Source organism: Magnolia sinica, chromosome 3 (assembly GCF_029962835.1).
Source record: "Magnolia sinica isolate HGM2019 chromosome 3, MsV1, whole genome shotgun sequence".
Classification (NCBI taxonomy): Eukaryota; Viridiplantae; Streptophyta; class Magnoliopsida; order Magnoliales; family Magnoliaceae; genus Magnolia; species Magnolia sinica.
The window spans coordinates 101,411,211-101,483,299 of NC_080575.1; the positions used below are offsets into that span (position 1 = coordinate 101,411,211).

General features: G+C 39.1%; 2 protein-coding genes and 1 pseudogene across 3 annotated transcripts; 2 read left to right on the forward strand and 1 right to left on the reverse strand.

Annotated features, from left to right (window-relative positions):
* Window positions 1-2,622: 2,622 nt before the first annotated feature.
* LOC131240447 (protein disulfide isomerase pTAC5, chloroplastic) lies at window positions 2,623-11,566 on the reverse strand. The gene is made up of 6 exons (XM_058238680.1): window positions 10,863-11,566; window positions 6,123-6,218; window positions 5,803-5,931; window positions 4,018-4,261; window positions 2,962-2,999; window positions 2,623-2,865 (listed from the first exon to the last, which is right to left on the reverse strand). Exons 1-6 carry the CDS (start codon window positions 11,463-11,465, stop codon window positions 2,764-2,766), a joined length of 1,212 nt encoding a protein of 403 aa, XP_058094663.1. The 5' UTR covers window positions 11,466-11,566; the 3' UTR covers window positions 2,623-2,763.
* Window positions 11,567-29,495: 17,929 nt separating this feature from the next.
* Window positions 29,496-39,642, forward strand: LOC131240451 (beta-glucosidase 18-like). 2 transcript variants are annotated; one of them, XR_009168759.1, is made up of 12 exons: window positions 29,496-29,678; window positions 31,367-31,433; window positions 31,538-31,596; window positions 32,875-32,950; window positions 33,295-33,369; window positions 34,068-34,155; window positions 34,981-35,233; window positions 35,904-36,019; window positions 37,162-37,411; window positions 37,609-37,711; window positions 38,435-38,662; window positions 38,724-39,411. XR_009168759.1 is itself a non-coding variant. In XM_058238693.1 (12 exons), exons 1-12 carry the CDS (start codon window positions 29,535-29,537, stop codon window positions 39,470-39,472), a joined length of 1,545 nt encoding a protein of 514 aa, XP_058094676.1. In that variant the 5' UTR covers window positions 29,496-29,534; the 3' UTR covers window positions 39,473-39,642. The 2 variants fall into 2 exon arrangements, 1 of the variants encoding a protein (XP_058094676.1); XM_058238693.1 differs by having other exon boundaries at window positions 38,435-38,543; window positions 39,268-39,642.
* Window positions 39,643-55,743: 16,101 nt separating this feature from the next.
* On the forward strand, window positions 55,744-64,280 carry LOC131239004 (beta-glucosidase 18-like; annotated as a pseudogene).
* The last annotated feature ends 7,809 nt before the right edge of the window (window positions 64,281-72,089 follow it).

A 72,089-nucleotide genomic window follows, 5' to 3' on the forward strand; every position in this document is an offset into this window, starting at 1 on the left:
TTATCCAACAGATACATTGATTAACCATTAAAATGTTCTCTTTAAAATCATAAACCATATTTTGTAAAATATTTTTTCAAAATAAATCTTAAACATTAATCAAGGCAGCTCAAGTACGAGACTATAAGAGTGCTATAAGGTGGGTTAATTGACTAATGGTCTAGATCTACCTAAGGGTTGGATATTGTGATCAAGCATACCGGTGAGTCCCATTAAAATTGTGATCAATTTCAAATTTGCATAAGGGGTGGTATGCTTAGACTGTCATACACACATAATGTTTGAATGGACTTGGAATCCTCGAAATGTGTGAAACTTTTGAGGAAGAATTTCAAGACAACTAGCATTGAATTGTGGTAGTCATTACAACATTTAATTTTGTAGAAGCATTACCCGTATTATCCAACATATACATTAATTAACCATTAAAATGTTCTCTTTAAAATCATAAAGCATGTTTTGCAAAATATTTTTTCAAGATAAACCTTAGACATTGAACAATGTAGCTTAAGTAGGAGAATATAAGAGTGCTACAAAGTGAGCCTAGTTGATCAATGGTCTATTTCTAACTAAGGGTTGGATGTTGTGATCAAGCATACCGGTGAGTCCCACTAGAGTTGTGATCAGTCTCAAATTCATAATAAGGGGTGGTACACTTGGATTGCCATACCGTTGAGGAAGAGTTTCGATGGGTTTTAAACTCATCCATCTTGCAGCTACTTAAATATAACTGGGTCTCCAAACTTATACACATCAGAAACTTCCCCTCATATCTAATCATGGAAAATCAAACAGGCCCTAAAGGTATAAGGTGTGGAAGATCCAGCCAATTGCTTTTAGCAATGCCTTCCCAATTAGGTATGCTTTAAATAACAATCCATACTCGATTCACGGCTTGATCCTTTCAATTCCGCAATTTAAGATTCCAAAGGCAAATTGGAGCCTGAAATGCAAAACTTTCCAATATGATTGAAATCAGAGCTTGGTCAAAATTCTAACCGGTGTTCCCCAACTTTTATCAACTCTTAAGCCAGTACGATGAAGTCCAAATGCTGTGTGCGATTCCGAGTGCAGTCTCCCTGAGTTGTGGTGTTCCACAACTATACTCTGAGCCAGTACGTTAAGTCCAAATGCCGTGTGCGATCCTGAGCACACTCCCTGAGTTGATGACACTACTTCAAAACTAACCGGTGTGCAATCCTGCGCGCAGTCTCCCTGAGTTGACGACCCAATTTCAAAACTACCCTGTCATCCACAGTAACCTTCTCTAGAGAAATCCCAGTCCGGGGTCAGGCCCAATTAGTCAACCCGTGGTGCCCCTCTCAGTTTCTCGGGTCCGGCGTGGAGGGTAGATTGCTTTTCCCCACCTTCGAGTACCTTTCCGCTAGAAATCCCAGAATGATACCACTTGTTTCTGCTATGAGTGAAAAACAAGTGGCCTCTTTTTTTATTCTTCTTCTTTTTTTTGAAAATTTACAGGTGGGCTCTCTTGTTTAAATGCATAAACAAATTCTGCCCAACTGATACTCAAAAAGTCATGACACCTAAATTAATTGTGCCCTAAAACTGAAGATATTACAATAGGGCCAGACATAAACACCTTCCATCTTTAACCTTGCTTCCGGTATGTTAAAGGGACTGTGAGGATCAACAAAAGAACAAGCAGTTCTCTTCCATTTAGAATCCTCGTTTACATCTGTATCATGTGTCCAAAGGAAGCAGTGGGCCACTGTATTATCAAATGTGATGTGGCTTGGACAAATTGGATATTTTTTCCCTCTAACTTGTTTTAAGTGTACTGGGTTATGCCAGGGACACTGGCGAATTGATGAATGCGTGGTTCACTGGTCCAACCCTAGAAAGATTCTCCAGAGGATGATTCCCTTCCCGATAATGTGGGAGGTGGGGAGGGGGTTAGAAGAACCATTGAAGACTCATTTCCATTGCCTTGATGGGGTCTTGTCTCGTTCTCCCCATTGGTATATATATATATATATATATATATATATATATATATATATATATAAACCAATGGGGAGAACGAGACAAGACCCCATCAAGGCAATGGAAATGAGTCTTCAATGGTTCTTCTAAAGAGAGCACTTTTAAATCAGAGCACTTTTATATATATATATATAATTTGTTGCTTGCGGCTGCTGATTAAAGAGAAGAAAAAGAAGGTCAATATGCGAATCTTGAAGGAACAAAAAGTTGAGTCATGCAAAAGTGAGCACTTTTAAATCAGAAGCCAATGAGCCACACTAAAATCATGGAGCAGTCATAATCAATTCATATCCTCTTCCGTATCTCACAAGTCTGGTAGGATGCAAGATCAACAAGGTCGAAAAAACTCCAAATGCCTGATGGGCCAAATCCCTCTGGGGGAGCTCATAAGAAAATCTATAGATTGTTTCTGTCCTTAGGATGCAACCGTTCACTACGAAAACAAAAACAGAGACGTGTATTGTGTTAGAATGAATTGGTCCACTTCACAAAATAAACATAGCTCTGTTCAACAGTGGACTCCTCGCTCAGCCAAAAAACTACTAGCATCTGACAGTGATCCATAAAGGCATATACCTCATCAATATCATTATCATGAAATTAAAAATAATAATAATAAAAATAAAAAATCCTCTCATTTTATGTTGAAATTTTACAACTTCATATTACAGAGGAAAAATGCTGTAATATCAGCATCTTATATGCATATATCATGTATAATGAGAGAGATGTAGATCTACAGTTTTGTATGGTTTACAGTTATGTCTGGATTGCTGCTTTACCTTCACATACATCACAGATGGTATAGCCTGCGCCTTCACAGTAAGGACAGTTTGCTCCTTCATCAACCCATTCCAAAAACTACAAGATGAAGTTCAGGAATAAAAACAAATGGGACAGATAGCACAACAAGTGATTAAGTCAAGCATGACTTGAAGCAGTAAAACCCAATCTAACCTGTGGTTCCACGTTGGGTTCACCAGTACCGTCACACTCTGTAATCAAATAGAGCAGTTTTCTGAGTGATGTATGCTATGAAAGCACAACCTTTTATGTTCAAGTACCAAGACTCCTAGCAACTACCAGATTGCCTACTCAATTTATAGGGAAATGTAATAGTATGTGTTGAACAAGAAGGATTTCTGGTAAAAAGAAAAAGAATTTCTGCTGTTTATTTATAGAACTGGAAGGGTCACATCGATTATTCATTTAAAAATATTGAAAAAAGGCGGCAGGTAAGATGCCTGCTGTAGTTTTAAAGGAACAAAGAGATTGCAGCAGAACTCAAGATATCTCAATCAATTCAAGCACCCTGGCATGCATCTCTGAAAGATAATGCTAGAATGAGGTATGATTGTGTCATTCCTTTTCTTGAGAAATTCTCCAGTGCCATCAGAGGACTATAAGTTATAGTGGTCCTACTTGAATCAGACAGTCTAATCCATTGATCTACTATACTGTTCACCAGGTCCAACCCATTTTTCATGGGCTAACATGCAAAAATCACACCATTCTGAAAAATATTGACCATTTGATCAATGTCCTTTAGTATGGACGGTCAAGATCATTTACACAAAAAAGGTCCAGTCAACAACTTGATCCATCTATTTGTTAGGTCCCATCATGTATTGCTTATGATTCTAAAGAATCCCTTATGTTAGGCGAGCATAACTATCCTATCCATGGATTGGAAAAAAGGATGCTATAGAAAAAAGGCCAAAGCCAGGTTGCATTGTACCATCCAATCATTGCATTTTTTGCATGGTAGCCTATGAAATGTGTTCTGGACTTAAATGAACAGTTCAGATTGATCAATTGGTCTGTCCAAATAAACTGATGCAACTAGGAGTGCTATAATTATAATGCTCTGAGAGCACTGGACCAATTCTCCCTTTTATTTATTTTATACAAAATCCAAAACATTGTATGCAGAGAGAGACAATAAGTGATTATCATTTCTCTAGTTTCTTTCCCAATTAGGTTGGAGTACTTCCAGCATTAATATACAGATACCTGTGCATAATAAGCGGCCTTCCCCACGACAAGTAAGGCATTTTGTAGCAGAGCTGGACTTGCTTCCATTGATAGGTTTGTCCCTGTCCACAAGCCTGGATGGCTCTTCCCACCGATTCTCTCCAAGAAGAAACACCCTATGTTGGGACAAATCAACTTCAGTAACACCACTTTCTTTTACAACAGTCTGCTGGATCTCAGTAATTTCTGTCACAGAACCAACTAGAGCTCCATTTGCACCTTCCTACCAGGAAATGAGACCCAAAATCATGTCTAGGGAAACACCAATTCAATGTTTTTTTTTTTTTTTTTTTTTTTTTAAAATAAAAATAAAGAGGTAACAATTCAACATAACATAAAAGTAGATATTTGATATTTTCCAAGCATCGTTATAGATATAAATCACTGGAGGAAGACAAGGCATCAACAGGATTCCATCTGCATGGGAGTGTCCCGAAACAACAATCCTCAGACAAAATACTAAGCATAGATGTTACTATACATGCTAACCACACTCTAACCTCCACATTCCTAACTAAAGCCAGAGAGGTTTGTCACCATAAGGAACAGTTCAAATAACCATGGAACTCTGAAAGCAGAAATGCAACCAAAGTACAAGGCTAAAAATATGCAACAGGTGTTCCAACTTGTAATGACACGTTAGTTTGTGTTGGTAGACTAGTATTACTTCTAGTTTTACAAAGTGTGAAGCCAAACAGCAAGAGATTCTGGTGTGAGAGCATGAAAGCGTCTGTTTCAAAAAGTTAAGGGCCTGTTTGGATAGAATGAAAACTAGGGAATGCAACCAGTTTGCATCAACAAGACATTTGCATCTGTTTGGAAAGTAACAAAGGCTGCAGTAAAGTATTTGCATTTGCTTTACCTTTACAAGGGAGTCCCAACCTTCTTTTTTCTTCTTCCTTTTTTTTTTTTTTCAAAAAATAAAATGGAGGGCAAAGAATTTGCCTCTGATGTGACGTTTTAAATGACAATTTTGGAGGGAAAAATGCTCCCCTTTGTACGATTGCAATCAGAACAGTTCCAATGAAAAGGATAGGCATTTTCTAGGACTTTTCTTTAGCAAAACAAACAGGTGCAAAAGGATTTGCAAACAGGTGCAGAGGTTTCCCATTGTCACTTTACCTCCTGCTGATGCCACATATTACTTTCCCCTGGTTTACCTTCAATCCAAGCAAGACCTAAGAAGCTAAACAGCTAGGAAGCAGGAGCATGAGTTGACCATAGCACAAAGTCCAAAGCATGTTTCAATCAAAGTGGGAGCTGCACTTGTTAGAAGGATCATGCAACTAGGATACTAATTTCGCATCACTTGTTCATATTCGTAGTTGGGCTATGTTCTGCAGCACCGGCATTACATGTTGTGGGTGGCTGTGTTAAGTCAGAATCATGCATGTGGAGTTCTCTGAGGTTGCAGATGGGAGTTTTTGCCAGTCTGTGCCTTCCACACTGGCAAACAACTGTTTTTTTTTTCTATGAATGGGCCCTTACAATATGCTCTTTTACAAATTGAATGGATGCAACGAGCATATTAAAAAAAGGAAATGAAAATAGAATGAATATATGATGGAATGTTCTGATCACATAGAAAGAATGTAAATGGCACCATTTGATCAAAACTTATAAGGTCCACAATTCAAACTATAACAGCATATCACACAATGGCAAGTTTAGAAATCCATTTTTCATGCTGCCAAATATCGACATAGCAAAAAGAATGTAATTCCTTGCTGGGAGAAGACAGTAATAAATTGAAATAATCTTTACCAGTAAAGAAACAGGATCTTTCCCATCTACATTTGCTTTCAAGCCAGCATCTGCATTCCCTAGCTCGATAAACAGCCTTTCCAGGAGTTCTGCAGTCATAACCCCATCTTCACGGGTGCCCACTGAGGCCTGTCAAGAAAAAAGACCATTTTTAACTTCAGTCCCATTGGAAAGATATAGTCAGCAAGAATGATGGAGTAGCTTATCTTATTTCAGTTATTTTATTTGAAGTCACATAACATTGGCCCTTTCCTAGAAGTAGTTTTGTTTAGTCCTTCCAAGATAGCTTTAAAATGGGATATACCAAGATTAACACTCACTTGCCATGTTTTTACAGCACGTTCAGTTCCACTTGAGAAGCAGGAATACTCCATATCTTCTTCACCTGAATAAAAGCCCAACTTTCCTAATGCTTCCTGCCATAATAACAGCAGGATAAATAAACAAATCCTACTACAGAACGCATCCAGTTAGAATTTAACCAATCTGCATAATGTTATACATCTAAAAAATGCCAAACAATGATTTACATACACTAGTAAAGTTATCCAAAACAATTAGCAGAACAGTCATGGACTAACTACAAAAGGCACTGCTACTACCCAATAAATTAATAATTTTGAAACTAGAATTCAGAGAAAATTTATAACTGGAAAAAATAATAAACATGCATATAGGTCACCTCAACATCAACTTATGATTTATAGATGCTTTTGTAAATCAATTGGTATTTGAAAAATGTATGAAAAAGAGAAGAAGAAGAAGTGATCTGGTCATCGAGTGCTGCCCGGGACTCCTAAATAAATTAAAAAACCCACACACACTAAGGTTTAGAGGATTCCACATCCGAAACATACACAAATCTGGAAATCCAGAATGGTGGTAGTTTTCATTGCTAAATTTGATGAAGCGAGTTGGAATTGGTATCTTTTAAATATATATGAAGCAAAAGCATTCGTAGTATGTCTGCCTGTAAATATAACTAAAAAATGAAAGAAGAATTAATATTTAATAAAGACGAAGTACTGGTTCCAGTGAAACAAAAACATGCCAATAAACTGTTCAGATACTGGCAAATCATAACTAGATTCTCACAGGAAAAGAAAAAGAGCAAACAGGCCGTAGCAAAAATTTGTAGTACAGAGGCACCATAATTTACCCCACAGAAAGAGACATTACCAAAATGGGAAAAGATAGAAAAATGCAGAAAAGTCTTTTCAAGAGAACATACAAAAATAGTGTAGATTAATCTTTAAAAAGTTGTATGAATGTCCCGTCGTTTTTCATTACCTGTCATAATATCACAATAACAAAGGTTTGCCATGAAACTTTTAAAAAAAAAAAAAAGAAAAAAAACAGAAGAAGAAGAAGGAAAGCATTAAGAGCAAATAACTAGAATTTGAAATGCCAAAACCAGAAACACTATGCATTGAGAGGGGGAAAAAAGAAGAAAAAAAGAAAGAAAGAAAGAAAAGAACTTGAACACAAGTACTGCTCTCAATTTTCAAGAGATAAATGTGCAGAATTGAACTGAAGTCCCTAATGAATAAGTCTTGAAAGGGAGGGTTAACTTGATGATAGATTTTCAAGAAGTCCTGCTGAAATGTGCACATATCTTCCACCCTCAACAAAAAAGAAGAAGAAGAAGAAGAGAAAGAAAAGAAAAGAAAAGAAGAAAAGAAAAGAAAAAGATAAAAAGAAGGAGAGAACTTTAATCATCATAAAACGGTTTGACATAAACATGGCACATACCATATACCACTCTGAAATCATGAGAGCATGAGACAATTATATGATTCATATATAATGACTGTAGCCAACTAGTTTTTGTTCAACATTTGAGTCAACCTACACATATTAGACTAGCCCATTCAGAAAACAACCATGCCAACAATATCCTCATATGGCACAAAATAATAATAATAATAATAATAATAATAATAATGCATAGTACATGGCAGTAAACCACAATTACAATGGAAACTAAGCTAGTATAAATTAGAGAAACGTCCAGATCCATTTTAGATGGCAAAATTACCATCCATTGAGTTGCATAGAAATAGCAGTTCCAGTGTGAGACTTGCTCGGGGACAGAAACCAGTTCAAGTCCCCCCACGTCGCTTTCACTTGGTCTGGTTTCAAGGTTTGACCCACCCAGTGACTGATCTCTTTCTCTATTGACACTGAGTTGACTCGGTTTTGGATGAGACTCAAAAACCACGTGCATACAACAGCCGAGCCACTGAAAAGATTGGCCCCACCTTGAAGACCCTCAGGTGAAAAAATCAGGTTGATTCATTCATCAAGTGGGCCACACCATAGAAAACCATAGAAAACAGTGTATGAACAATGGATTCATGTATGAATAATGGATTCACACAATGTAAATATGAGGCCCACCTGAAGAATGGTTTGGCCTGAATTTCACATCCATGTTGTTCAAGGTAGGACAAACCCTTTCCGCAACTTGGATATCACATATTGTAGACTTGGAGTTAAACTTGAATACTAAGTTGCTTTGGGTAAATTTGGTAATTAGATATAAGTTCGTCCTAGTTAAGGTGGGATTAGGTTTTCATTATTTGAGTTAGAAAAGCTGGGCAGATACTTAGCTTCCCAATTAAATTAGGAGTGGTGGTAGAGTTTGCAACTATATTTGTGAGATGGCATGCACAGTTAGTGGGTTGAGATCAAATAAAGTTTTACTATTATTATTTTGATCTCTTGCATGTATGAAGGCTAGCTCTCATGCAAATAACTGTGTGGCTCATGGTTTCGAGTTGCCATGGCAATGGGTTTCTCATATCCTTACAAGTGGTATCTTATGTCTTGCTGTAACTATATGACTCCTAAAGAAGCAAGGAATTACAAGTGGTATCTTATGTCTTGCCGTAACTATATGACTCCTAAAGAAGCAAGGAATAGAAAGAAGCCAGATGTCTCATATTTGATGGTATTTGGATAGCTTGTATATCCCCGTGTACCTGATGAGCAAGAAAGGAACTCGATGATGAAATTGTGTGTATATTCATTAGGTACAGTAATGTGAGTAAAGGTTACAAGTGGTATAATCCAGAGATGTGAGGTAAAGATGAGTACAAACTTTCTTTCTTTTGTGTGTGTGTGGGTGTGTGACTGTAAGATGCATGGGAATGGACTACTCAAGAGAAGAAATAGTTAGGAATCAGTATTGATGTTGAAGAGCATCTAAAAGAAAGACCACGGCCAAGTGACTCTTCTAGTAATTCTCCTTCATCACATAGTTCTCCCTCACATTCTTTATCTCCATCTCAAGAAGAATCTTTAGGCTTTCCTAAAATGTTTTGTTGTCTTGCAAGCTTGTTTGCAAGATTATATGGTTAGTGATGACGACAACGCGGTCTCTAGTGAAGAGTTGGTGAATTTTGCTTTATTTGCATATTGTGATCCTATAAGTTATGAAGATGTAACAAATGATGAAAGATATGTCAAAGTCATAGACAAGGAAATCCATTCCATCGAGAAGAATAATAGCTCACTTCTCTCCCTAAAGGATAGAAGCCAATTGGTATCAAGTAGGTTTTCAAAATTAAGTACAAGCTAGGTGGTGAGGTAGAAAGATTGAAAGTCAGATTGGTTACAAAAAGGTACAAGCAAAAGCCATGTATCAATCATTTTGAAGTTTTTGCACTGGTTGCCCGACTTGACACTATTCGGATGATTGTTGCATTGGTCACCAAGAATAGATGAAAATTTTATCTGATGGATGTTAGATTCGCCTTTTCAAATGGTGTGCTTGAAGAAAAAGCTTATTTTGAACAACCCATGGGTTATGTAAAGAAATGTCAGGAAAGAAAACTGTATATATTGAAGATGGCCTTGTACCGTTGGAAGCAAGCACCTTGAGCATGGTACACAAATTGACATGTATTTGTAGACGCATAGTTTTCAAAAGTGCTTGTACGAACACCCTCTCCATGTCGAGTCTGATTCAAAAGGAAATTTGCTTATTTTTTTGTCTCCATGTGGATGACTTGATATTTACAGAAATGGCCCGAAGATGTTTGATGAATTCAAGGAGAATATGATTAGGTGGTTTGAGATGACAGATATGGGACTTATGCATTACTTTCTCAATATTGAGATTTTGCAAAGATATGATGTCATATTCATATCACAGAAGAAGCATGCCAAAGATATCTTAGAAAAGTTCAAGATGGAATTTGCAAGCTGATCCGTACTCTAGGCACGGTTAATGCTAGAAAAGCGAGAAGACAGTGAGCACGTAAATCCCACTTTAAGAATCGAATACGTAGTCTTTGCTATTGACGTCTGCTAGACCTGATGTTATGCATGGAGTGGGACTTATCACTAAATTCACGGAAACGTGGAACCAGTCATACATGCAGGTTGAAGACTAAGATAGGAATGAGAGAATTAAGTTAAGGGAGGTAGTTAGAAGTCAAGTAAACTTGATTTCCAAGTCTTGGTAAAACTAGGATTAGAATTAATTTTTATTTTATTTTTTGACAAGTTTCTATTTTGAGTCCGAGTTGGCTTTCTATTTTTACGTGAGAATTGTGTTGCTATAGAGAAATCATAAATAAGGAGATAGCGTAGAGTGTGTGAGTATTTCTTAAATTTATTCTCTCCATTTGTATGTGTGGAGTGAAGGCTAGTTCTCTTAGAACTAAATGCATGTCTCGTTGATTCAAATTGCTGTAGCAACTATAGAAGTGGAGTTTTCATAGCCTATAACATACACTTAATAAACTGGCTGTATGAGCTCAATGGATGGTAACTTTGAATTAAATGGATTACTACAGGTACAAGCTACACATTAGAGTTCATCTTAGACGGATCAATCTCACCACTGGATGGTAGAATAGCTACAGCTGGTGTAGCGAACTCCATTGATTTTCACAGCATTTTTATAAATATTTTCACGATTTTTTCACTCCTTGTATCTTCACGTTTCAACATAAAAAATCTAAAATTAAGATAGGATTCCAAACCAATTGCACACGAATAGAGAATAAATAAATAAACAAAACTCGCCTTCACTTTCCAAGCATGCAGACCTGCATCTCTTGAACATCTTTGCCTTCTGATCCCTTCCTCAATGTTGCCTTCTTCTTCCCCTCCTCTTTCCTCACCTCTCCAACACTCTCGGAAACCCTAATTTCCTCCAAAACCATCTCTTTCACCTCTCCTTCTTCCAACAGCACCGGCTGCGGCCCGGAACCGCTCTCCGGAATCCAACTCACCGCCGATTTCACATCCGATTCCTTCAACGCCTGCAAGATCGACGCCAGATTCGACACCGCATCAGAGATCGAAGATGTTGGCAACGATTTCTCGCGTTCGAGGGCTTCGATCCGGAGTTTCAGAGCAGCGATCTCTCGGAGGAGAGATTCGCGATCGGAATTCCAGCGAGATTCTTCTCGGATCCAGCGCTTTTCTTCGCGGAGCCATCTCTGCTCTTCTCGCAACCATCGGATCTCTTCTCGCTCCCATGACGAGGAAGACGAGGGATTTGAAGAAGAGAGGGAGGCAGAGATGGGGTTTTTATAGAGCGAGTTCGAATTCCTGCGGATTTGAAATGTGATTGAACTGGATTTCGGAGAGGTTTGGAATCCGCGGGATAGAGGAGGAACATGAAGGGGAAGAGAAGAAGCAGCCATGAAGAGAGTGGGAAGAAAACCGAGAAAGCTTTAGTTTTGAGCTGGAGCTTGGGATAGCGTTTTTGGTTCGAGGCAATGGAGCCACGCGTTCCCTGACAGAGGACGTCTAATATGCGCGGGAGGCGTAAAAGCTACAAACTGGCAAAGGATAATTACACACACCTCCCTTTAGTTTCTTGTAATTGTAAAAACACTCTCTGGTGTGCGTTATTGCAAATACCTCCCTTCTGCGTGTATGCACCGGGATATCTGAACCAAATATGGCAAAGTACCCTTGTCTTGTCTGCGGAGTTCGTCTTGCGCATAGGGCCCACCGCTATGTATAAATGGTATCCAACCCGTCCAACAGAGTTTCTCCAACCTAAATATTAAATGATTACAAAATCAGGCTAATCTAATCATCAGGTTAGCCACACCCATACAAAAACATCTAAATTTATATCGTGGGCTACTTGACGGTTGGATCAGCTTGATTTTTGGGGGTTTTCATTTTGATGGTTTAAACATGTTGAACAAGTTAGATGACACATATGAACTATGATAGCCCACATGTAGAGCTGGGCACGACATGACTTGACTTGTCTAATTGTTGAGACCTGGCTCAATTCGAATTGAGTGGGTGAGTCGATCCAACCGAGTTAACTTTGTCCAATCCCACCCCAAACCGAGTTGAGTTTGGGTCACCCAATAACTTGACTCGAAATCCAACTCAGTATTGGCTCGACTCCATCCAAAACTTGACTTATACATAAAAATATTTTAAAAAAACTCAAATTTGATGCTTTAGATCTGAGATGCCGTGTAACTGGTGAAAATGCTACAATACTAGCAAGTACACCTAGGTTTTGAGTTGTGATTTCAACTTGTGGATACCCGCTGCACCCAACTTGACTTGATACTTGGGACTCTGTTCGGATTAGTTCAGGTGAGACCTGACTCGGATCGGGTTAGGCATGCTTGAATTGGTACCGAGTCAAGTCAAGTTCAGGTTAGGCTTATTTCAAAACCAAATTGAGTCAGGTCACTTGTAACTTGGCCTGGCTCGGCCCGATGCCCGGCTCTACCCACACATCTACAACTAATTATTTATGAGAGCCGTAAAATGATAAATTTCTGAGAGACAGACAGTACTGGTAAACTGAGGGGAAGAATTTGCAATCCAAATGAAAGGGGAGGTATTTACAATTGTTGGAAACCAAAGGGGGGAGTTCTACTGTTGTCACTGACCAACGTTGGGTTGTGCATTGTGCTTTCTGAAACGTAGCTATTCATCCAGTGCACATGTTGCATATTGCGTGAAACTGTCCAAAATGTCCAAGTTGTGCCTAATGCCCGAAATGCATGATTTCTTAACTGGGACCATTGGATTTGGACCATTGGCCATTTTTTAATTTAACATTCCATTCATTCAAATGTATTCATTGTATGGTGAGGATCTATTAAGTAGAATGAATTTGGGTTATGCTCCACCCATAGATGAGCAAACGAACTCGATGGTATGAATTGGGACACACATTTGCCACCAGAGAAGAGTTCCACATTCTCTTAGTGCCTAAGTTCATGCGGTGTCGGTTGTACAAAGATAGAATATTGTTATAATAATTTGGCAATTAATATTTTGTAATCACTAATTTGTTTGGATTGAGGGTAAATTAGAAAAAGTATTTAATTTATGTTGATAAGATATGTGTACTTGATTGGAAAGCAAAGGATGGGATGATAACTGGTTATATTTGCCTTTCCTTTTTGCATCTCAGGAAAGAGATTTTATTTTTAATTTTAATTTTTAAGTTAGATGGTGAAAAGAATATTTGCCTTTGATGTAACATTTTAAATAGCAGAAATAGAAATAATATATCTCTTTCTTTTTCAAACACTTTCAAATACAAATGTAAAGCTTTTTGCAAGACTTTATATATATATATAGGGAAAAGGTACTATGTGCTCGACCTCATGATAAGCTCCCGTGAGGTCGAGCTGTGTGGGCCCCACCGTGATGCGTGTCGACCATCAACACCGTGCATTTGATGGGTCCCCTCTAAATTATGGGATATCCCAAAAACCAACCATATACGGAACTCAGGTGGGCCATACTATCTAAAATCATGTGAAGACACCATTAAAACATATAAAAGCACTTGGTGGGGCCCACCTGAGTTTTGAATGCTGCTAAAACTTGGTCTGAACCCTCATGCAAGTGGGACACACATAATGGATGGGTTGGATTTGCAAACCACACCTCGGTGGGCCCAAAAAATGATTATGAATGTTTTAATGGCTCACGGTCCCTCCCCACTTCTGTATGTGGTGTGGTCCATACAAGTCACGAATTGACTTGATTTTTGAGACCTAGGCCCACGATGGAATGGTGCATCTGACTGATGGGGTAGATGTTCGAAACGCATCACGGTGGGCCCCACACAACTCGACCTCATGGGACGATCTACGCACCTACGCACATGCATACCTTTGCACACGTGTCATGGGTGTCGAATCCGAACGGTCCATAAGATGCGGAATCCCATGAAACCTTAGGTGGTGAATTTTCACCCTAATCTAAGATTCTGGTGGGCCATAGCAAAGAGAAATTCAAATCAAGGGAAGAAACTGTTTGCATTTTTATGGCCCACCAAAGTTTTGGTTCAAAGTAAAAATTGGTACCAGGGGTTTTCATGAGGTTTTGCTTCATGTGGACCGTTTAGATTTTCGAGACTCATCAGATATGATGAGTTCTCAAAAAAGTTCGTAGGTAGTTCGCAGGTGAGCATTCCGCTATATATATATATAAAGGTAAATAGGTTGAAAGGGTTTTGCTTCCTTTACTGCTGGTTTCAGTTTATAATATGTTTAAATCACAAATTTGCTCTTTTTCTTTTTCCTAGTTTATCCTCAATTCAATAGACCCAAAAAGTTAAATTGATGGAATCCACCATAAATGGCCAGCATCCAAACATCAAAAGAAATTAACGATTGTATTGGCCTAGTTGGTCTGCATTTTCCCATTTGGACCCAACTATTGCAGCCATATGGTTTAAAAGCTCAAAAAACTTGATTCGTCCCACTTGACCTGAGCGAATTTCATCGAGACTCTGAGCTCACCCTATGAGGAGACTCCGATAAAACTTGAAAAAAAGCTCGACTCAAGAAAACTTGACAAATCTCAACAAAACTTGATAAAACTCACCTGATCAATATGGTGCAATTCGGCAATATTTATGCCTTTTAAATCATTATCATTAGATTCATGATGGAAGTTATTGCATAAGTTCAACACTCTTGAAGAAAACCCTTCTCTTTTTATCAAGGCTTGGGATCAGTAATAAGAGCACATAACTCTTATAAACTATAATTGAATAGCTTGATTACAATCAAGTGCTATCTAATAGTCTATTGCATATGTTGGATACAATAAAAGAGTTGAGTAAAATCAGCGAATCCATCTATGCCTTTTAAATATTATTAGAAAAAAATCATAAGACTCAAACTAGTTTGTCCTAAGTTTTTATTCAACTTTTGGGCATTGATCTGATTTTTCATGGTTTTAAACTATGATTGTTTATATTCTTTTGGTGCATCTATCATTTGGAGGTCATCAATAGAAATCTTGGCAGATGCCCACCTCATGAGTGGTTTGTATCACATTGTATCAGTGACATGTCCGGCTTTGATGCATTGTGTTGCACTAATCACATGCTCCCAACGAGTATTCAACATGTTCCAGATTGATATGCTCATTCATCTTATTGGCACCAACTTGATTGGGTTTAATATTAGTGATCAATGGTTTAGATCATTCTATCATAAACATTCTTTTTAGTAACCATTGCAGTTCAATCAGACATAATGCCACACGCGTAAACGAATGACCCATATTCAGTCAAACATGTGTGATTATGATAGTGTTGGGTATACCAGAGTCGTAATTGACTCGAATTGACTGAACACTTATGGCCCCAGGTACTAAATCAACCGTAGGATCAATCCTATGAAGGCTGACCTGACTGTCCAGCTATCAATGTTGTAGAGATTATGCGATTTGGAAGGAGAGAGTTAGTCCTTCAATGATATCTTTTTGCCTTGAGTGATGGACTTTAAAAAAAAAGACTAATTGTCGATTTTTATTGATTTGTTAATTTGTAATTATAATTGGAAAGAACATAAAGCAGAGAAAATAAAAGATAAATTACCTATAACTGTCTATGTGCACAAACAATTGAGGCGTGTGATCAGTAGGATGTGACCTGTGTGATCTTCCAAGTATAGACTCATTTGATCGGGGATCCAATGACAATGCTCGTCACTACTCCAAATTGTATTGCAACGATATCATTGGATAGTTGCATATCTAAACTATGATAAACTCCGAACTTGCTGTTGAAGTGCGATTGGACAAATGGACAAAAGTGAAGGAACTAAAGCTAAAACTAAGATAAATAGCATTTTGTTGTGCAGAGAGGTTGTGTATGTGTTGGCGAGGGCCTTGAACTCTTTATTGAGTGTCATTTATATGGATGTGGGTAGTAATGATCGTGTCGAGGTTTCCTTATCGTGAAAGAATTGGATGATTGACTGTGCAACTCTCCTTGATTCTTCGTATATATAAGTGTAGCCTATTGTATTCAACCATGTGTAAATGAGAGATCTTGTAAGCCTCTTGCTATTCCAGTTAAGCAACATCCTTAGGAAACTTTGCTAGGGTTTTCACGTAACTGGACTCTTCACTTTTACAGAGTTGTTTTATAACATGACTTTTGCTTTACAGAGAGTTACTTTTTCTGAACTTTTAGTTTTGGCCTTTTCCAACACAAACACACCTCTAACCCCTTGGCTTTAAGGTTTATCTCACCACGTGTGGTATGGTTTCCATGTGACACCTTCTAGGCCATTTAATATGGCCATGATCATCCAAGTATAAACAATGCCCCTCATGTCTCTTTACATTTGTAAAATGCATTTGGAGATTGTGAAGAAATGTTGAATGGCTTTTGACAGTTTTTTTTTTTTTTTGTTCAATCGATAGTTGGGACGACCGTTTCATTTGTTAAATCAGACATTTGGTTATTAATTTGGCCATTTTGGTCGAATTGGCTATGAAATTGGATGTTGCGATCGTTAATTTGACAATTCTGGCCGAATCGGCCATTAAGTTGGTCATTTTGATCGTCGTTGGCTGTGATCAGCTATTGTGGCCATGATATTTTTCCATGTGGCTGTTGTGGCTATGGAAACTTTCTTGTATTTGGCCATGATGATTTTCCATGTAACCATTGTAGTTTGCTTGGAGTGGTGCATCGGTTTGCTGCATAGATCTTGTGACAACATCGTTCATATAACACGTGCTTAGGCAACACGTCTTTTGGTGGATTGTCTTCATGAGGGACTGGCTTTTGATATGGATGATGTGCCCATAGCGGTTCATCGTATGACTTATATGAAGTACTACATCAGTTAGTTGCATAGATCATTTGGTAGTATCCTTTACATAACACATGTCTTGGTGGCATATATTTTGGTGGATCTTCTTTACAAGGGATTGGTTTTGTCATTTCCCCCTGTGTGTTTCTGGATTTGACTTGTCCATTTTATTTGGTCATTTTTATGGGAGCCATTTTTTGGGCACTGATCAATTATTTTGTTATCTTCGATTATTTTGATTTTTTTTTTTTCTGAATTGGTCATGACAATATTCATGTTTATCGAATGTTTGGTAATCGTTTGGTCATGAGACTGATAAGTTATCTTTTGTGTCAAATCGATTATATCTTCACAACCTAATTGTTGCGGTTGTGTTGTGAGTGGTGAACTTTGAGTCGATGTATTCATGATTGTTGGGGGCCCAAGGCATTAAAGGTTACCCCATGGGTGGATTGACTCTTGTATATTTTTATGGTTTTGCCAGCAATGCCAGTGGTTGCTCCCCGAGCTACTTAACTCCAACATAATAATTGTGTGATGCCGCTAGCACGAGAGATTGCCCCTCGAGATGATCAATGCCTGCAAGGAGTTGCCCCCAAGCATATGAATGTTTTGAGAGTCTCCATTCTATTAGTAGTAGGGACGGCTATTATGGTTGTTTCTTCACGCAACCACCTGAGGTGGTGGAGGAAGGTCTTGTGGTTCCGCCTGGATAACTCTTGTTAGAAGAATGACCAGTCTCTCTACCTCTAAGTTTGTTAGGGAATTATCGGTAGATTGGTGGTTCACTGGTAGCAGAAACCTTTTGAAGAAGGTTTTGATTAACCTGACGATTTTCTCTATAATGACCCTTCTGCAATCTGTCACAAGTCTCATCGCATGTCACAGAAGTGTGTGTGATGTCATCCATCGTGACACTTAGTTAGAAAGATGATCTTGCATCCATGTTGTTGGGTTCAACTTGTTGTTTCTCGTCTAGCGGCTCTTCCATAACCTCAGGGGGATTACTAATCTTTTTCTCAAAAATAAATAAATAATAATCTAAGAACCATATTGCTTTACTAAGAAACTCTAAGAATACACACCATCGTCTCACCGAGTGTGCTAAAAAATAGTGTTGCGGTTCAATTAGAGACCAGGTTACACGTGTTAATGAACAACCCATATTCAGTCAAATGTGTGTGATTGAAGTTTCCTTGTCATGAAAGATTTGGATGATTGGCTATACAAATCTCATTGATTCTCCACGTAAGTGTATCATATTGTATTGAGTTACGTGTAGAGGAGAGATCTTGTAAGCCTGTTGCTATTCTAGTCAAGCAACTTCCTTAAGAGGCTTTATGTTGCGGATTTGTGCTGCGGAATCACACAGATCTAGATCTAGGATAGCAATCCAATGGCAACAAGTAATTACAAGAGAACACAAAGATTTAACGTGGAAAACCCTTGAGGGAAAAAACCATGGCACAAAGCGACATAAATCCGCTATGAAATAGAAATTACAAGAGAGAGGACTTACTCGATTCGAACAACCTCGAATCTTACCCTTGTTACACCCTTTGATAACCCTAGAACCCTTTAGGAACCCTTGGAAAGCTCTAGAATACCTTATAATAGCCCCAGGGACCCTTATTTATAGTTTAGGAAACTCCACTTATGCACATAATCCGAAAAAGTCTGGAAACCGCCTCAAATTTACGCAGTCCGCATAGGATCTGTGTAACCTTGACTAGTCGAAGGAGGGCCTCAACTGGTCGAGCAACCCGCTCGACCAGTCGAGCCATCCCCTCGACTGGTCGAGTAGCTCGGACACCAAAAAACATAAGATACTGGACTTTAAATCGAGCAATCCTCGACTAGTCGAGATGCTCACTTGACTGGTCGAGCCAAGCCCTCGACCAGTCGAGAGACCTAAAGTCAGATTGAAGGCTTCTGACAACAATCTCCACAAAGTCTTCAATCTTCAACCTGTAGCTGCTTGACTTCTTCTCTTATCTCCGCATTGCATCATAGCTTCAATCAATGCTTCTTGTGCACACTCTGTCTTTCTCTTATACTATCGCCAAGCCCAGAGAAGTTGCACAAAACTTGAACTTCTCTGTAGGAACGATCTTGGTGAGCATATTTGCTGGATTCATGTTGGTATGAATTCTCTCCAGTGTTACGCCTCCTTCCTCAAGCACCTGTTAGATAAAGTAGTGACGAACATCAATGTGTTTAGTACGTGAGTGATAAACAGAATTTTTAGTCAAATTGATAGCGCTCTCGCTATCACAGTTAACCGGCACGGCCTGCTGAAGTCCCAACTGATTTATCAGGCATTTGAGCCAAACACTTTTCTTAAACGCTTCCGTCACTGCCATATATTTTGCTTCGGTCGTGGAAAGAGCCACCACGGACTGAAGTTTCGACATCCAACTAATTGCTCCACCCGCTAGTACAAACAAGTATCTTGAAGTAGACTTCATGGAATCTATACTGCCTGCATAGTCAGAATCCACATATCCTACCAACTTTATTCCTGTCTTCTCAAAAGTTAAGACATAGTCTTTCATACCTCGAATGTATTGACGTAGCCATTTCACCGCTTCCCAATGTTGTTTGCCGGAGTTTGACATGTATCTGCTCACAACACCGACTTCTTGTGAAATATCTGGTCTCGTACAGATCATGACATACATTAAACTGCCAAACGCATTCGAATAAGGCACATGAGACATAACTTGCTTTTCTTCATCTGATTTAGGATATTGTTCTGAGGAAAGCTTAAAGTGAGCCACGTGGGGAACGCTCATCGGCTTTGCTTAGTCTATCTCATACTTGATCAACACCTTTTCAACGTAATCTGCCTGTGATAATCAAAGCTTGCTCTTCTTTCTGTCTTTATGAATATCTATGCCGAGAACCCTCTTTGTAGCCCCTAGATTTTTCATCTCGAATGTCCCTGATAACTGAGTATTCAGTATGTTGATTTCAGACATATCATGACAGGAGATCAACATATCATCAACATACAATACTAGGATGATGAATTTTTCATCACTCAGTGTCTTATAATAGACATAGTGATGGTATTCACTCCGAGTAAATTTTTGACTCACCATGAAAGAATCAAATATTTTATACCACTGTCTAGGCGACTGTTTCAGGCCGTACAACGACCTCATTAACCTGTAAACCTTTTTCTCTGCCTCTTAAACTTCGTAGCCCTCTGGTTGCTTCATGTAGATCTGCTCTTCAAATTTCCCGTGTAGGAATGCAGTCTTCACATTCATTTGTTTCAGCTCGAGATCGTATTCGGCAACTAGTGCCAACACGAATCTGATAAACACCTACTTAACCATCGACGTGAATATCTCTGTGAAGTCGATTCCTTCTCTCCTAGCGTAACTCTTCACTACCAATCTAGCTTTATATCTATCCTGTTTCTTTTTGAATAATCACTTGCATCCGATCGCTTTCCGGTCAATAGGAAGCTCCATCAGCTCCCATGTGTGTTTTTTGTGCAACGAGTTCATCTCATCGTCCATAGCCGCCTTCCACTTTTCTGCATTAGGCTCATCAAGAGCCTCCTGAATAGTAGACGGGTCCCCCTCATCTGTAATGAGGGCATATGCAATATTAGAGTCGTTCCTGTATCTTGCCGGTAACTTGCGATCACGCGGTGGATTCCTTCTCACAAGTGGCTGCTGCACCTGATCTTGTACCTCTGTCTTCACATCTGTCTCTGTTTGAGTATTATCTGTGTCAATCTGGATGTTTACGATCACCCTTTCTGGTTCCTGTTGCTCCTTTTGATCATTCTTGTAAAATAGGGAGCTTTTATCGAATATGACGTTATGATTAGTGATGACCTTTCGTGTGACCTTGTCGAATAATCTGTAACCTTTCACACTAATGCCATAGCCACCAAAGATATACTTTTTGGCTCTATGGTATAGCTTATCTCTCTTAACTGATGGTACATGAGAGTAAGTTTCACAACTAAATATGTGTAGACCTGAGTAGTCAATTTTTTGACCACTCCATACTTTCTTTGAGATTTTATATTTAATTACCGTTAAAGGAGACCAGTTCACCAAATAATAAGCCGTGTTAACGGCCTTAGTTCATAAGTCTTTGTCCAACGTAGCATTACTTAACATGCATTTGGCCCTCTCTAGGAGAGTCCAATTCATTCGCTCAGCCATACCGTTTTGCTCGGGCATGTAGCGCACTGTGTTGTGCTTGATGATCCCTTCATCCTTACAATAATTATTAAACTCAGTGGAAGTAAATTCTCCACTATTGTCAGTCCTTAAAACCTTTATTTTTCGCCCTGACTGTTTTTCCGTCATTGCCTTCTATTGCTTGAATATGGTGAAAACTTTGGATTTACGTTTCATGAAGTAAACCCAAACTTTCCTAGAGTAGTCGTCAATGAATGAAACAAACTATGACGACCCCCCAATGGAAACTTCTGGCGATGACCTCCATACGTCTGAGTGCACATAATCAAACACTCCCTTACAAACATGTTTTCTAGATTTAAAAGATAGTCTAAATTATTTTCCATATATACAATGCTCGCATATATCTAAATCAGAATTTTTAAAAGCTGGAATCAAACATCGATCAGAAAGTACCTTCATGCCCCGTTCGCTCATGTGGCCCAGACGAGCATGCCACATACGTAGAGATGTGGAGTCTGCAATAGCTGCTACCGCTCCACCTACTGAAGTGCTCCCAATCAACCTGTAAAGGTTTTCGTGCCTTTGCGCTCTCATAACCACAGTGCCCCTTTTGAAACTTTAAGGACACCATCAATATCGGTGAACTTGCACCCTATAGCATCGAGTGCACCAAGAGAAATCAGACTTTTCTTCATATCAGGAACGTGCCTGACGTCGGTTAAGGTACGCTCCATCCCATCAGACATCTTGATGCTCACCGTGCCAATAGCCACAACATTACAGGCATTGTCATTGCCTATAAAAACTTGTCTACCATTGCATTCCTTGTAACTGGCGAATCAACTCCAATGAGGAGTCATGTGATATGACGCTCCCGTGTCTAGGATCCACTCATCTACATGATTGTCGTGAACATGTCCGATCATGGACACAGATAGAACTTCACCACCACTTATCTCTTCATCAGATGTGATAACATTGACTTCCTTGGAAGAAGCCGCAGAATTTTCTTTCTTCGCTTAAGATTTCTACAATCCTTCTTCATGTGTCCAGACAACCTACAATTTCGACCGTTTAATTTTCCTTTGCCATTGCCCTTGAATTTGGATCTAGGCTTTGAGGATCCTGTACTTCGTTCAGAATCTCTGCCCCTCGTAATCAGTGCATCGAAAGATGCCCCTATGTCAACGTTTAGCTTTCTCATAGCCTTTCCTTGAAGGGCTAAGATAACGATGTCAACACTTAGGATTTTATTTGTAGTGCATATCGTGTCCCTGAAAGACTCATATGATGCAGGAAGAGAATTCAACAATATACATGCCTGTTCCTCATCTTTGACCACTTCCTCCATGTTCAACAATTTGCACATCAGTTTACTAAAGTTGCTGATATGAGCTTCTAGATCTCCACCCTCTGCCATCTTGAAGGTATAATGTTGTAGCTTCAAGTGTAGGCGATTTTCAGAAGACTTCTTTGCATAGATGTTCTCTAACTTCGCTCACAAACTAACCGCAGTTTTCTCCCTCAAAACATTATAGAGAACCTCATCCGTGAGACATAAACGGATAGAGTTTAAAACATTACTATCAAGGTTTTCCCATTCATCATCTTTCATGGTAGATTTCTGCTCCTCAAGAGCCTTAATCTCGCATTGCTTGGTTAACAGGCTCATTTTAACCTTTTATAACTCAAAATTATTTTTTCCCGAGTACTTCTCAATATTAAACTTGCTGTTTTCCATTATTATTAATCCTGCAAATTCAGATCTGTGCCCCAACGATTGCTCTGATACCACTTGTTGGGGATTTGTGCTGCAGAATCACACGGATCTAAATCTAGGATAATAATCCAATGACAACAAACAATCACAATAGAACACAAAGATTTAACTTGGAAAACCCTTGCAGTAAAAAACTATGACACAAAGCAACAGAAATCCACTATGAAATAGAAATTACAAGAGAGAGGACTTACCCGATTCGAACAACCTCGAATCTCACCCTTGCTACACCCTTTGATAACCATAGAACCCTTTAGGAACCTTTGAAAAATATTTAGAAAGCTTTAGAATACCTTAGAATAGCCCTAGGGACCCCTATTTATAGTTTAGGAAACTCCATTTACGCACCTAATTCGGAAAAGTCCGGAAGCCGCTTCAAATTTACGCAGTCCGCGCAGGATCTGCGTAACCTCGATTGGTCAAAGGAGGGCCTCGACTGGTCGAGTAACCTGCTTGACCAGTCGAGCCATCCCTCGATTGGTCGAGCAACCCGGACACCAAAAAAATATAAGACGCTGGACTTTGAGTCGAGCAATCCTTGACTAGTCGAGATGCTCACTCGATCGGTCAAGCCAGGCTCTCGACCGGTTGTGAGACCCAAAGTCAGATTAAAGGCTTCTGACAACACTTTATTAGAGTATTCACGTAACTAAACTCTTTCCATTTGGAGAGTTAATTTCCAATATGACTCTTGCTTTACAAAGAGTTGTTTTTATTGAACAATAGTTTTGAACTTTCCAACACAAACATGCCTTTAGCCCCTTGACTTTAAGGTTTATCTCCTGACATATAGCATGGTTGCCATGTGGCACCTTATCAGCCATCCGATTTACTTGTGATCACTAGGGTGTAAACATCAACAACAAGAACATTCTATACAACTCTCTTAACTAATGGCTAGGATGATTAGATCCACGTATTTTTATTTTCTAAGCAATTGCATCCATGGTTAAGATGGCAGAAAATGATCAATTCGGATATGCGGACATCCTTGCCACATGGTCCTGCAGTAATTTGTGTGTGGGATTCCCACATAGACCATCGTATACAGTGTTTCCAATAATGCAATGCATGTGAACTTCGCATTAACCAGAAACCAAAACAGTTATAGTGATTTAATTGTCTAAACAGCTGATTGGTAGAAATTTAATGGACGGTTCAATGAAAAAAATATCCAAATGTCTGAATTTAACAAACATTGGTCCAGTAATTGGAACTCAGGAATGCTTAAAGCAATTTGATTTCTGGATGATTATCCATTCTTTAGCTGATTTTCCATTTTGGACATTTATGACATTATATGCCATCCGTTCAGGTTTCATATTAGAGCTGTCAACGGCAGGCCTGGGGTTGGTCTTGGCCTGGATTTTGAACTGTTTTTGGAGCTCATTTGAGGGCATGAGACTAAAATTAAACCATATCCAATTCTCAAGTTGATCACACTATATGAAACCATGGGATTTAATTGCCTAACATTGAAAACAATCTAGGGCCCACAAAAGTTTTGGACCAAGCTGCTATTGTGTTATCCTTTCATCCAAGCTCAAGTGACCTTATGAACAGTTTGGATGACAAATAAACATCATTGTGCGTCCTATGATAATTTCAACAGTGGGCCTCATTATCTTTTTTTTTTTTTTTGATGTGGTACACTTGTGCTTTTGATATGCTTCAATTTTAGTAATGCCATAAAATGGGTGGGAAAAATGGATGGTTATGAGGTTAAAACACATATATTACTGCAAGCCCCATGGATAATTCACACCACGCTAGCGTTGTGAGCTCCTCACTGTAGAATTTGTGTCCGAGGAGGCAGGTGGTCAAACCAAGACAGAGAGGGCTGGGGTGGCCCCCACCATGATGTGTATGTGAAATTCACTCCGACCATAAAAGGTCCATGGTGACCATTTATCCATAGGGGTAAAAAATCAGCCCATCCATAATTCAAGTGGGCTATAAGCGAAACAGTATTGGGAACACCCAGCATCTAAATTGTTTCACTTGGTATGGCCCACATAAATCACATATGGGCTCGATTTTGTTATACCCATGCATAATGTTTTACGAGGCACAGTGGGCCCTATAAAAATCAAAAGTAGGCGTTCCTTCTCTCATTGTCTCTCTTTGTGTGGCTCACTTAAATCATGAATCCACCTAGTTTTTGAGCTTTATGGCTAAATTTCCATCATGCACTTAATGGTTAGAGTGCACATTATGGTGAGCCCACCCTGAGCCCAAGCCCACCCACTTGTCCCGCACACACAAGCCGTAGTGGAATTTCACCACCTATGGGTACTCGAACCCTTGACCAGGTGTTGAAACTCCTAAGAGCCTACCACCGGAGCAAGACTAAGGACCCACTCGCTAATAGTTCAGATGTAACATGTATAAATAGTTTAAAGGCAACCTTGGACATGGTTCATGTTTCAATGATCAAAATCGTTTATATGGTCGGACTAGTATAGATGAAAGGAATACCCTGGAAGTATTTCAACTTTTGATCTTTTACCTTACAGGGTTGGCTTTTAGGGCTAAGCCCAGAGCCAGGCCTTTGGCCACGGCTGGGTCATGGCTAGGGCTGTAGCTTGGTCCATTGCCACCAAGGGCTGTCAATGGGTCAGGCTGTCCTGTTGGGGCTCTTGGGCCCGGCCTGTTTTTTGTTGAGCTTGGGTTGGAATACTAGATTTTGGGATGGATTCAGACCTAAAACTTTAGCCCGTTTGATAAGTAGGCTAGGCTTGGGCTTCATTTATAAGCCCACCGGTCCATCCTGAGTCCTGCTTAGTCCAACCCATATGGTATTTTCAAGGGTATTTTTGTCACATATCATGCATGATGGAAGATCTTGCACAAAAGGAGGTGGCGGGGCTCAAGCCCAATCTGGAATCTAGCTTGGGCTGTGCACGATCACCATGGGCCATGCTCGGGCCTGGGCCTAAAGTTTTATTTTAGGTGCCACACTTGGTACAGCTCAGCTGGGCTAAGCCAGTAGCTAACCCCAGCTTGAACTCAACCCGGTTGGGCTTGATTCGGTCAGCAGCTCAGGTCAGTTCGATCAAATTCAAATAGCCGACGCATCCAATTTTATTTATTTTTATTTTTATTTTGTTAGCTTGTTAGTATGTCAGTTCACACTTCACTGTTAGCCACCCCCACTAAGAATGGATACCAAGACCTCAGTGTCCAAACGAGATATCTTTCACTCGGTCTACCACTTGAGCTATGGATCAGGGTGTAATTGGGCTGTGACTTATCATACAACTAACACATTCACCTACAACTTATCATACAGCTGGTTTCGAGAGATGCACTGTTGATTTCCTAGCACTATTAAACTGCACCGTCCATTTGGTCCACCACAAATTTCATGGGCCACCCTGCAAATTTTCATGATCTAACAATCTTATCCTTATGATCATTGGCCTTAAACCTATATAGACGGTCAAGATCACTTGTACAAAAATAGGTCTAATCAACCATTGGATCCATCTATTTGATGGTTGCCGCTGCTCATGATCGCAAAGAATCACTTTGGCCTGACCGTTGGCTGGTAGCCCTTGAAATATATTCTGAATGTAATGCACGGATCAGATCACATTTATAAGATTGTTAAGATACTTGATGCAGGTTCCTTGCCATGAAATTGAGATTCGTAAAAATTAGACTAATCTAATCATCATGTGGGCCACCTGTGGAGGTTTTTGGTGGCTGTCCCATTGTTTCTGGTGTGACCCACTAGATCATTGCATAGGATTATTTTCGAGTTATTGTCATCATGGTCATCATCATTCCATTGACGGCTGCCTCTCAAAGATCTAAATCATTGATCATGTTCAAGACTATCCTAACTGTAGGATTAGAGAAATGTCTAGATTATTTCCGATGCCACAATAGTTAGGCGGATTACCAGAAGTGGGCCATACACCTTAAGTCCCTAAGATCATGGGAGTAGATTAGTTGAGACTCCGGAGGTGGGAAGGACCCGTGACTGTGGAGCTCACAGTGATGTATGTGCCTTAAATACAGATGGACGGCGTGGATGTAGTCACATACATAACAGTGGGCCCCACAGTCAGGGTCCCACTCACCTCAGCTAATCTGCTCCCTAAGATCATGCAGACGATCCTGTGGGCTCACCATCGGGACGTGTTAGATGTACTAATTATGAGCACGTATGTGGATATGGGAATACGGATCATCTGTTCGCGTCAAGCAGCAAAATTATGATAGACCGTGTGATTGTGTAATGCATTGAATAATGCATCGCTGACTGAGATGGAAGAAATCACTATACTATGCAAAGGAGGAAAAAAGCAGGAAAGTCGTGGTTTTGGCAAACAGAGGATCCGGACGCGTGGATATGGCGTCCACGTAAGAAAAATCAATCCAATCCCGGTAGATGGATGAGAGGTACATGTCAGAGAAGTGGATGGTCTAACACGCGCCTCGTCGCGTGTCAAACTCCGTACTTATACCGGAAAAAAACAAAACAGAAACTCGACGGCAGCTGGGGAGAAAAACAGAACCTCCAACTACCAACTAAAACCGGCTGTCCTTCACGACCGTCCCCTTTCTCGTATCAAGCTCTCTCGACCGTTCAGAAAGGTTTCTAGAGTTCGTTTGGCCTCCATCATGACTCAGGATCCAGCGTATGTCGCCAGCCACTGTGGCCTACATGCTGAGTGATCTGATGATCCGAACGTCCATGTTTTGGACTCTATTCCATACGAGTCACCACATTGTAACTGTTTTTATCTGTAGATGAACGTAGAATGACGAAAAGAAAATTTTTAATGGCTGTGATTCAACTCTAAAAATCAAAGATTGAGAACGTTACTTAACCTTGATAATGGGATAATGGCTTATTTACAGTAGTAATGATAATATGGACGGTTCAGATTATTGGTTTATCTCAAATGTGGGCCCAAGTGGCTGGTATCACACGCAGGATTCTACATCCCACGGAGGCAAAATGAACTGAATGGTTGGTAAGATGTTGACGAAGGATGCTATCTGTGCACGGCTAATATTCGCACGATTCCCACGGGCAAATGTAGCAGACACGGCCGACGGAAGCGGATTGGCTGGTGTACGTCACACTGTCTATATTGCTACTGTATAAGGATAGCGGGAATCTAGCAGCATTCCAAAATCTAAATTTCAAAAGCTTATTTTGAGATATGTACCTTTTGAGATTCCCACCCACCACGTGGTGAGAGGTATGTGTCGGCGTCCCTCAGAAAACAGTTGTAAACAATATATAACATTGTAAAATCAAGTTTCCCCGTTTATCCAAAAAGTAGGAAGACGTGTGCCCCACCATGATAAACATTGTAAACTCATGCTTAAAAATTCTAAATTCATGTGGTGTGGCCCATCTGAGTTGTGAAATGATCTAATGTTTGGGTTATCCCTTCATCTCGATACGACGCATTTAATGACTGGACTAGATTTCATATACAGAGCATGTTGAGCCCCACATGCAACCTGAAAGTTTCTATGATGGGCATCTTATCCTTATTGCTCCCTTTGTTCCCTTTGTTGTGGCCCAATTGCTTTTTATTTTACAATTATATTCTCTTCAATGTAATCCTTTTTGGAATTCTCACGGATATCTTAGATGGCACATAATCATAATGGTGGGCCCTACACAGTTCAACTTATGAGAATTCACGCACGTTTTTCTATAAATGATCATTCCCCATTAAACTATTCCAAGTAATCCTTCATATTTAATAATATTAGGGAACGGTGTCAGCTGGTCTCTTTAAAATTTAAGGCTGACTGGGTTAGGTGGATTTCAATGGGTTGACCATAGTTCGTGCACTGAGCCCTGGTTGGGTTTGGTGGGTGTCAATGGTTTGACCATAGTTAGGTGACCATCCATTGATCCCAACCCTCCAAAGGGAAAAAAAAACAAAAAAGCAACAATGGTAAATTCTAATCAATGGTTGATAATACTTGAATTCCATCTGTAAATAAAGTGTAGAGATTGTAAGTCAATTATGACTAATAGGTCGTGTTGGTCATTGATCCAACTGTCGATATTTTGTAACCCATTGTTTACTGTTCATATGCCAAAATATCCCAGATTGAAAAATTCCCAACCTTCCAAAAAAGTGGCCAACAAAGAAACGGTTGAGATTTAGGCCAGCCAGATATGATATAGCTAGATCTCCAAATAAACACAATTATATTTATTTATTTGTAAGGCCAGCCATAATGATCTTTATCATTTCAATGATTTGGATCAATGAGCCATAGGCTCCACATGTGTGAACTTAAAAACAGTGCACACACAATCCAATCGCTTAACCTAAAAATTGATTGGACCATGCATGCCATACCTAAGATCAAACCATGGGCCAAGCTAACAGGTCAAATCCCTGTCCAAAGCCACATCTGGCTCCTTATGCCAGGAAGTCCATACGTCACTTTTGCGTGGCTTTTGATAGCACATTTTCAATCTCTTACAACCCCCGATCAATTGGATAAAAAAGAAGCTGATGTGGCATTTTTTGGTCAGATTTACCGACTTCATGTTATCCAAACACACGGCTTGACAGATTTTAATTGCGTGTGAGATTCACATAAATTGGAAATTTCAATGCTCTTTTTCTCTATATAAACCCCACCTTACCTACTCATCTCTCATTACCTAACCCCAACAGGAACACTAAATTAAAAGTTCTTAAGGGTATTATGGCAATAAGAGTATTGAAGCTGAAGATGGCCTTTGCATTTGTAGCAGTGTTTCTTCATCTCTTTCCATTGATCAATTGCCTTCTTCATCGGAGCCAATTTCCTCAAGATTTCCTCTTTGGAACTTCAACTTCATCTTATCAGGTAAAAAACATGTAATAACTGATTTTAGCTTTTATGCTACAATGTCAACATTTCATGGATTCTTTCACATTGGTTCGGATGGTGGGATATGACCCTTGTTATAAGAACTATCCATGCTAGTTTTTGGTAATTGGGTGCAGCAAGTGGGCCCCATGAATCTTAAAATTAGTGAATGTCTCAAACTTGTCAATCTATACTCTTGGGAATTGAGCAGGTGGGCTCATCAATCTTAGAATTGCTTAATTCCAAGACCCAAATCTGTTAATCTCAGCTATTGGGAATTGGGGGCAGAAGGTGGGTCCATCAATGTTGGAATTTGGTCACTACTTGAAGGCTCTGAAGTTGCCTTCAATCTTGGAATTTGATCAATCTTTGAAGAGCCTGAGTCAGAGCATATTCTTAGATGAAATAATCCAAATGCATGTAACCATGCAGCAAGGCGATGCATTGGATCAGGTTCATTGCTTGCAGGGAAGATAATGCATGCATGTGTTTAGCCTATGTGGGAAGAGGCTAACTAGTTGTGTATTTTCTACTAGCAATAGAAAATAGTAAAAAGAAAAAGAAAAAGTTGTTGTTGGTGAGGGGGGATTTTGGATAATAGATTGCATAAATACTGAAATAGGTAAAATATTATAAAATTTCATGATATGTGCTGCAACCGAACATTACCATAAACAAATATGCATTCTATGGGATGCCTTGCAAGCGCTTGCACCCCTCACTATTATAGTTTTCTCTTTTTAAAAAAAAAAAAAAATTATTTTTAATTTCAAGTCATTGGATGTATTAAACTAGGGATAAAAAATAATTATTTACTGCATCCAACAATTGAAAATGCCTTGCACCACAAGGATAGGTGCAAATGTGACAGAGGATGGTGGATCTAATATAAAATAATGTAGCGAATGCATGGATAAAAGAGAAGATCATATCATCATTTTGTTTTTAAGCATAGCCCTTGAATTCATGGAGATTTTTTTTTTTCCCCTTAAAATCAAGAAATATGATTAATATTATTTAGTGAAGTATTGATTATAATGTATTTGGTGTGTTTATATAAGCAAAAGAACCAATAAATTCCAAATTTAACTCCAAAATAAGAAATAGTAAAAAGTACTAAAAGTATTAAAAAGACATCTTATCCTATCAAAGCTGTGGCTGTTGGAAGTTACAAGTGTATTTAGGTTATTTTTATTTATTTATTTTTTTCCAATCTAAAACCCCGACAATCCCATTTCTGCAATCCTAGCCCATCATTGGGTTGTTCTTTAACATTGACAGACATGGGTGGTCAATTTTATGTGAGAATGACTAGTCTCTTTGCAAATATCCAGTACAAAGTTTATGAATTCCGGTGAATACATGTGTATACCTTCTCATGGTATACAACTGTCACATACACTTTGTGAAAATGACGGGTTGACCCAGCCCATGAGCTAAATATACGTGCCTAGGTTCATCCCAGCAGGCTCAACCTGACATGATGCGACCCGGTCCCACTACTTATTTAACCATATTGGGTTAGACTGCACAAGTCCAGATCAAGATGATGCCCAGATCATGGGTCCCTAGACTGCACAAGTCCAACCCAACCTGGTCTACCCAGAGCAGAGTATCTTTGGTCCGGAAAAACAGGAAAAGACAGTATTATGACTGATTTATATTGATAATGCTTTGTTTTGTAGATTGAAGGGGCGTACTTAGAAGGCAACAAAGGTCTAAGCAATTGGGATGTTTTCTCTCACATACCGGGTTGGTTTTTTTGGCCTTTTCTCTCTCTTATTTCTGTTTTTTAGGTATAGTAAAATACAATTTTAAAATTAAAATTTCATTGAATTTTCATGTTCTATATTCAGGAAAAATTGCGGATGGAAGCAATGGAAATGTTGCTGATGACCATTACCATCGTTACATGGTATATATTTATTATTATTATTTTTTTTTTTAAAAAAAAAATCAAGAAAAATTTAATGGGCTAGGCAGATTTCTTAGATACTGGAAGATCTAACAGGTACGATGGGCAGCTAATGTTATATGCAATTTGCACTCCTTGATTTTATTTGTTACACAAACAAAGTTACAATGAGAATCAAACGGCAGACTCTCTTTAAGAAGAAAGAAAAAAAAAAAAAATCCTTGATCCTGAACATTGTGCAGGAAAAAAAGTCATCCCTTCCTATTCATGAGATGTCACAGGCTTTGAATTTCAGTCCAAGCCCCTTTGTCTTGTACAACTAACAACCTTGCTTTGGCTTCATGCACACCGAGTGAATTCATATCCATGTGAATATACATGCATGGATGTCATACACATATATTTATACATGAGTAAGAAGATTTTTCATACATGTAATAAGATTCGACTGCTGCCAGTCCGTGGAATCAAAGTCATACATGAGAAAAAAGATTTACCTTGGCCCGTCATTGATAACGTTGGGCGAAGCTTCGCGCACTTTCGTCTAGCTTTGCTAGAGAGGATGTGGGCGTGCTGTCTTTCATACCTCTTTCAAGAAGGATGTTTTTCTGTATTATTCCGGTCGAGGGAGTGGAGTCCGCCCACGTGGTGGTGTGGGTGGGTGTTTAAAAGACAATAAAATAAAAGAAATAGATGGCCCGGGTGTATTCATCTCTTTAAGGAAAAAGATGTACGATACTCTACGGTGCATCACTGGGTTATGCACACCTAATTGTGGTGGGTCCACCTGATACAATTCTAAACAATCAAAATGGACTATTTCATAGCCCATGTGACCAATGTCATATATAACCCATTAATTTCTTACAGTCCTTGGTTTTATCATCCAGACCATTGTCTCGATATGCCCCCACTGGGGATATAATATGCCTGAAAAATCTCTCATATAGGGAAGATCCTGAACATGGATCAGTGGATCTAAGTGGCTCAGAGAAAATATGGAGGCAGTCTACATCAATCAGAATGTGAAAAGCTAAATATTGAAGGGCCAGGATCTTAAAATCTAGCAGATTTCAGGCTCAATCCATGGTGGGGCCGCTAGAGTTAAACCCAGAAGCCAACTACTCACCCCACAAATATTACAATAGTCAGATGGGCTCGAGTTGGCCTTTTATGTCGTATAGCTATCAGCCACAAGGACGAAAAAAAGAAAAAAGAAAAAAGAAAAGGAAAAAGAGAAAAAGACTGACACATGGATAACTTGTTGGACATGAACAGGAAGACATTGAATTGATGCATTCCCTTGGAGTGAATTCCTACAGATTTTCGATATCTTGGTCTAGAATCCTCCCAAGTGAGTTTTACTTCTCTCCAATTTTACTGTTAGGACATCCAACCCCTCCAGCAGGTTGACCCACCATGAAGATCACACGGTGATAAAATGAGGCAAATCAACCGATCAGGCACGCCACACTGTAGTTTGGACCAAATGAGAGGTTGTCCATTCTATTCTTTGGTATGTCCCATCTGATGAGCGGATTGACCTATTTTTGAGCCATTTGTTCTTCATGGTGGGTTTAACCTTTGGGACGGGTTGGATGTTCTATCCACTTAGCATGTTGACGCTTAGGTGTGTCTGACACCTCATATTTTAGCATAGGCTTAATCTTCATTTTAATATATGTTAATGAACAACAGAAGGAAGATTTGGTGAGATTAATAGGGCAGGAATTGAATTTTACAACAACCTCATTGATGCTCTCCTTCTCAAAGGTAACAACATCCTCTTGCTTTTTACTGCACAATATCCACCATCCATCTTTTTTTTATTTTAAATTATTTATTTATTTATTTTTTTAATACAACACACGCACACACACTCCCACAGACTCACGCTAGTGGAATTTCACCACCTATGGGCACTCGAACCCTTGACCCGGTGTTGAAACTCCTTAGAGTCTACCACCGGAGCAAGAGCAAGGACCCTACCTGCTCGTACATTCAGCCTAGCAAGGACCCACTGCACAATATCCACCATCCATCTACCACACATACACGTTAATTTGCTTATCCTAACTGCTTGTACAGTCAGCCTAGCATACATGTGCAATATCTGATCTGTCAATCAGGTGGGCCATGCAGTGTAGGTGCCCTGGCCTGGATTTCAGTCCAGTCAACTCATCAGAAGGACTAGAGTGCATAAAAGAAATGGACAGATAAAACAAGGTTTTTTTTCGGTACCCATCCAGCACTTTGGCTCATCTGATGAGTGGAACTGGCCAGAATTCTGGGCCAAGGTATGTACACTGTGGGCTCTGCATGGGTAGTATATATGTTTGTCGCATATGCCGTACGATAGGGATTAGCAAAAACTCCATTTCTATCTTATATCAACACACACATGCACACATGCATATACACGTGTGTATAATGATTTTAATTAATTATTTTCATCTTTGATATTTTAATAGGGATCCAACCATTCGTTACACTAAACCATTTCGATATTCCTCAAGAACTCGAAGACCGATATGGTGCATGGTTAAGTTCTCAAATTCAGTAAGTTTTCTACCTTCTGCTGCTCCACGCCATGCCGTTGCATGGTTATGGGACAGGTTTGGTTTGGGTCGGGTCAGTGTCAGTTCAAGCGTGACCCATTTCCTAAACTGGCCAAGGACTTGGCCCAAACACGTCCCATAGCCCATTACCATGTGGTCCAACCTAACCCATTAAAATTTCATCAGGCCTGACCTATCGCATTAATAGTAATGGATCTGGTTCGAATGACCTGACCCAATCTGGCACGACTCAACTCATGGTCAAGAAGGGAGTATAGGCTAAAAGCCTGACACAAACATACACACAATATAAACATCATGTGTAGATACTTATCTTCTATTAGTTTGTTCTGGGGTTTTGAGCCACCATTCAAACCTATTGAAAGTGTATATGGGCCAAGTTGGGTCAGGTCATCCGTCCATGGGACAAGTCTATCGATTCAGACTCAGTTAGACTTGATTTGGTTTGATCCCATGAGTTTACCCCCACTTGGGCATGCAAGTCAAGCTGACGCAACCTAACTTGGGAAGTCTTAATTCGATTTAGGACCAAATGAGTGGGTCCAAGCCACCGAGCCTTTTAACCATGACATTTACTTAATTGGTCTATGTTCTCTAGCCCTATGCCTAACAGCTACCCATATATTTTGCTTCACTCAAACCCGCTTCAAAAGCAGATCAAGCTTGTTAACCACAGATTGACCCGAGCTATGGTGTTATGGCATTAAGGCACACCATGTCAACCAAATAGTGCAGTCTGGTTTGCATTGTGGTTTTCTATTACATGGTGGTCTCTTGATTCTGTTTTCAATAACTACTTTTGCAGAGAAGATTTTGAACATTTCGCGGAAGTATGTTTCAAGTCTTTTGGAGATAGAGTAAAATACTGGACAACCTTCAATGAGCCAAACCTCATGGTGAAACTCAGTTACCTCACTGGTTTATACCCTCCCACCCATTGTTCCAAACCATATGGCAATTGCACGACGGGTGACTCCGCAATCGAGCCATACATTGCAGCCCATAATATCATTTTGTCCCATGCCACTGCGACCGATATTTATAGGAGAAAATATCAGGTAACGGATTCTTGCTTTTGTTTTGTTATTATTTTTTCACTACACTATAGTTGCACGAACCTTCTCATGCATGTAGTTGCATATGGACACGTGAGTATTCATACACCGATCCAAATCATGAATTCATGTCAAACCACTTTTCTCAGTCCAGAGCTAATGAACCAGGCCCATCTGATGATTCTAGCCATTCATGTGTTAAGCCTTTTCACACAAACATAAAAGATTGGATGGTTAGTAGTTATCCTCGTATGACCAAAGTGGTGCTTTGGAAGAACAAGTAGTCCAAGGTGGGCTCCACTGAATTGGACATCTTTACTATACGAATGATCTCGCTGTCCTTTCACTCATCCCTTTGATTGGATGATTTGGATATTTGATTGGTGTGATTTTTGCAGGGTGCCCTATTAAGTGTTGGTAAGATCCAATAGACATTTTCCATCAATAACATAGGCATCCAACGGGTCCAAAATCCAAATGGGTGCATGGGAAGTTTTCCATGCACTGGGTTCCCTGGAGCATTTTCCACTGGTTACCCACATAACAAAGAGAGTTGTAATTTTTTTGTCTAAAAATACTTAAGCATTCATGTATAAAAAGGAATTATAATGATTTAAAAAGTAACATTACCTTACATTGTTTTATACTTATCATGCATTTTTGTGGATTTCAGGCTAAACAAGGAGGTTCTATTGGGATCGTGGTGAGCGCCATTTGGTATGAACCGCTTAGAGATACTCCGGCAGATCGTTCGGCAGCTCAGCGGGCCCTCGCTTTCCACACTGCCTGGTAAACAAAATCTACAACTTCAGAGCAAAAATTGTGAATTTTGGAGTTTTGATAGAGAGAGAATCTTAAGTCCAACCAGTTGGAATATAAATTACAGTCCACTTGGCAGATAAGTTCCAATGAGTAGTGTGTGTGCAAAATCCATCCTGTCTAATAGGTTGTCCCTATCATGAGGATGGCCTTCAGCAAAAATCAGCCACATTCACTTTTCAGGTGGACCACTCTTGTAATTTTCTATCTATCAATGGGTAGAAATTGTTTCCTATGTTGTGATCCGCTCAATGAGATGATGGAGCTGATTTTTGAACTGGGCTAGGGGTTGGATGTCACATGCTCTTAACTGGTTGGAAGTAATCAGCTGGGTGGACTTCGAAGGTAGATTGTTAAATGGTCATTCATTCATATAATTATTAGGAGTAAGCTATGGTGTAAAAATCACACTGGTTAGATCAGGGAATTATAAGCTTAAGATCAATAGCATGAAAATGGACAACCAAGGTTGACCCAAAAAATAAAATAAGTAAAATAATTACCTTGAAATGACTAGTAAATACATACCACTTAGTATTTCTTATGATTCTAAATAATACTTTGATTTGATGATTCTATCCATGCAATTCATAGCTTGTAATAGAGGGCAGTTGTGACAAATTGGCCTCATTTAAACTTTTAGGATCATCTGATCACCTAGTTTTTATGTGCACCCATGATACTTTTGGAGAGGTGGTGGATCCCAATCTCCCACACACATTTCAAATTGGGATTTAAAGCTTATAACACATCAGGATTGCTGACCACTTGCAGTGGATGACCTGGCGCCACTGTTGCTTGTGTGAATTGCTGATAATTCTCATTTTAGGCGTGTTTAGTTGTAAAAAATAAATTTTTAAAAAAAGGTGTGTTTAGTTGTAGTGAATCTCTTGAAATTTCATGAAAATTTGCACAAAATTAGAGTGATTAATCACGAAATATCATGAGATATTATGATATTTGGTACAACCAAACGCACAATATTCATGAACTTTGTAATATTTTCTTTTTTGTGCTTGTAATTTGTGTTGGTATTATGACATTTTATTAGAAGTTATACTCTTGCGAACATTTCTATTAATCAGAAAACCATTATTGCACCCAAATTGCAGGTTTTTAGATCCTATAATTTATGGAGATTATCCACCCGAAATGCGTCAGATATTGGGGTCAAGATTGCCAACATTTTCATCGAATGACCGAAGAAAGCTACAAAATAAATTGGATTTTATTGGAATTAATCATTATTCAAGTCTCTACGCGCAAGACTGCATGTTTTTTTCATGCAACTCGGGTACACCTGAAGAAGACACATACACATTGCTCACCGGAGAAAAAGACGGTCGACTGATTGGAATGACGGTGAGAAAAATACAATATATAAATAGAATGTTAGAGAGAAAGAGAGTATTCACTTCATTCAAGTGACAATTTTGCCCATGATAATATGGACCGGTGTAAGTGGGGCAAATTAAAAGTAGTCATTTTGGTGAAGGTGAACGTTAGGCTCATCAGTACCGTTGATTTGAGTATCTAAATCTCCTGATTATTTTATGCAGACTGGGATGCCAACTTTATACGTGGTACCATGGGGTATGGAAAAGATTGTAACGTACATCAAGGAAAGATACAACAATACACCCATGTATATCACAGAAAATGGTAAGCTATTCTTTTCTTTCTTTTCTTTATTATTTATTTTTAAAGACATGATTCTGGGCCTTAGTTCACTGCATTAAAAAAAATGTTTAGTGACTCATATCCTCACACGTGGCATAGATTCTGCAATCCGGACAACTCAAATTGTGGGGTAGATTTCGATGGAGAAAACATAAAAGAAAAAATCACACTGATTGAGCAATCCTAACCATTCAATTAGTGGCCCTCTAATAAATGGTTAGAAAATTGAACAGTCAGTGGACCAAATTTTGGCCATCAGATAGCTTAGAGCTGACCCTACCTTGGCATATTGCTACCCCAAGGTGACATGTCATATGAGCCTATCCATTTTTCCCTGTAATAATAATGTTAAATCATTATAACCTCTCCAACTTCTACAACCATGGCTATTTTTGGTTATGTTATTGTGTTCCTTCTCTTTGCCTAAATTTTTTAGGAGGAACTTCTTGGTTTTATCATAGAAAATGATTGGTATAGGGGAGTTTTATAAATTGTTTCATGATTTATTATTATTATTTTTAAATACAGAAAATGATGAGTATATGGGTGTCTATGTGATTATTTCATCAACTTTTTTCTTTTCTCGATGAGGAGCATTCTTGTAATTTATTTATATTAGACAATGATTAGTTGATGGTGTATTTATATTAGACAATGATTAGTTGATGGTGTTTATATTTACAATGAATGGTATTATCATTGCAGGGTACCCACAAGATAGTAAAAATGGTGTTTCCAAGAAAGAATTGCTCAATGACGTGGAGAGAGTAGAATACTTGCGTAGCTATGTGACTTCCCTATCCAGTTCTATGAGGTATTCTATTAGAAATAGATAGAAACAATAACATTTTCTTTTTGCGTACAAACCTTTTATTTATCAATATTAAACCACCACATTCCTCTCACCATGTGCATCTAGTCAAGTGTGTGTAGGTGCTTACATACATTTACATGATACATGTATGTATGTATGTATGGGTATATGCATGTCTAGATTCATCATGCAATGGATGGCCTACTTGAAGAATTTTGGCTCAAAGGCACACTGCAATGCCGCTTCTGAAGACAGTTTACATCTTGCATTGGTATAATAGAGCTCTTGCATACAGTCTCTAAGATTCGGTCAGCCTAGACCCTTACAGAGACTGTTTGGTCCGAGTACCAAATTAATGTCTATCATAGGTTTGCAATATAAATAAGATAGACTATTATCTTTTAGCCTTACTCAAGAAACATGAATGACTCAAAGGAGAAATAATGAAAAAAAAAAATCGGAGCATTCTAAATGGGCTAAAGTTTGGGTATATATAGGCTTTAAGTGATTTTTGGTGTAAAGTCGCATAGATTAATAATTATGATATATAAATGGAATTAATGTATGGATCCTTCCATACATCTTTTGATGGATAATGTATGTATCATTATGATATACATATAGTTTTATAGAGAGTATGTGTATGTACAATTAATTACAACACAAAATATATTTGTAGACTAAATTCTAAACACATGCAACAATGCTATTATCATGCTTTCAGGAAAGGAGCTGATGTGAGAGGCTACTTCACATGGTCTCTAATTGACAATTTTGAATGGGCATTCGGGTATACGCTACGGTTCGGGCTTTATCATGTGGACTACAATACATTGGAGAGAACTCCTAAACTATCCGCCCGATGGTACAAACGATTCCTTAGCAGCCCAAAGATGCTAAAACAGATTGGCGGCAGTGATTGGAGATAACGACGTGTATAGTCTTGGTCTCTGTTCAAATGCATGTATATGTGATGTATATATGATATTTTATTTATGTTGTGTGAAATAATTTTTGGGATTGTTTTGATTAATTAGTACATGATTGTCCACTCTATTATATTTTATTCAATGGATAAGTGTATTCTCCATTCCACATTCAATCTATCCTCATGTAGGCCTGTCATAAAACATGCCTCAAAGGATGTAATACAATTAATTTGATCATTTGACTATTTTCCAAGTTGTGATGTCCATCTCCAAATTTTAATAAGTGTTGAGGAATCATTTGATTATTTGCCAAGTTGTGCTATTCATTTCCCATTTTTAATGAGTGCTGAGGAATGCTAAATATAAGTTGATCCAAGCCACTCATCATGTGGGTTATCTTGAAATTCAGACCAAGATGAACATCAATTTGTCCACATCTACATAATGTATGTTGAGTGTGGACATTGGACAATTTCTCATAACCATCTCATTTCTTTGGTACACCTATGACCCACCTGATGAGCACCATGGGTATGGTACAAATGGGTTGCATTACCACATGTGAGAGGCAAGTGCTGAAAATTGCAGTTCATTGGCCACACCATGGGCTCCACTATAATGAGGTGCTAGGTGAGAATAATCAACAAAAATTTGAAAACAATTGCAATAAATGATTTGGTAGCAAGGTTAATGGATTGGATCTACAAATGTTCCATCCACAACGTATCATATGTAATGCCCTAAAACCCAGTAGCCGAGTATGATGACTCGAATCCCGAATCCTAGGGTGTTAACACTAAAATGATTAAGTGCATTGTCACTTACGCTGGTGACACTCCAATTTTTTACACTTGAGTGCGATGCTCTAGCTGCGCAAAACCGATTGTCGCCTTGGAATGCTGCACGTGTGGAAAATCTCCTATGTGTGTACTCAGTCATATTAACATTCATTCTATACCCAAAATAAATCAAAATAACACATTTCAAATTCAGCGGATATTAAAGAGAGAACATGATAAATAAAGCATAAAATAAATGGGTAAATATCCCAAATACATAAATCCAAATGATGCCCATCAGAACCACACAAATCATAAACAAACCAAAGTACGAAATGCCAATATTAAGGAAAAGCCAAAAAAAAAAAAGGCACGAGCTCCCAAAGCTCAGCCAACTATGACTTCCCTACTCGATCTACCATCTCTCCATCGAGCTCTATCCTAACAATCCCGAGCTCCACGCTCTGCTTACTTGCATTCACTGTTTGGTTTTTGAATTTGAGATGCGAGTGAGCAACTCAATGAGAAATTCGTCTAAGATTATACAATGACATATTAATCAGATTTAGTTTCATCAAAAGCATATCAAAACAACGATAATCTACAATGCCTCTTATTTAAATGCATGGGGGCATTTGCATGTTCTTCAATATTGGGATGCACATCCAGTCGGACCAAGAATGGACCTTTCAAATAGTCAGCATATTAAATGCAAGAGAATAAGTTCTTCAAACAGTTAACTAATTCTCAAAACGTGAGAGACTAGATCTTTCAAACAGTTGACCCAGCTCACAAAGGATCATTCGAACAATATATTGATCTTTCAAACATTTAACTAATCAACCGATAACGCCCGCGTGCAATGGATGCATGATTAATCCAACCTTTATTAATTAGATTCACAAATAGCCCGTTTGTACATAGCTTTTTCAACTAATAGCTAGCCTTAATGCAACAAGCAAGCTTTACCATCTTGGCATATGAGTCCAATAATGAGTTCCTTCCAACAAAAGCCAACTAAGGAAGCCAACAAGTCATAAATGGAATTTCACCCAACATAAGCTAACAAGGCACAATGATACACTCAGATGGTAAGTCTGCAACCAAATCCCATTTAATCTAAATATGAGACGACCAATAGTTTAAGGTACAATCTCATATATGTACGACAATTATATAAATCACAAACGAGGTTGCCCGGTTGTATGAGTCAATCAACAATCGCCCATAATCTCTATGGATATCACAAGTAGGGTCTGATTGTTGAGATTCATGATTCCAAATATCTTAGCATGCAATATGGGGACTTATACTAAAGCATACCATAATTACATGTCAACCCTACGAGGCAAGTGGCAGATTCAAGCAAATTCAAGCATGTTAGAGATTGCGTGTGTGTGATCCAAGCTAAGCATTAGGCAAAACATGTTATGTGATCATATACATGATTCTAAATATATTATGGATTTTAACAAGGAGTTAGTTATGAATTCTAGCAATTCATCCTAAATTTAATGTATGCGAGATGGATTACAAGGGTTATAGCATGATTATCGAATGTTGAGACTATTGAAAGACTAAAAAAATGTTGCCAAAAAGCTTGAAACATAGGATCTCACCTTAGAGTAAAAAATCTCTTGATTCCAATGCAGCTCATGTGTAGAAAATTTTGGAGAAATGCTTCAAATCTTAATTCATTAACAATTTCATTGTTAATAACTTGGATTCTAACTTAATTAAGCTTTCAACAAGGAAAAAAGGGTTTTACCTAACCTAATTCGAGCAAAACTTAACTCAATTCAATGAGTGGGGCTCGAGATTGATGCCCAACCGATGCCCACACGAAGCCAAACTTGATCACAACTAGTGAACGAGAGCAGGCCACCACAACTTGTTTGTGATGGCTACCAACTTAAGCATGAATAAACCTAGGGCTGAAAGTTGCGCGGGTTCAACCTGACCGACCCGTGACCGACCCGATATTGTGTTAGGCTCGGGCAGGATATATCGGGTCCAATCTCAAGCTTGGGCTATACAAACACCAACCCGATAAAACTTGGGTTGGGCTCGAGTTGAGGTCTTGGGTTGCCCGACCCAACCCGAACCCGATCAATATATAAGTTACTTATAAATTATAATTGAGTGTGGATCGTTTTTGTCGAAGGCACACTAGTGATGTCGGGTCTCATTTGTCCACGTCATTTCTAAGGACTCAAGCTGACAAGATATGCCAGATTTCTCTCTCCCAAATAAATTGCGTGCTATGCTACATGACTTTTAAATGAGTAGTTGTCCTATATTTTAGCTTCTTCTTCTTCTTCTTCTTCTTCTTCTTCTTTTTTTTTTTTTTTTTTTTTTTTTTTTTTTTTAAAGAAAAAAAATGAAGTTCTTTATGATGAATAATCACATATATAATTAATAAAATTATAGATACAAAAAATAGGTCCTATATTGAAATATAATAAACTAATGTAATAACGAAAATATTAGCATGTATACACCGAAGTCCTGACCAACCCGATCAACCCGACCGAGCCTGCTTGGGTTGGGCTTGGGTTGAGAATTCCCAACTCGAGATTAGGTTGGGTTGGGTTAGGGTTGAGCACCAACCCGACCCAACCCGCCCGACTTTCAACCCTAAATAAACCTTAACATTAAAAACCCTAAAATTAGGTAAAAATGAAGGATTTTCCAACCCTAATCATTACAACATTGCTAGAAATAGGGAAAAGACGCACATGTGCCATGGGAGAACTCCTTACCTCGCTAATTGATGGATTCTATTGCTGGGGAAGACACTAAATTGCGTGAACAAATTAAAATTGGATTTACTTGACTTGAAAGCCTAAGTGTTAATTATTTTTAATTGACATATTTTTTTAAGTGATCGCATTCACCTCCTCTCTAAGACTTAACGATAATTATAAGTTCCTTCAATCTTCCGTATATACCGTGTGGTGTCATGTTAGACTATTTATATTTCTTGAAAGGCCGGGTCTTGATTTAGTTGGGCCTCCTCATATACTTGTAATTTGCCTGTGATTAATGGAATGGTGGCAAGTGTCCATGTTTTAAAAAAAAAAAAGAAAAAGAAAAAGAAAAAAAGGTTAGACTATTTATACAATTTCATATAAGATATGTTCAGGTAAAATGAAGTTGACTTAAGCCTAGCCTAGCCTGAAAATTGATCTGCCCATTAGCGTCAATGCCCGGCTCAGAAGTAGAGGTGGGCATCGAGCCGAGTTGAGTCGAGGTGGGCCAAGCTTGGCTTGGCTTGTCCATGATATACTCGAGCTCGAGCTTGGCCTTGAGCTCAATATTGAAGGTTGGCTTATTTGCCAAAGCTGTCGAGTCGAGTTCGAGTCGAGCTAGTGGTTCGAGTCGAGTCGAGTTTACCTCGAGTCGAGCTGGAGCTTGTTGGGTGAGAGAGTAATGGATTATGTTCTTGATCCTCCTCCATTGATGAAAAATTAAAAAATCTTAAGAGAATCAAAGCAAAACTCAATGAAAAAACTAAACAAAACTTCGAATCGGAGGAGGAAACCTGTAAGAACCGATCTGTTCTTGATCTTCTTCCACCAACAGAAATCCAAGTACTAAAAAAGAAACAGAGCGGAACACGGATCAGAAATCCAAGTAAAGAGCTCTAGTCAATCAGATCATTGGATTTCCTTAAAGCTCTAACAAATCTGAGAAGAACCCATCTCGAATTTTTTAGGTTTCTCGCCTAAGAAGAAGATCTTAAGATATTGATATCATACTATTGTTGAGCTGAAATGAAAACTGGTGGTGGTGGTCGGCGCGGCCGTGCGGCTGGCAGTGGGCAGAGAAAGAGAAGAAAGGGAAAGGGAAGGTGGTGTGTGTGGTCGGGTAGAGACTCTAGGGTTTGTTTTTTATTTTTTTATTTTTAAGTTTAAACTTAAAACTTATATATATATATATATATATATATATATATAATATCATATAATATTTAATATATTTATTAATCGAGCCAAGTCGAGCTCAAGTTCAAGCTTCGAGTCGAGTCGAGTTCGAGTTCGAGTCGAGTTGAAATGCCCCCTGGTCGAACTTGGCTTGAACTCAACTCGAGCTTCAAATAATTAGCTTGGCTCGGCTCGAATCAGCCATTCAAGCCGAGTCAATCCGAGCTGACTCGAGCCGAGTTGAGCGAGCTTTTCGAGCTAGCTTGACTCGTGAACAGCCCTACTTAGAAGCCAGATCTGGCTTGTTCGGCCAAAAAGCCCATGCATCACTTTTGGGTAGCTTTTAAGAGCATGCTTCTCTCATTGAATAAAAGAAAGCAGATTTGTCATTTTCTGGTCAGATGGTGCTGTCCTTACCGTGGCCACCTTGATTCATGTATTCTGTATCTACACCGTTCATCCATTTTTCCATATCATTTTAGGAATTAACAGATCTAATTATCATGCTAGTTTTGAGAATTGGGTGCATGCCTCCTTAATCTTAAAAGTTGTTAATCCAAACTCTTGGGAATTAAGCAATAGGTGGGCCTATCAATCTTCAAATTGGTTGATTCCAAGGCCCTAAGTTGTCAATCCCAGCTTTTGGGAATTGGAAGCAGAAGGTGGGTGCATCAATGTTGGAATTGCTCACTACTTGAAGAGCATATTCCTAGATTGGCTAACCAATGCAAGAATCCAAATGCATGTTATTATGCAATGCATTCAGGTTCATTCATTTTGGGAAGTTTCTACTAGCAATAGAAAATGTTTTAAATAATGTTAATGTTGGTGAAGGGGCATTTTGGAGAATAGATTGCATAAATACTGAATTAGTTAAAATATCATAAAATTTCGTGATAATGTGCTACAACCAAACATTACCATAAACAAATAGGCATTCTATGGGATACTTTTGCAAGCGCTTGCACCACTCGCTGTTACATAGTTATTTATTTATTTATTTTATTTTTAAGCCATTGGATGCAACCAACAATTGAAAATGCCTCGTACCACAAGGATGGATGCAAATGTGCCAGAGCCTGGTGGTTCTAATATAAAATAATGTAGTGGATGCATGGATAAAAGAAAAGATCATATTATCATTTTGTTTTCAAGAGTAGCTCTTGTGTCTATGGAGATTTTTTTTTTTCTTCTTAAAAACAAGAAATATGATTAATATTATTCAGTGAAGTATTGATTATATAATGTATTGGGTGTGTTTATATAAGCAAAAGAACCTATATATAAATTTCAAATTTAACTCCAAAATAAGAAATAGTAAAAAGTACTAAAAATATTAAAAAGACATCTTATCCTATCAAAGCTGTGGCTGTTGTAAGTTACACGTGTATTTAGGCTATTTATATATATATTTTTTTCCAATCGAAAACGGCCAATCCCATTTCTGCAATCCTACCCCTCAATTGACTTGATGTTTACCATTCCTACGTCAAGACACACATAGGTGGCAGTTCTCTGTGAGAATGATGACTAGTCTCTTTGCAAATATCTAGTATAAAGTTTATGAATTCAGGTGAATGCACGTGTATTTCGTGAGAAGGTGTGCGCGTGTGCACCATGAGAATGTATACACGTGTCACATACACTTTTTCTGAAAATGACGGGTCGACCCAGCCCATCAGGTAAATGTATGTGCTGGGCTCATTCCAGCAAGCCCAACCTAATATGGTTAAATAAGTGAGACCGGGTTGCCATCATGTCAGGTTGAGGCCTGCCCAAGTAGCTATCGGGCAGATGAGGCCCAGCTTATGGGTCCTTAGACTGCACAACTCCAACCCAAAGTGGGCCTCATCAGGTCTGGATCCAACCGAGCCTGGCCCACCTAGAGCAGAGTATCTATGGTCCGGAAAAACAGAAAAGACATTATGACTGATTTATATATTTTTTATGTTTTGTTTTGTAGATTGAAGGGGCCTACTTAGAAGGCAACAAAAGTCTAAGCAATTGGGATGTTTTCTTTCATATACCAAGTTGGGTTTTTTTTTTTTTTTTTGGCTTCTCCTTTCTCTCTTAATTCAGTTTTTTAGATATAGTAAAATACAATTTTAAAATTAAAATTTCATTGAATTTTCGTGTTCTATATTCAAGAAAAATTGCAGATGGAAGTAATGGAAATGTTGTCGATGATCATTACCATCGTTACCATGTCTTCAATCTTCATTCATCATAGATTCTTATCTTTATATCTAATTTCACCTTACATCATGGCTCCACCATCACTTTTCGTGCATACTATTTTCCATTTACTCATTCGCCAAGCCCAGAGAAGTTGCACATAACTTGAACTTCTTTGCGGGAAGCACATTCGTTAGCATGTCAGCCAGATTCACGTTCATGTGATTCTTCTCTAGAGTCATGCCTCCTTTCTCACGCACTCGTCAGATAAAATGATTACGCACATCAATATGTTTAGTACATAAGTGATAAACATAATTCTTAGCCAAATTGATTACGCTTTTGTTGTCACAATTGACTGGCACGACCTCCGGCTTTATTTATCATCCCCCTTAACCAAACACTTTCCTCGAATGCTTCTGTCACCGCCACATACTGAGTTTCGGTCGTAAAAAGAGCCACCACATGCTGAAGCTTCGACATCCAACCGATCGCTCTACCCATAGCACAAATGAGTAACTAGAAGTCGACCTTCTATTGTTTACACTGCCCACGTAATCAGAATTCATATAACCTACTAACTTGTCCTATGATTTCTCAAATGATAAGACGTAGTCCTGTATACCTTGAATATATCGAAGTAGCCATTTTACTACTTCCTAGTGTTGCTTACCGGGGTTAGACATGTATCTATTAATAATACCCACTCATGTGAAATATCCGGTCTTTTACAAATACGGTATACATCAAGCTGCAAACTGCGCTCGAATAAGGCACACGAGACATAACTTGCTTTTATTAATTTATTTTAGGATACTGTTCCAAAGAAAGCTTAAAATAAGCTGCGTGGGGAACACTAACCGGCTCTGCCTTATTCATCTTATATTTCATTAATACTTTCTCAAGGTATTTCGCTTAAGATAGCCATAGTCTACTCCTCTTCCCATCTATATGTATGTCAATGCTGAGAAACCTCTTTACAACTCGCAAATCTTTCATCTCGAATGTTCCTGATAATTGAGTCTTTAGTATGTTGATCTTATACATGATATGACTGGTGATAAGCATGTCATCAATAAACAATACTAAGATAACAAACTTTCCATTACTCACTATCTTGTAATAGACACAATGATCATAATGACTCTTGGTAAACTTCTGACTCACCATGAAAGAGTCAAATTTCTTGTACCACCGCATAGGTGACTGTTTCAGGTCGTACAACGATCTCTTTAACCTGCAAACCTTATTCTTTGCTCCTTGTATTTTGAAACTTTCTAGTTGCTTCATGTAAATCTGATATTCCAATTCCCCTTGCAGGAAAGCAGTTTTCACGTACATCTGTTCCTACTCGAGATTGTATTGGACAATTAGTGCCAATACGAATATTGTAGATACTTGCTTCACTACTGGGGCGAATATTTCAGTAAAGTCCACACATTTTCTCTGAGCATATTCATTTGGTACTATAACTTTGCCTTGTAACTATCCTGTTTCTTCTTGAAGATCTACTTGCATTTGATCGCTTTTCGACCGATGAGAAATTCCACTAGCTCTCGCATCTTATTCGTGTATAAGGAGTGCATCTCATCATGCACCACAACCTTTCACTTTTCGGCATCTGACTCATCAAGAGCATCTTGAAAAGTAGATGTATCCCCCTTATCTGTGATGAGGCAAATGCGACATTTGAGTCATCTCTGTATCTTGCCGATAACCTGTGATCCCTTGTCGGATTCATTCTCAAAGGTAACTGCTCCATCTACTCCTGTACCTGTGTTTGCATCTCAGTATCAGCCTGTGTCTCATCTCTGTCTATCTGAACGTCTATAATGAACTTTCAACTTCATTGTATTCATCTTTACAGAACAAGGATCCTTCGTTGAATTTGATATCACGACTAAGGATGATTTTTCATGTAACCCAGTCATATAGCCTGTGCCCTTTCACATCACCACTATACTCGATAAAGATGTACTTTTTAGGCCTTTGGTCAAGCTTATCTCTCTCAACTAACTATATGTGAGAATTCACGTTGCAACTAAATACATACAGTCCCAAGTAGTCTACTTGCTTACCAATCCATAATTCTTCTTGAATTTTACATTCAATGGCCATAGAAGGAAATTGATTTACTAAGTAACAAGTCGTGTTAACAGCCTCAGTCCATAATTCCTTACCCAACTCGGCATTACCGATCATGCATTACGCCATCTCTAAGAGAGTCCGATTCTTCTGCCTAGCCACGTCATTCTGCTATGATATGTGGCGCACTATGTTGTGCCTCATAATGTCTTCATCCTTACGATACTGATTGAATTCTCCAGAAGTGAATTGTCCACCGTTATATGTCCTTAATACTTTCATCTTTCGCCATGACTATTTTTTCATCATTACCTTCTACTGCTTGAAGTTGATGAAAATATCGAATTTATTTTTCATAAAATAAACCCATACTTTTCTGAAATAGTCATCAATGAACATGACAAATCATGATGACACTCCACTAGAAACCATGGGCGATGACCTCCATACATCCAGTGTTCATGTTGTCGACGATTTGTCGATATTATCATCGATAATATCGGTGTCACTGCACTGGTTGAAGTTTTCGTTTCTCTACAGAATATCGGCGAAATTTTTGATGAAAACCCATTTTTCGGCGATATCATCGATAAAAATGGGTTCTCACCGAGAATATCGACGTGGTGTGGCTAAAATAAAGGGACAAAAAACTTCAATTTCATGATTTTCATACCTGATCGGAACTCAGAAGAACAAAATCCCTTTGGCGTCGATCGACAGCCCTGTTAGGTAAGAAAAACTTACAAATTCCCCCTTTTTTCTCTTTGGAATATCGATGTCGTAATTTCAGCGAAAAATATGAAATTTTGCCGGATTTCCCCTCGATTTGGGTCTGATTTAGGGTTTTGAAACCCTCGGTCAAAAACCCCTTGGCGAGAAATCCTCTCGCTCTGATATTTTTGTGTTTAAAAAAAAAAAACACTTCGGAAGTAGAAGTGGTTGCGTACCAAGGGAAGCGGAATGGCTGGTGTACCTCACACCAACTATGTAGCTGCTGTAGGTACGACAGTAGGTACATGTCGTGTGAAGACGAGCACTGATGCTCCTCGAGCTCCGAGTTGTACGAACGGTTCAAAGGAGATCAAAGTTACATGGCCCCACAGTGATGTATTTATTATATCTACACCGTTCATCTATTTTTAGATATCATTTTAGAGCATTATGCAAAAGATGAATCATATCCAAAGATCATCTGTACCACACCATAAATAGCAGCGTAGATAATGATTTTCACTGTCAAACAATTTTTAGAGCTCATCGTGACATTTATTTTACATCCAATCTGTTCATAAGGTCACAAATACCTGAATGAAGAGGAAAAACAATTTTCTTGTTCCAAAACTTCTATGACCCAAAAAGGGTTTCAATGGTAGACGTTCAATGCCCCACTGGTTTTTGCCGTGTGGTCCACTTGATAGTTAGATCTGTCTTATTTTTTTTGTCCCAAGCCTTAAGACAATCTCACCAAATGGACGGACGGTTTGGATATAACACATATATCATGGTGGGCCCCAGGGAGCATTGACCAGTAGTCACCTCTTTACTGGCAACATCAGTACGATCTGCATGCCCACGAATTGCCAAGGGGAAGCGGATTACGTACAGCCCCGACAACACCTAGTTGTGGGGCCCACCATAATGTATGATTTTTATCCACGCTGTCCATCCATTTTGAAAAATCATTTTATGTGATGAGCCCAAAAATGGGATAGATTAAATGGCCACGTGAACCACACCATAAGAAATAGTGGGCACCGACTGCCTAGAGCCGAAAACCTCTCCGGGGCCACAACAGTTTTGGATCAAGGTCATGTGTATGTTTTTCTCACGGTGTGGTCCACCTGAGATTTGGATCTACTTCATTATTAGGCCGTGCACTCAAACGAGTTGGCAAAAAGGATGGACCGTGTAGATATACAACGCATACATTGAGGTGGGCCCATGGTCAAGGTCTCACCCACATCCCTATCCTTGAAAAACTTGCTAGGGTCTACTTAATTGTTTTGTTGACCCTTCGAACCATCAATGAGGTGTCATAAACTTGGAGGAACCTTAAAAAAAAAAAAAAAAAAAAAAAAAAAAAATTTCAGTTTGAACCAAAACTTATGTGGCCCACCATAAGTTTTCAATGGTCAATCACCACTGTTTCCTATGGTATGGTCCACATAAGATTGGGATCAACTTCATTTGTGGGATTGTGCGTTAAAATGATACAGAAAAATGAAAAATAGATGGATGGACATGGATATACAACACATTAAAATGGGCTCCATTAAATGAAACTTATTATGTAATGCATTCTTTTTATAATTTTTTTTACTCCTAAATATGCAAATATGTGTATTTAGGCATATCCTAGAGTTTCACTGAAAAATTCCACTATTTTCTCTATGTTTTTCCAACGTTTTCCTGCATTTCTGGTTATCAGCGATATTATTGGCGATAACGATATAATATCTTTATCTTCGGCCAGCGAAACTTGTAGCGATACCGACAACTCGAACACTGCATACATCAGAATGCACATAATCAAGAACATCATTATAAACATATTTTCCAGAGTTAAAAGATAGCCTTGACTATTTACCATATATATAATGCTCGCATATACTAAAATTAATACTTTTAAAAATTGAAATTAAATAGTGGTCAGAAAGTACCTTTATGGCCACTCACTCATATGGCCCAAGCGTGCATGCCATATATGTGCAGACATGGAATCCTCTATAGATGTTGCAGCTCCATCCGACGAAGTATTCTCGATCAACTTGTAAAGGTTTTCATTCATATATGCCTTTATGACTATAAACACCCCCTTTGAAACTTTAAGGACACGAACAAACTCGATGAATCTGCAACCAAGCACCTCGAGTGCTCTTAGAGATATCAAACTCTTCCTTAAATCAGTAATGTGTCTCACTTCGGTCAAGATACGCTCAATGTTATGAAACATTTTGATGGACACTGATTCAACGCCTACCACTTTACATGCGTTTCACATTGCCCATAAACACCTGCCCACTTTCGCACTCAATGTAAGGTGAACCAACTCCGATGAGGGGTCATGTGATACAAATCCGTCCTATCCAAAATTCATTCTTTGTCGAAGTATCCAGATTTTAATTCGGTCAGCACGTTACTAACATTCATCTCCTCACTAGATTCCGCAGTGTTGGCTTCCTTGTAAGAACTATTTGAATTCTCTTTTCTTGATTTATGATTCTGACAATCCCTCTTCATGTGCATGATCATCCCACAATTCTAACACTTCAACTTGTCTTTGCTCTTGCACTTGGATTTGGACATCGATCGTGAAGATTCATTGTCCTGCTTAGAATTTCTCCCCCTGATAACTAGTGCATCTGTAGAAGCACCAACGTCACCACTTTTCTTTCTCATTGCCTTCAACTAAAGAGCTAAGATAATCATCTTGACGCTAATGGTCATTCTACCGGTGCACAAAGAGTCTTGAATGACTCATACGAAGCTGGGAGAGAATTCAACAGAATGCAAGCTTGATCATCGTCTTTCATCATTTCCTCCACATCCAACAATTTGCAAATTAACCTATTTAATTTACTAATGTGGGCTTCAACGTTAGCCTCCTTCATCGACTTTAGATTGATAACAGAAACTTTAAGTACAAATGATTCTCTAGAGATTTATTCACATAGATATTCTTTAAATTCACTCATGTACTTATTGTACTTTTCTCTCTCATGACATTATAGAGGACCTCATCCGTTAAGCACAATCGGATAGATGTTCTCAATTTCGTATCCATCTTATTCCATATATCTTTAATCATAGATTCCGGTCACTTTTCAAGGAGAACTTCATCCAATCTTTACTGAACTAGGATACTGTTCATCTTAACTTTTCATAGTTCAAAATTGTATTTGCCGGAATATTTTTTGCATCAAATTTCAGGTTAGATGTTATTGACACCTTGCTTTCAAATTCGATTTGCTTCCCAACGTTCGCTCTGATACCACTTGTTAGGGAAGAGTGGAAGCACAACGAATCAAGCAAAGTCCACACAATCGCACAACCAAGTCCAAGCATGAGTAATCTGAATTTTAAGTGGAAAAATCATTTCAAGAAAAAACCACGGCACAAAGTGACAAGTAATGCACCATGAAAGCAGAAATTACAAGAGATAGAGTTTTACCGATTTGAACAAGCCTCAAATCCACTTCACAAGCCCTAACTATGCTCTTAAGACCCTTAGGAACGAATTAGAAAGCCCTATAACTCTTCCACTTCTCCCAAATCTTGATTACACCTGATATAGAAAATATCACAATCGAAATAGGAAACAAATCCCATACATACGCAACTTTGCGCACGCTCTCGATGAGACTTCGATGGCATTGACCACTTATCGAAGATCTATCAATGGTATCGAATACCTTCAATGGCATCGAGTAACAACGCCAAAACGTTGTGGCAACCAACATAAATTTTTTAAAATTTTCTGATAGTAATAAGTACCTGTCGATGGCATCGACCTCTGCTCGATCGCACAGTGGTTTGTCGATGGGTAGCTAATGTTATATGCAATTTGCACCCCTTGATTTTATTTGTTACCCAAACAACGTTACAATGAGAATCAAGTGGTAGACTTTCTCTTTAAGAAAAGAAAAGAAAAAAACTCCCCCATCCTGTTCATGATGTTGCCCAGAATAAAAAGTCCTCCCTTTCTATTCATGAGATGTCACAGACTTTGAATTTCAGTCCAGGCCCCTTGGTCTGTTACAACTAACAATCTTGATTTGACTTCATGCATGCCCGGTGGATTCACATCCATGTGAATATACCTGCATGGATGTCATACATATATATACATACATGAGTAAGAAGATTTTTCATACATTGTAATAATATTCGACTGCTGTCAGTCTATGGAATCAAAGTCATACATGAGTAAAAAGATTTTACCTTGGCCCGTCATTGCTAACGTTGGGCAAAGCTTCGCTTACTTTTTTTTTCAAAAGGCTACAGACACAGACACACACACACACACACACACACACACACACACTCCAACTACTCGTGGACAAGACAAAAGGAAGCCGCACCCCAACTTTACAACTTCGGGATCCCCTGGTAACAAGAATTTACACAAAAGATGAAAGAGAGGAGATCCTAAACGGGAGACCCAAGATGAGCAGAAAAGCCTAGGCCTTCACAGAGCCTAAATCCAACTTGTCAAGAAACATATGGCCCCTAACCTCTCGGGGAAGCTCCGAGCTGACCGTGAAGATGGCAGTGGACTGGGAGGAGCTACCCAACCTAGCCAAGGCATCAGCAGGCTTGTTCCCTTCCCTAAGGATATGCTGAAAAAGAACTTGACCCTTAGAGGCTAAGCCCTGGATTCTAAAGCACCAATACTTCTATTTCCAACTTGGCGTGGACACCCCAGAGAACATATTCACCACCAAGAGGGAGTCCGATTTAATGATTGTATTGGTCGGCCCCTTGTTTAAGCAGAGAAGCAACTCGTCATGAACTGCTCTGATTTCAGCCCCGGTATTCGACAAAACTCCATAACCCGTAGCGAAACCAAGAATAAAATTCCTCACCTCCCCCCTACAAATACCTCCCCTAGCGTTACCTGGGTTGCCCAAAGAAGACCCGTCTACGTTAATTTTGACCCAATTAGACAGGGGTCTGAGCCATTTCACTACCTGTGCCTTTCTTGGGGAGAAAACAGGGCCCGAGATCCCCAATCCAGCTAGAATGTGGCTATTGGCCCAAAGCTTGGACTGTGTCGGGCCTTGGGACGCAGTGATTCCTTGCACCCAACCCTTGATACGTGAAATTTGCATCAGGCAAGAAGGGTATCGGCTGTCGAACTTTGCTTCATTCCTCCCTTTCCAGATTTCCGAGAGAATGAGGCAGGGAACTAGCTTAGTTTGGACCCCACCCCAGCCTCCAAGAGCTGGGCCATTCCACCATTGTATCAATCTTTCTTCAACCGAGCTGACGGGTTGCAAGTTTCTGCCGAAGATACGAGCAAAATGAGACCAAATCTTGATCGCCCGACCACTAAGGAGGAAGAGATGAGAAGCCGTTTCACATGCTGGGACTTGGGCTTTTGCTTGGTCGCAGCAAACACAATGAGAGGCTAAAGAAACCCCTTTGCCTTACACAGCCCCATCAACTGGGATCGCACCTCTGATGCATCTCCACGCCAACAGGGATATCTTTGGAGGCAAAAGGGCGTGCTACACTTTCTTCGCCCAGCCAACTCTAGGTGAAGTCATTCTGATAGAATTCCACGCCGTTTTTACAGAAAACTCACCATTTGGGGATAGGGGCCAGACTGGGCACACTGGCTCGTCTGAGGTACAAAAATCATGATGGAAAATAAAATGGATGTCTTCCTGTGAAAGGAAAGAGGGCACAACAGAGGGAGGAGGGGCCAGACTGAGCCTAGAAAATCATGAATTTCCAAGTCTGCCAGCACCGCGAGAATAGGTATCCTCACTCTGTTCTTCAAAGGACCCAGACCTGACCAGTTTGTCCTCCAAAGACTGCCATCGCCCTTCTCGATCTGCCATATCACCCTTGCTTCCATGCATGGGAAAAGTTCCTAAATTTTATTCCACATAGGTGAGGCAGTTGAAGACCTCAGACCCGAATGGCTGCCTGCCAAATCACTGCTGTACTTGTTTGCCATGAAATTCCCTCAGATATTCTTTGTTTCCTAGTACTTGGTAGCCCAAACAAGTTTAAGTTGCAGCGCAGCCATGACCTCTGCCAATTTCTTGATGCCCAACCCTCCTTCCGATTTGGGAGTCGTAATGTGTGACCAGCTTCTCCAGTGCAGCTTTTTCTTACCTTCTTTCCAGCCCTAAAAGAAATCAGAAAACCTTCTTTCCAAGTCCTTTAGCACACCACAAGGACCCTAGACTGCTGCCAATGTGTGCACCGGGATACTAGTCAGCACGTTTTGTAGTAGCTCAGCCCTATCGGCTTGAGTGAGGCATCTGGACTGCCATCCTTTGATCCTACAATCCACCTTGTCTAACAAGTGCTGGAAATCTGCAACTTTCCTCCTGCTTGCACCAATCGGAACTCCCAAATAAAGCAAGCCAGAGGATGTCCTAGAGAACCCAAGAGCCCGCTGAATGGAGGAGGCCCTGGGGGCTGAGAGGCGCCTTGAGTACAGGAAGCTGCTCTTGACTAGATTAACTTTCTGGCCAGAGGCCCTTTGATAGGAAGTGAGGAAACTTTTCATGGCCCTAATCGATTTCAGACCCCCATTAAGGAATAAAAACGTATCATCGGCATACAATAAATGGGAGACCTGGGGACATCTCCTGCCAAGCTGATAGGGGGTGCAGTCGCCTCTGGCCATTACATTCGATATTCCCTTGCTCAAAGCTTCAGGAGCCAAAATAAACAAACTGAGAGATAATGGATTGCCCTGCCTGAGACCTCTTGTTCGCTTACTTTAGTCTAGCTTTGCTGGAGAGGACGTGGGCTTGCTATCTTCCACTCCTCTCTCAAGAAGTATGGGTTTTCTGCATTATTCCAGTCGAGGTAATGGAGTCCGGCCCATGTGGTGTGGGTGGGTGGGTGGGTGCATAAAATAATAAAATAAAATAAATAGATGGCCCAGGTGTATTCATCTCTTTAAGGAAAAAGATGTATGATACTCTACAGTGCATCACGGGGTTATGCAGACTTAATCGTGGTTGGTTTCTAAACGATCCAAATGGACCATAGCCCATGTGACCAATGTCATGGATAGCCCATTAATTTCTTACAGTGGTTGGTTTGGTCATCCAGTCCATTGTCCTAATATGCTTCCACGGGGGATGTAGTATGCCTGAAAAATCTCTCATATTGGTAGATCCTGAGCTTGGATCAGTGGATCTAAGTGGCTGAAAGAAAATATGGAAACAGTCTACATCCATCAGAATGTGAAACTCTAAATATTGAAGGGTCATGGCCTTAAAATCTAGGAGATTTCAGGCTCCATCCACGGTGGGGCTGCCAGAGTTAAACCCAGAAGCCAAATACTCACCCCACCAATATTACAATGGTCAAATGGGATCGAGTGGGACTTTTATGTCATATAGCTATCAGTCAACCGAAAAAAAGAAGAAGAAGTGAGTTTTACTTACATCTCTGCGATTTCACTGTTAGGACATCCAACACCTCCAGCAGGTTGACCCCACCATGAAGATCACATGGTGCTAAAATCAGGCAAATCTACTGATCACGCTCACCACACTGTAGTTTGGACCAAATAAGCGGTTGTCCATTCTATTCTTTGGTATGTCCCATCTGATAAGTGGATTGGAATATTTTTGAGCTAAGTGTTCTTCATGGTGGGGCCAACCTTTGGTATGGGTAGGATGTTCTATCCACTTACCATGTTGACGTTTAGGTGTGTCTGACACCTCATATTTTAGCAGAGATTGACTTAATCTTCATTTTAATATATGTTAATGAATAACAGAAGGAAGATTTGGTGAGATTAATAGGGCGGGAATTGAATTTTACAACAATCTCATTAATGCTCTCCTGCTCAAAGGTAACAACATTCTCTTGTTTTTTACTGCACAATATCCACCATCCATCCACCACACATACATATTTACTCATCCTACTTGCTGGTACAGTCAGCCTATCATATGTGTGCAATATCTGATTTGTCAATCAGGTGGGCCATGCAGTGTAGGTGCCCTGGCCTTGATTTCAGGCTACTCAACTCATCGAAAGGACTAGAGCGCATAAAAGGAATGGACAACTAAAACGAGGTCTTTTTTTTTTCCCTTATACCCAGCACCTTGGCTCATCTGATGAGTGGACTGGCCAGAGTTCTGATCCAAGGTTTGTACACTGTGGGCTCTGCATGGATGGTCGAGATGTTCGATGCCCATGCCGGGCAATAGGGATTAGCAAACACTCCATTTCTATCTTATATCAAAACACACACGCGCATGTGGACGTACACATGCAAGCATGCATAGACACGTGTCTAATGATTTTAATTCATTAATTTCATCTTTGATATATATATGTTAATAGGGATCCAACCATTCGTTACACTAAACCATTTTGATATTCCTCAAGAACTCGAAGACCGATATGATGCATGGTTAAGTTCTCAAATTCAGTAAGTTTTCTTCCATCTACCTGCACCACACCATGTTGTTGCTTGGTTATGGGACAGGTTTGGGTTAGGCTTGGTCAGTGTCAGTGCAAGCCTGACCATTTGCTAAATGGGCCAAGGACTGTCCCAAACACGTCCCATGGCCCATTCATGTGGTCCAACCTGACCCATTAAAAATTCATCAGGCCTGACCTATCCCATTAATAGTAATGAATCTTGCTCGAATGACCTGACCCAATCTGACACGACTCAACTCATGGTCAAGAAGGGAATATAGGCTAAAAGCCTGACACAATTAGTGGATACATACACTCAGTATAAACTTCATGAATAGATACTTATCTTCTAGTAGTTTGTTCCCGGTTTTGAGCCATGCACCGTCCAAACCTATTGAAAATGTATATGGGCCAAGTTAGGTCAGGTCATCCGTCCACAGGACGAGTCTGTCGACTCAGACTTGGTTAGACTTGATCTTGTTCGATACCACGAATTCACCTCCACTTGGGCAAATCAACTAGATGCAACCCAACTTAGGAGTCCTGACTCGATTAAGGACCAAATGAGTGGGTCAAAGAAACCGAGTCTTTTTTGTTAGAAATTAAGTGTTTCTTGTACACAACGGAGGATAGAAAAAAGATAACGAGACGATCAGATCTATTGGGTTGAAGACTCGACTTGAATAGTCAATTTCTCAAGACAAATTTGCTGCCCTTTTTTTCTGAAAGTTCCAGCAAGTGCAAACGAAAGAAATCTGCAAATTGTCTTCAGGATATAATGAACTCTCAATCCGAATTTCAACATGAAAATTTGCACATTTAAGTGTTGAAGAGATCTCTAGATTCGACACCAATATGCCTTTAAGACGTTTAGAAAAAAACTTAATAAGAAGTTAGATCGGGAGTAATTGCACAGAAGATGATATAATCTTAAGAATTAAAAGTGTTAACTTCTGGATTATATTATCTAGGATTTATATCAATTGAAAGATTATGGATTTCTTCCTGAAGAGATGCTAATGCCTCTTCAAGAAATCCATACCCATTCACAGCAAACAATATTCTTTCATGAAAGGATATGACTCTGTCCTATGACAATTAATTCTGTACCCATTCAAACCGAAACAGTTATCCAATAGTAAAAACTGTATCCACATAAGCGACACGTGATATAGGTGCCACATGTACAATTATGTCACAATTACTCTGAATCAACAAAAGATAATAAATCATCAGGGTAAACCCTAGTTCAATTCCAGTTGTACCATGACCAAAAAAATTTGAACCATGTGCCAAAAAGACTAAGACTCTTTTTGCTCCTTACGATGATGCGCACGAGCGAAGTGCTAAGTGCTAAGTGTGCCTAATAAAGCGCCCAAACAACCCTACAACCCAAGCCGCGCGTGTGGACGGTGTAGTCCTCGAGGAGATTTGAACCCTGGTTGCATAAGCAAAAACTCCTTCTCTTACCGACTAACTATACACACTATTTATGGAAAGTTTAAATAATTAATATATTTATTTACTTTCTAAAAATAAATTTTATTTTTGAAATTTATTTTTATTCTAAAAAACACAACATTTTTAACCATGACATGCATTTACTTAATATTGGTCTATGTTCTCTAGCCCTAGGCCATCCAGCTACCCATTTAGCTTGGCCTAAACTCGTTTCAAAACCAGATCTAGCTTGTTAACCCACAGATTGACCCGACCTATGGTGTCATAGTACTAAGGCACACCATGTCTACAGAATGGTGCGGTTTGGGTGCGCACTCTTGTTTACTATTACATGGTGTGGTCTATTAACTTTTTTTTTCAATAACTATTTTTGCAGAGAAGATTTTGGATATTTTGTGGAAGTATGTTTTAAGTCTTTTGGGGATAGAGTAAAATACTGGACCACCTTCAATGAGTCAAACCTAATGGTGAAACTCAGTTACCTCATTGGCATATACCCTCCCACCCATTGCTCCAAACCATTGCACGACAGGCAACTCCACAATAGAGAGATACATTACAGCCCATAATATCATATATATATATATATATATATATATATATATATATATATATATATATATATATATTGTAACATGCCACTTTGACCGATATTTACAGGACAAAATATCAGGTATGAAATTATGGCCACCTTATCTTTCTTCATTAGCACTAGGGTTTTCATGTATATTAAAGAGAGGCAAGAAATCAAAGTTAAAATTTAAAAAAAAAAAATTAAAAAAAGAAAAAGAAAAAGAGAGAGAGAGAAAAGATAAGGAAAGAAAAACGTTGATTTATATTCCTCTAGTAAACTTGACTCAATCATATTTCACTTGGAGTCAGGAAAAATTGATCTTGTCATGACTCAGTCAAAACTAGAGAAAACTTGAATTTGAGTTGACTCAGCACAACTCGACATTATTTACATAATGTTTATACTTTTTAAAATACCAAATGTTACTGAAAAAACTCGAATGAGTTTTCTGGGGATATATGTCTCTCCCCGCCCTCGCTCTCTCCCTACAGTCGTCAGGTGGGAGAAACCTTGCAGGGGTTGGACCAAGCTCAACACTGATGGCTTGACAAGGGGTAACCCAGGGCCGGCTGGGGGTGGAGGCATTTGCAGGGGCGATAATGGCAAGTTTATCTTTGCTTTTTCAACTGGCTATGGGCTAGTTTCCAACACATATGCGGAACTCCGTGTGGTCCATGACGGGATTGCCCATTGTTTTAGTTTAGGCTTCTCCCAGATTATGGTAGAGTCTGACTCTAAACTGGTGGTTGACTTCCTGAAGGGTACCGCGTGCCCCTCCTGGAAATGGGTCTATTGGATAGATAGAATTCTAAGATGGAGATCTTCTGGTCAAATTCTTTTCTATCATATTTATCGAGAAGGTAACGGTCCTGCAGATGGTATGGCTCGTATGGGCAGCGAGTCCTACGTTTCTTCGCTCTTTCGTCGCTCATCACTCCTCCCAAGGCATGTTAGAGGCAGCCTCTTCCTTGACAGTCTAGGCCTAGGGGCAGTTCGGCTTGGTCCTCTCAGTGATGCTAGACGTCCAGGTTGGTGGTTTGCCTATGTTTAGAATTGAAAGGAAGCTTGGGAAAGGTAGTTTTGGACAGGTGTATATGGGGCGTCAAATTTTTGCTGCTCCTGGTGGCCTAGATAGGACTAATGGCCTTGGTGCTACAAAGTACATTTATCATGCAGGAGACAACTCTCTGCATATGCAGGCCTCACCTTAGGTTGCCAATCCTTCACCAGCATTACTCCAATCAAATGATTCTACTAATTTGATCAATGGTCATTAAAATGAATGATCCATGTCAATGGCCTACAAAATTGATGGTCCATGACTAACTGATTTTCACCAGCCATCCTATGGACTGCACATTTGATTTCATGGGCCATTTTATTGATTGTAGAGCTCAAGATCACTTGGCCAGCGGAATTGATTGATTCAGGAATTGTGGAATTTACCTTTTTTACTTGTTTGACAAAAAAAAAAAAAGAAAAGAAAAAAGAACTCGGGTGAGTTTTCAGGAAACTCCCATTCGAGTTTCTGAGTCAACTCAAATAGACTGAGTTTTGAGCCGAATAGAGTTTTCATGTTTTTAAAATATGAAAAAAAAAATGTCGGTATTGGTATGTTTGGTTTCATGGGAGGGGGAAAGAAGAAGCAGAATTGCTGACTGTTGTTGCACTACACTAACTACACAGGAACCTTCCCATGAATGTAATTGTATATGAACACGTGGGTATTCATGCCCCGATTCAAATAATCAATTCATTTCATCCCACTTTTCCTAGGCCAGATCTAAAGAACCAGGCCCATCTGATGATTCTAGCCATTCCTGTCTTAAGCCTTTTCACACAACCTTAATGGATTGGATGGTTAGTAGTTATCCTCGTCTGACCAAAGTGGTGCTTTGGAAGACCAAGCAGTCCAAGGTGGGATCCACTGAATTGGACATCTTTACTATACGGATGACCACAACCATCCTTTTTCACATCCTATTGATAGGATGATTTGTATATTCGATTGGTGTGATTTTTGTAAGGTGCCCTATTAATTAAGAGTTTGTAAAATCCAATAGACTGACACGGGGAAGGATGTAAGTGTAGAGGTGGAGCATCATCTTCTGCTAGGATAACTACTCCGAATCCACGTAGCTTCTCTGGAATCTTCACGGAGACTTCTCGAATCCACGAGGGAAAAGCAAGGAAAATAGAAAATAAATTCTATAAAATTCGTATATTGATTGATATCTGAATAAACAAATTTACAACCATTTAAATAGGGATATTAAGCCATGGGAGAAGTTTTGGAATTAAACTACAACTAAAACTCATAGAAATCGTGACTTTTTATAAACAGTAAACTTACTATTTATAGACAGTCATGATTTCTACTAGTGCGACTGAATCATGACGTTCCCCTATTTATTCTAAGCACTTTTCATGTTGGATGCAACTCCTAAAGCCTAACAGATGAAGAGTAATAGCAAAACTAAAACTTACTAAAAATAGTAAAAATGAAAATAAACAGGGATTTCAACTGTCGATCTGGTGGAATCTCGCCCTCCCCCCTCTAGTTAGAGGCCTTCTCTTCCTGGACAAGGTCGGTCTAGGGTCCATCAGGCCCTAATGTAGTCGTAGGCCATCTTGTTTTCTTTTTTGGCTTAGGTCCTTTACGATAGGATTCCCGGGTCCTTTTTGTCTGGGTTTCCCTATTCTTGTAAATTTGATGACAGAAATGGAAAAAAAAAAGGTTCATTTAAAAAAATAATAATAAATAAAAAAATCTGGTTGAATCTCACAAATTCGGCATGGGTAACCTGGCATATATAGTGGGTTGGGTGGCTAAAGTAACTTGTCCTACCCCAAAATCATATGTGTTACGTCTGATAACTCATTCCGGTTTGCGATATACGTCTGTTTTAAGTTCTGACTGTCCGAATCACCTCCATCTTCAATCGGGCCTTTTCTGGTCCATCTTGGTCATGAAATTATCCGCGACCTGCTCTACATCTTAGACACTTTCCATCAATGACATGGTCATCCCACGTGTCCAAAATCCAAATGGGTGCATGCATGGGAAGGTTCCCATGAACTGGGTGCATTGGAGCATTTTCCACTTGTTACCTACATAACAAGGAGAGGTGTAGTTTTTCGTCTAAAAATACTTGAGCATTCATGTGAAGAAAAGAAGTGTAATGATTTAAAAAGTTATTTCACCTTATACTGTTTCATAATTTTCACACAATTTTTTGTGGATTAAAGGCTAAACAAGGAGGTTCTATTGGGATCGTGATGAGCGCCTACTGGTATGAACCGCTTAGAGATATTCCTGCAGATCATTTGGCAGCTCAGCGGGTCCTCGCTTTCAACATTGCCTGGTAAACAAAAGCTGCTACTTCAGACAAAAAAATTGTGAATTTTGAAGTCTTGATATTTTTATTTTTATTTTTAGAAAACTATTAGGATTTTTAATGCACAAATATGTATGTATGTATATATATATATATATATATATATATATATATATGCGCACGTGCGTGCCCACACACACATATAAAACTAAGGTAGGTTCTTACTACATATGGGACCCTGAAACTTTTAATGTCGCACTGGATGACTTATTGTTGATCCACTTGAACTGGTCATTCGTTCATACAACTGAGAGCAAGCCATGGTACAAAAATCATGCCAATTGAGTGATTCTAAGCTTTTGATCAATAGCATGAAAAGGGACAGTAAGGATTGGCCCAAAAAATAAAATAAGTAAAATAAACATCTTAAAACAGCTGCTGGATAGATCCCACTTTGTATTTCTTGTAATTCTAAAATAATACTTTGATTTGATGACTCTAGCCATGCAATTCACAACTTGTAACAACTGACAGTTGTAACAAATTGGCACCATTTAAAGGATTAGGATCATCTGAATATACTAAGAGTTGGTGGAGCCCAATCTCCCACAGGCCACATGTACCTCAAAATGGGATTTAAAGCTTATAGCATGTTGGGATTGCTAACTACTTCCAGCGGATGATCCGGCATTGTTGCTTATGTGAATTGCTGATAATTCTCATTTTGGGTGTGTTTGGTTGCAGTAAATGTCATTGTTGCTTGTGTGAATCGCTGATAATTCTCATTTTGTGTGTGTTTGGTTGCAGTAAAGCTGATGAAATATCATGAAAATTTACACCAAATTAGACTGATTAATCATAAAATATTGTAAAATAATATGACATTTGGTGCAACCAAATGCACCCAAATAATATTCATGAATTTTGTAATATTTTCTTTTTTGTGCTGGAAATTATTTGTTTTGATATTATGACAATTTTATTAGGAGTAATATATAGTCTTGCCAACATTTGTATTTATTTGAAAACCATTAATGCACCCACATTGCAGGTTTTTGGATCCTATAATTTATGGAGATTATCCACCTGAAATGTGCCAGTTATTAGGGTCAAGATTGGCGCAATTTTCATCAAAAGATCAAAGAAGACTACAAACTAAATTGGATTTTATTGGAATTAATCACTATATATTCAAGTTTCTATGTGCAAGACTTCATGTTATTTCCATGCAATATGGCTGCATTTGACAGAGACACATACGCATTGATCACCGAGAGAAAAAGACAGTCAACTGATTGGAACAACGGTGAGAAAAATACAATATATATAGTAGAATGTTAGAGAGAGAGTAAGTATTCACTTCATTAAGGTGACAGTTTTGCCCATGTTATAATACGGACAAGCTTAAATCATAAGGGCAAAACGTGGTCAATTTGGTGAAGGTGTAGGTTAGGCTTCTGTCACCGTTGATGTCACCAGTGATTTCAATATTTTAATCTCTTGATTATTTTATGCAGACTGGGATGCCAACTTTATATGTGGTACCGTGGGGTATGGAAATGATTGTAACATACATCAAGGAAAGATACAACAATATGCCCATGTACATCACAGAAAATGGTAAGCATTCTCTCTTTCTTCATTTTAAAAAAAAGGTTTTTTCATAGAGTAATGCTCACACATAATTAGGTGGATCGTCCAACTAATTTGGTTAATTAATACTAATTAATGCTTAGAGAGAGATACGGTTGTTTCACGATAGCTTTTAGAAGGCTCTTATTAAAAAAGGATCAAAAGGCATGGGACCTACCTTGGTGTTAATGTGAAATTTCCCCCCATCATCATGTGCGTCACCTCATATTAGACCCTGGGTCTAAAAATCAGCTCCATCCACTATTCAAGTGGACCACATAATTGAAAAGAGTTAAAAAAAAATCTCACCCTTCAAAATGATTCCTTTGATGGGCCTATTTGAATCACGTATAGGCCTGATATTTTAGTACTACATGGTCTTTGGTGTGTAGGGGTGGGCATCGAGCCGAGTCGAGTCGAGGTGGGCCAAGCTCGGCTTGGCTTGTTCATGGGGTACTCGAGTTCGAGCTCGGCCTCGAGCTCAACATTGAAGCTTGGCTTGTTTGCCAAAGTTGTCGAGTCGAGTTCGAGTCGAGCTAGTGGCTCGAGTCGAGTCGAGTTTACCTCGAATCGAGCTCGAGCTTGTTTATATCATCATATGTTATATTATTAAAAATTTGGCTAAAAAATCTCATATGCTAATACCACATTACTAACTGCTAAGATATAAATGAAAAACCTCTATATAATATTAATATCATACCACAAAACCATATTTTGTCCTCAATAATCAACATCAACATCAATTCGAAAGAGTTAAAATATATTAAAAATTATAAAACTGCTCGTGAAATTTTTTAAAGTTTTCCTTCCTTCAAGCATTCTGACCCACGTTTTCAATTTCATTGTCCTCTTCATACTCTTCAGCATCGAAACTGCTACCGCCCCAAACTAGATGCAACCAATCTTGCGTACATATCAGTGCTTCAACTGTCTTCGAGGCGAGCGAACTTCGATACTTGCTAACTACCCAGCTGCCAGTGCTAAAAGCTGATTCTGATGCTACGGTCGAAATTGGAATTGATAAAATATCTCGTGCCATCAACGGAAGTCTTGGGTATTCACGAGCTCAAGACTTCCACCATTGCAAAACATCGAAATCATTATCTTTTAGCCGTATGACCGACTCTTTTAGATACTTCTCCACTTCGGATTCAATTTTCTGTATATCTGTTTCTTCTTCATCTAAGAAAGACATAAAGTCACGAAGTCGCTCGCCCTCAGCATCAGTAGAAGAACTACCCGTAGTTTGAGAAGTACCTATTACACTTGATGTTTCGGCCGAATTATCAACATATGAAGCAAACAACTCTACAATCGCAGCATTAATAATGGCGATCTCCGCTGAAACTCTTTCGGAACTGGAATAAAGCGATCTGAAAACATATCTAACCATTGCCATCTTGTATCGTGGATCCAGGACAACTGCAATGGCCATTAACAAGTGGCATTCAACCCAATACTTATCAAATTTCAACTGCATTCCTATAGCCATCGCTTTTAAAAATTCCGGCCCATCACCAGAACACTTTTTTAGTGCTTTCATAATGAAAATAATTTCAGGAAGAAATTGATTTACCGTGGGATACTGATTTCCTGAAAAAATCTTCGTGTAGTCGTAAAAAACTTTGAGAAATCGATGAACATCTTCAGCTTTCTTCCAGTCTTCATCACTTGGTACGTATGTGTACATTTTATCGCGCGCCGCAAGTTCAGGGAATGCAACTTTAAATTGTAGAGCTGTATCCAACATTTCATAAGTGGAATTCCAGCGAGTGCAGACATCTAACTTTAACTGTTGTTTAGATTTTAAATCCAATCGTTGGATTATATCATTCCACGTACTCAGTCTTGAAGGTGACCCCCTTATGTATTTAACGCTATCTCGTATGTTTGCAATCGTTGAATCAATTGCTTTCAGCCCTTCTTGCACAATCAAGTTGAGTATGTGAGCACAACATCTAACTTGGAATATTTTACCTTCGAAGAATAAATTTCCGGCAGCTTTGAACTGAGTACGTAAAAAAGAAACCAAAGTATCGTTGGACGAGGCATTATCTAAAGTAATTGAAGAAATTTTCTTTTCAATGCCCCACTCAACAAGACAATTGTAAATGCAATCGGACATAACCACACCGGTATGTGGAGGAAGAACGTGGCGGAAGTTTAAAATCCTCTTTTGTAGTTTCCAATCCGCATCAACAAAGTGTGCGGTCAATGACATATATCCCTTTCTCTGATTCGAGGCCGTCCACATATCCGAAGTCAAACTTAATCTGGATACAGATGCTAGGAGAGCTTTCAAGTTAGCTTTCTCAACAGCATACATTTTCATGCACTCTCTTTTCACAGTACTACGAGAAGCTTTCTCACATCTAGGATTTAGAAATTTACAAAATCCCATGAAAACCTTGCTTTCTACCATGCTAAATGGCTTCTCATTGACTATTACTAATCTTGCAAACCATTCATTCAGTTTATCTGCATCATACTTATACGTTGAAAGTGCAGCTTTAGAGTCGTCATCTTTAGAAACAGTTAATGAAAGCAGTTGCTGAACTCCACCCTTCAATGTTCTTGGTCTCTTCACACATTTATCAAGATGCCTCTGATAGTGAGTTGTAGAAGAACCATAATGCTTGCCGTAAAGAGTTTTACAATACTTGCATTTAATCTTGATTGAACCATCTGGTTGCGTGATCTCATCAAAAGATTCCCATATCGCCGATCTTTTTTTCCCTTTCACAATAACTGAAGTTGTTTCAACTTTGTTATCTAATTTTTCTTCATTAATCACAGCTAAATGAGAATTGATTGACGCACCAGGGCCAGGAGTACTTGGATTTTCTTCAGTAGTCATCTAAAAATCAAAAGATAACAAGGGTAGGGTAAGATAAGGGTTTTTATAGGTTGAAGGAATCAGTCAACAATATTTATACGTATATTACTATTGAGTTAAAAAAATTTTTTTAAACGATGTAGACCTTTCAAGGCAGGGACGTCTCGTCCATGCTGCTACATGTACAATATCAGTTTCAGAAATATGACGCAGATTTCCTGCGAAAGCCTTTAGGGCCTGTTTTGCTGGACCGAACCCACGGTATTAAGTGGCAGGCGATTCAAAAAATATCATTATTACCCATGACAGGGACTGATCCCTGTTACCAAGGGATAAGCTTAACCCCCTTTTTGGTTTGTAATACGGTGGCATATGGAAAGGATATACCCACAATCATTTGAAACTATTGACAATAACACATATGTGTTATATCTAAACCGTTCATTTGTTTTGTAACCTCATTTTATAGCCTGGGCCTAAAAATGAGGCAGATCCAAAACTTATGTGGCTCCAAAGAAGTTTTCAATGGTAAGTATTCAATCCCAATTGCTTTCTATGGTGGGGTCCACTTGAGCTTTAGATCTACCTGATTTTTTGCCCCATGCTATAAAATGATCTCGAAAAATGGGTGGACGGTGTGGATATAGTCCACACATCATGGTGGGACCTACACAACTTGCTCACAGTGAGTGATATTAGCACGGGACCCGATAGGATTCCATCTCGCCTACTTCCAGGCTTTTCCATTGGCACAGGACCAGATGCAATTCCATCCCACCTAAGCCTATCTAATCCAGCCGGCCAAACAGGCCCTTAAGCAGGAAGTTCCTGCGCAAGGATTTTAGGTGGGGCCCGCTGTGATGTTTGTGAGAAATCAAAGTCGTCCATCCGTTTTTCGACCTCGTTGTAGGACATTCTACCAAAAATGGATAGGATCCAAAACTCAAGTGGGCCATAGGAGATGAAATAGTGGGGAAAAGAATGCGTACCGTTGAAACCTTCCTAGGCTCTACCTTGCTGTTTATATGCCATCTAGACTGTTTATAAGGTCATTTTCACTTAGATAATGTGAAAAAACCAAAAATATTATATCATTAAAAACTTTTATTGGCGTATAAATATTTCAACGGTGGTCACTAAATCTCCACCTTTTCCTCTTGTGTGGCCCATATGAGTTTTTGATCCTCCTCGATTTTGGTCCCACGTCATAAAATGAGATTAAAAAACGGATAAAAGGGTTAGATTTCACACAAACAAGTAGGTAAGACCCACACAGAATCTTGCGCAGGAAGAAAGTCTTTCGCTGGAAATCATCGTCCAATGTAACCAACTAAAAAGGATACTGACAGGTTCCCATGGGTCCCACCATGATAGATGTGTTGTATCCACATCGTCCATCCATTTGGAGAGATCATGTTAAGGTATTTTTTAAAGAACTAGTCAGATCTAAATCTGTAGTGGACCCCACCACAGAAAACAGTGGAGAGAGTGACGGCCACCGTTGAAACTTTCCTAAGGTCCACCGTGATGTTTATTTGAGATCCAACCTGCTCATAAGTTTAAAAAGACATTATATAAGGGAAAACACACGTATCAGCTAGATCGGAAACTTCTGTGGCCCTTAGAAGGTTTTAACGGTGGGCGTCAGTCTCTCCACTATTTTTTGTGGTGGGGTCCACTTGAGATTTGGATCTCACTCGTTCTTTCGATCATGCCCTAAAATGGTCTCTCCAAATGGATGGACGGTGTGGATACAAAACATACATTATGATGGGACCCACTGAACCTGGTGACATAACTTAAGTAGCGATTCTCGCTATTCAAATCTGTCAGTAGGTAGTCTGCATCCATTAAAAAAGCCCATACCCTCAATATGCTTTTCTTGGAATGAAGGCAGGATTTGAAGACTGACATTTCTTTTCATATCCATCGTTTCTATCATGGAACCGTAAATATGAGATTTCATGTGGGCCCCACCATGGATGACCGCATAGAAATAGGCCGATCTCCCTGATCTCGCCTATACCTAAAATATGCCGTTAAAATTTGTGAGATCGGGTGGATCTCCAACGGAATCAAGAAAAAGAAGAAGAAGAAGAAAAGGAGATGCACTCACCTCGTTGGGCGGGCGTGCGGCTGTCGGCAGTCAGCGGGCTGGGTGGGGTAGAGATGGAGAAGAAAAGGGAAATGGAGAAAGGGTAAGCTGCGGCGGGTGGGGACGTGGGGTAGCCGGGTAGGTTTTTTAGAAACCGTAAAAATATTTTACTTTTTTTTATTATATATATATATATATATATATATATATATATATATATATATATATATATATATAATATTATATATAATTTAACCTATTTTCAATCGAGTCGAGTCGAGCTCGAGTTCCAGCTTCGAGGCGAGTCGAGCTCGAGTCGAGCCGAGTTAAAACAGCCCATGGTCGAACTCGGCTCGAACTCAACTCGAGCTTCCATATTTCAGCTTGACTCGCCCCGACTCAGCCCTTCAAGCCGAGTCAATCCGAGCTGACTCGAGCCGAGTCGAGCGAGTTAATCGAGCTGGCTTGACTCGTGAACAGCCCTATATGGTGTGGCCTCTAATGGTTGGAGTGGATTTCATATAATAATAAATGTGAGCCCTGTAAAAATCAAGGGTGGACATCTTTGCCACAACTGTTCCATTTGTGTGGCCTACTTGAATCACATATCTGCTTGATATTTTGGCTCTTTAACTAGAATGATATTGCACATCTAATGGTCGGAGGGGGGGTCTTAAATACACACGGTAGGCCTCATAAAAAATCAAGGTTAGCATCCCTTGCAGCTGCTTGCTCCGAGAAAAGGGCCCTCTATCTCCCGCACAAAAACTTATACATAAGTGTGGCATGGTCCTCAAGCAATATGGTGTGTCCTTGAAAAGGGGTCACTTTAGTATATATACTGTATATCCATACCATTAGTCCACATCTTCAGGTCATGATAGAGCAAGGAGAAAATGACCACTGTAGACAAAACCTTTTACCCAGCGGTTTTTATGTTGGAATACAAACTTAAGTTACCAACTTAGACTAGCACGTGCGGACAGCGACGTTGAGGACGAAACTACCCCTCCTTTTCACTTTCACTGCGAAGACGAGCGCTGACGCTCGTCCAACCGAGAGTTGTGCGAGCAGCTTAAAAGAGATCAAAGTTACATGGCCCCACAGCTATGTATTTATTATATCCACAACGTTCATCCATATTTCTAGATCATTTCGGAGCATTATCAAACAAAAGAAAATCATATCCAAAGATCAACTGGGCCACACCACAGAGCAGCGGAAAATTGATTTTCATAGTTGAAACTTTTGTAGGGCCCACCATAACATTTGTTTTCCATCCAATCTATTCATAATGTCACAAAGACCTGGATGAAGAGGAAAAATAAATTTCATAATGATCCAAAACTTGTGTGGCCCCTAAAAGGGTTTCAACGGTAGACGTTCAAGCAGAATGGTAATGGCATATGCACAGGGATATGGATATAGCTACGGTTATAATCCGTAGCCATATCTTGGCGATCAATCTTAAATCCTGTGATTCCACCGCAAGTTGCTGTCCCTATTGGCGATTAATCGCGGATTTCGCGATTCCACCCCCGATATATGGCTACGGATTATAACCGTAGCTATAACTGTATCCCTATGCACTTTCTTTTTTCTTTTTTATTTTTTTTTATTTTTTTTATTTTTTTTTATTTTTTTTATTTTTTACATGGAGAATTTTATTCTACCTATATTTTTTTCTAACACATTTATATAAATATGTAAATATAAGCATATAAAAAAAATTTCTCTTTTTTTCATTTCTTTCTTTATTCATATAACAAAAATATTTTCTAAATCAAAATTAGTTACTTGATGTACCATATATAATTTTAGGGCTGAAAGTTGGGTGGGCTCAACTCGACCAACCTGTGACCAACCTGACATTGGGTTGGGCTTGGTCAGGATGAATCGGGTTTGGTCTTGGGGTTGAGCCATACAAACAGCAACTCGATAAAACGGGTTGGGCTTGGGTTGAGGTCTCGGGAATTGCTAGGAAATGCATGGAAATGACTATGAAATGAAGGGAAATGACCGTGAAATGAAGGGAAATGACCGTGAAATGTATGGAAATGATCGTGAAATGAAGGGAAATGACCATGAAATGCATGGAAATGACCGTGAAATGAAATGGAATCGTTGGGATTGACCGTGAAATACATGGAAATGAACGTGAAGTGAAGGGAAATGACTGTGAAATGCATGGAAATAATCTTCTAAATAGCATTAATTGCTAGTATTTATCATAAAAGCTAACTTTTTACAAATTTCTAAGAAGAGTCTGATGGAAGACTGAGAAAACTACAAATTTCTAGTCTTTTAATAACTACAAAAATAAAAAACTAATCAGTAGTAAAAATTATAACCATTCTTAGTCTTGCTTGGATTATCAGAGAACAAAATCAAACCACCTCTTCAGGATGAGTTCTTTCGGTTAGTGTAGTACATTTCCACTAATTTACAGCCTTCCTTTTCTTCATTTTAGTATTCATGAACCAGCACAACACAAAAGTATTCATGGACCATCACATGCAATATTAAACAGATGTGAGCGCTGGATCCCTTTTTCAAGGGCTAACCTATGGGTCAACTGCTTTGA

What these genes read in the sequence shown, in the direction of transcription:
- LOC131240447 (XM_058238680.1), bottom strand. Translation starts at nt 11,465, where the DNA reads ATGGCTGCTTCTTCTCTTCCCCTTCATGTTCCTCCTCTATCCCGCGGA. An exon ending in AGGCCGCTTATTATGCACAG is followed by an intron (nt 3,000 to 4,017) that starts GTATCTGTATAT and finishes ATTTGATTACAG; the next exon opens with AGTGTGACGGTACTGGTGAA. An exon ending in AACCCAACGTGGAACCACAG is followed by an intron (nt 2,866 to 2,961) that starts GTTAGATTGGGT and finishes TTCATCTTGTAG; the next exon opens with TTTTTGGAATGGGTTGATGA.
- LOC131240451 (XM_058238693.1), top strand. Translation starts at nt 29,535, where the DNA reads ATGGCAATAAGAGTATTGAAGCTGAAGATGGCCTTTGCATTTGTAGCA. An exon ending in CATGTATATCACAGAAAATG is followed by an intron (nt 37,712 to 38,434) that starts GTAAGCTATTCT and finishes TTATCATTGCAG; the next exon opens with GGTACCCACAAGATAGTAAA. An exon ending in TCCCTATCCAGTTCTATGAG is followed by an intron (nt 38,544 to 39,267) that starts GTATTCTATTAG and finishes TCATGCTTTCAG; the next exon opens with GAAAGGAGCTGATGTGAGAG.